Here is a 71,047-nt window from a genome sequence, read left to right as displayed (position 1 = left end):
CCGTCCTAAGCTGGTGTAGTAAAATAATATTGGCATACTCTTTAATTTATAGTACAAACAAGTACTATAAATATATTTTAGGTCTGAATGTTTAATACATTATATTGTGGAAATGAATTTGTAGTCCTTCCAAGAAGTAGCGTGTGTGCAAAAGTAATAAGAGCTTGCAATTCTTATATTAACACGTGTACAATAACATAATTATTTACACCATCCATTTTGTATTTATTCATTCATCTCACTAGTACTCGTATTGTTATGCTTTCATTGACATTATGGGGACCCAGCAAAGTTATCCAAAAATATGTGAGTGCGAAGGAGATAAGCTTGTATCGATAGTATTTATAGTAAGCTTGAGTCACTTAAGCTGCTTAAAGTTCCGCCAATGCTGTTTAAGGCCACAAGAACATGCCACAGTGGCTTAAAAATTGTAAAGATATCCACCCACGTCTCACCATTACCCGTAACAGCGCTAAATCAATTTAAACGTTATTAAATTTGACTTTAAAGCGATATAAGTGAGTTTTCGTCCATCACAATCAATAAGAGCGCACATCGAGTAAAAACAAAATTATCGGGAAAATGACGTTGTCCATAAATGTTAACACAATGTGAACAAGTGGGCGCCGCCGGCTATTACTTCCTCGAAAATCGTCAATAGGAGAAAGTTGTCAATTTGTGTTTATGTCGCTTGGTTCAACTGGTAGAAGTGACAGTGACACAGTGTTTGACAGCTAACGGAAATTACTTTGAGTGACTGCAATATCCGTTAATAAGGATACTAATTTTACTAGTTAATAATGATGTGGGCGTACCAATGATTTACATTTCGTATTTGGGATTTTCAGTGTGTTTAGGTATCTCTGGCGTAAATTTTAAATTTAGGAGTAAATAAAAAGTCATTCAAAATGTATTTTTTAGAAATTTTTTTCAAATATTTTTGTAGCCCTTGGCTTAATTATTGCCTTTCTTAGCAATTTTTCTGAATTAAAAATTTCAGAAAGGTGGCAACCTTTAACGAAAAATATATCACAAAAACTTTTTTTATATTTTTCAATTCCTTATCTATATTCTATAACCTATCTTAGCAATTTTTTTGAATTAAAAATTTTAAAAAAGTGGTAACCTTTCACGAAAAATCTATCACAAAAACTTTCTTATATTTTTCAATTTCTTATCTATATTCTATAACCTATCTTAGCAATTTTTTTGAATTAGAAATTTCAGAAAGGTGGCAACCTTTCACGAAAAATCTATCACAAAAACTTTTTTTTATATTTTTCAATTCATTATCTATATTCTATAACCTAACATAACAATTTTTTGGAATTAAAAAATTGAAACAGGTGGCAACATTTCACGAATATATGTACATATGTATTTCGCCTATAATTCTCCTATATTTCTTAAATCGTTTTCCATATTTCTATAAAATATATTTCGAAAGTTTTTTTCTTTTTTAGCAATTTTTTTTTTAATAAAATTTTTTTAAAAGGTGGCAACCTTTCACGAAAAGTCTGTCACATAAATTTTTTTTATATTTCTGAATTCGTTATCCATATTCTAGAATCTATCTTAGCAATTTTTTTAAATAAAAATTTCAAACAGGTGGCAACTTTTCACGAAAAATCTATTACATATAAAACCTTTTATATTTTTGAATTCTTTTTTCATATTCTAGAATCACTTTTCGCAAAATTTTTTAGTAACATACACTTTTTAAACAAGTGGCAACATTCTAATCATTTATATATGTATGTATTTTACAGATGTTGAGCTAAAAAAGAACGATATGCTTAGTCTGAGAAGCTCTATAAATATCTTAAGGTGTATTCAGGCTAAAACGAACTCACCACCGCACGGGTACTGACGATTAATTAACGTTGGTTGAAGTTACATGTCCAGTACAGCTGCCCAGGAGTGGACCACCAGCAAGCAAAGGAACTGCCATCAGCTCTCATCACCAACTGTTCATACAATATATTAAAATAATCATTAACAGTATGTGTAATTAAAATTCGATGTTGCAACATTACCCTATTAGCGCTGCTTTCTACTAGCGCTACGAAGTACTACATACTCTTGTGGCAGCAACAGTGTCTCGCACATTGAATAATATTTCCGTTTACATAATTGTACCTCATCAATTATTGATTATGTTTACCTTTTCCAGGTAAGATACGTTGCTGCTAATTGCGGTACAACACATCTATTATATTCTGGCAACAGAGTTCAAAAGCATTAACATAAATTTTGCGAGTAACTGCTTAGTTGGTTGCGTAAGCACACGCATACTACATTGGTATATAGTTACATAGGAGACCATAGTATATGGGTGACTCTTCGGCAGCCATTAAATTGTATGCTAAATGGGCGTTTAATAGCTAAAATTATACAATTACCACAATTATAACAACAACTGCAACAAACGATGGCAAGTTACCACAACAAGCAATGTAATAAGCAAATTTAATTTACATTATGGCTCGGTACTTCTTCTGGGTGTATGTACCATAGCAGAAACAGGTCAAATTTGGTAAAGGTTGCAGGTTCTTTATAAAGTGACTTCCGGTTTTGAGAGCTTAGAGTAACCACAAATATCACAAAGTTATGGAAAACATATATGATTGCCACTATAATTTTTAACTCTTTGCATAAAATGTATATCCCATCTCAGCTGACTGTAGGCTGTGAAGTCGCAAGGCAATGGTCATGGCATCTTATCACTCTTTGCATTTTGCCAATAATATTGGGCAAGTTGCTGAAGGAGGAATCTTTAAAGTAGAACCTTTTGGACTGCCTGCTATCAACAGAGACTAGGACATACCAGAATCCTTTGTTGTTATCACTCCAAAATCTGTGGAGTCAACTGCTGCAAGCGATTCTTGAATGAACTGAGTGATTTAGAACAGTTTAAGGATACTACGTAGCCAACTATCCCCGAGCGGGTTAACTCGTCTGCTTTTTGATGTCCTTCTAAGAGTATATATCTATATATATGACTGAGTATCGAGATGATTTTTTAACGACTTAAAAGACTAAATTGAAGTCGTTTAGTTTAAAACTGCCTTATTTTTTGTGTATAGCTAGAGAGAAGCCTGCTCCTCTTCTTGTCTCACAATTTGATATATATTTGCTTTTGAAACAGTGGATCACAGTACCATTCATGCTTTCTTCAATATTGGAGATCAAATATAAATTAACAATAATTACCGAAATCGATCCATAACTTGCACCTATAAGTTTTATTTTGACTCTATTTAGACAAAGCTTGCTAAGAAACTCGAGAGCGTTCAACAGCTGCGCTCATCGACATGTATGGTGCACTAAGAACCCGTCGACATAACGCGGAAAGTTGCAATTATACGCTCGCACGCTTTGAGTTTATAACAGACCTTTCTCTCTTATATGAGAAGGAGATGTGGGTAGAAAAAAGGCGCTGGAAAAGGGGGTAGTGAGCTTTTTTATGGATAGGCCAAGGCATGGGGATAAGGTTAGAGGTGATATCTACAACAACACACCAGTTTTAGGCTTCCTGTCTAACGTAGCGTAGCCTGGGTTGCTGCCATCATTGAAACAGTTTCCTTACTGTTCCAGAACGCAGCCTCCTTTAGGGAAGTGACTCTACGCTCTGATAGTAGCGCGGCAATACTAGCCTTGGCTACTTCTATATAAGACAAGTACTAAATGACTTGCTATAGCGGAATCGTAGGCAAAGCTAATTAGTTAGTTGGCAAAGAAGAGAACCCCAGCCTCTCTATTGTCGGCGTGGGAACGTGTCACAGCCCCGCTATCCTCTTATGTGTTATTGTTAGACAGCTGGGCCTGGTGTGAGCTCGAATATTGCTATAAAACTATCACTACATGTGCGGTTGTAAGATTCTTTCGATTCAAAGTAAATCGTAGGAGAATCAGCGAGCTTTTCGTACTCAGCAAGGTTAGGCATTCCTAAATTGAAGTGTTTTCACTTGGTACATGGCTCATTAGTTTCCATGTTCTAAGTATAAACATTTGCAAAAGCTGCTTCAAAGAAGTCGAGGTATAAACAGCTGAATATTTTCGTCTAGATTGCTCCATATTAGCGAGATTAAAGCTAAACCATCTAGGATCTCACAGCTTAAGACATCCAGCTGAGCTACTAGCTTAAATAGCAATTAAACAGCTAAGGAGATTTCCAATGTGTACAAGTAGGTCCAGGAAACGTACTGTTTCGACGGGGTTGGACCATAGGAAGAGGGGTACCAGATGAGTAGGGTTAGTAGAGCATGCAAAGAGGCGGTTAGTGTCATGCGGGGACTCTTTGCACGCTGGACATATATTTGGTCGATTCTGAATAAGTAGGAGCTTAACCTGCAACAGTATCCAGAAAGAAACTGCGCAAGAGTCACACTCGATTCTCGCGGCAACTCGAGCTCTTCGTCAGCAAAGAGTGCTGGTTTGGCTCCAAATACGCACTGAGAGGAACTCGATGAGGTTCTTAATGCCTTAACAGTGAATGGCGGTCAGTGCAGGTCTGAAGGTAGTTGTGTCCGAAGTCTGCTTGGCGTATTGCTTTATGACGTCGACGTAGTTGAGGAAGGCGCACTTGAAAGCACCCAGCAGAATCTGCTTGAAGAGGAGTACATTATGCTCTTTAACTGGGAGCATACGGGCCTCACTGTACAGGTGTTCGTTGGTAGAGAGGAAGAGGCATACCGTTGTGGTCCAGAGCGCAGTATTCTGACATGTCTGTAGCTTCCTAGTCTGCGGTTCACTGCCGTTCAGGCGACCATATTGGTGCGTTAAGGAGCGGTCGGCCGAATGCCTTGTATGTTGCCAACGACATGAAAGGAATGTCATTGGTAGCGCCAGTGTTAACGTTGTATGGAGGTGGAGCCACAGTATATAACCTTAACTAGGCTAATATTAATCGTTTGAATGATCTGTGAAGAAAATTTTATAATTTTTTAAAAATCTGAAATCAGAACCACACCTCTCCACACTTTGAACAACTTTCCAAGAAAATTGTGTAATTTCATTTCTATATTGTTTACTGCTTCTGACTTTTACCACTTTAAATTTCTATTAACCGTTATTGTAATCACTTATATTGTCAAATCTTTGGGTTTGTTTGTATTTTTATTGCTCGTCATTCATCTTTAATTATTTTGTATTGCAACAGAGCGCCTATTATTACTACCCAACAATGGAGACGTAATTGCTGCTTCAATATATTGTTCATCGATTCTTAAGAAACCGGAAAAATTCTGAGAATTTGTTTACAATTTCCTTCTTAGCATTTTCTTCCGACCGATGAGTGCTTGGCAATCGAAAGCTTTCGAAGGTCATTGTTACGATAATAATTCAAAATTAAAAACTCATTTAGCCATGAAAATTCCAAGCGCACACACACATATAAACGCGCATACATATATATAAATATCTATATAGCTTACGATTTTTTCTACACCTGAGCAAGGATAGCAGAGAGTTCGTTGTAAGCTGTGCAGAATCCTTTGTTGTAGTCGCTGTAATGGACATACACACATAGTAGAAAATGTATGGAAGGCTAAGTCATTTCGTACTAAGTCAGTTATGTACATACCCACAAGCTTATGTACACGGCTTGTTTGCAATAAATCGATTTCTTTAAAGCACATTTTTAGGCGCACAAGCGTACATAATTGTCTGCGCACCAGTGTATGCGTCCATTTGTGTGTGCTGTGCCTCTGTGGATGAGCGTAAACTCATGTTTACACGCCCATGAGCCACTTAAAGTTGTACAAACACACACACAGCTATTTACTCTCACTTCCATTTTCTATAACAGCAGCTGCGAATGAAATGTTAGACAAAAAAGTTGAAAAATTGAAAAATGAAATCTGGAGCATCTTCGACACTGTAGACCGCCAGTGGCTAAGTAACAAAAAAAAAACTCTCACATCTACACACACACACAACTGCAAAGCAATAACGTCTTGTGCTGAATTGACTCTGGACCGACAGCATCATACTTAGCCTAATAGCTCAGTTCAGCGCACACTTTATCTCCAAGTAAATGGATACAAACCAAATCCTTCTGAGGCAGGACATACATTGTGCAGTATGCGAAGTGAATTGTAGAACAGTTTGGGAATGCATGCCAAGCAGTTATTTGTGGCCCTTCGGTAGCTGGCCGCTTTCTTTGGATTCAAATGTCGATTACATGCTTGCCCGTCTTAAGCCTGCTTGTATGCGGCACAAGTGCAACCTTGAAAGCGAAAATCAGCCGACCGTTTAGTGTAGCAGTCGGCCTAGGTTGCTGGTCAAGCGCATTCTTTCGAATGAAATAGTGCTTTGTCACACTGCTTATATAACTACATAACTGTATTTATGTATTGTACCCAATGCTTCATGCCATTAGGTGTATTAATAGAAAATGTGGTTCAGTCAGTCGGATTTCATAAAGCTTAGGTGTTCTTTTTCAAAATGAAATTCCAAACAGTCGCTACAAAGGCTTAACGAGGGGAAAACTAGCAGCTATAATACTCTTCACAAGCATACAAGATTTAATATAAGAACTTGATTTAGATCGGTCGGTTTATATGGCAGTTTTAATGTGAGTACATTTACAGACAGTTGCTAAAATGTATTCTAAGAACCATAGGACTGTATCAGTAATAATGCTATATACTTATACTATGGAAGAATATGTTCAATATATTTGAACATAGATATCTAATAATAGTGGACTGTATCAATAGTAAGATTTAATAATATATAAACGTTTTTAAATATAATGTTGTTGTCCGTCCTTTGGCAGCAACGAACATGTTCAATTTTGAACAGCAGCTATATACTATGGAAGAAGATCTGGAAAATTGTTTCAGAGATTGCACCTTTGTCTTAGGCAATAATCCACGCCAAAATTCATGCAGATATTATATTTCATCAGTTAATAAACCTTTACATACAAGATTCCGTTTGTTCAGTTCGTATAGCAGCTATAGTGGTCCGCTATCGGTGGATCACATCTGGACAACTATATGCAGATAAACAGAAGTACTGTATTCAATCTTAAAAATCGGCAAAACGCCTTGTTTGCCAAAAAGACAAGCAATTAATTTCTTTTTCCACCAACTCGGTAGGATATCTGAAGTTGTGAGCTTCCAAGGGTTTGAATCTTGACCTTACAAACGCGGTACAATCAGAAAGCAAGTGTTGAGAAGTTACCACCTCGTCTTCTATAGCCCTAGTATCGGTGGATCGCAGTTGGATCACTATACGCAGTCTGTTGTGTTGCCATAAAAACAGGAGTCCTCTATTCGATCTACATATAAGTCTACAAACCGCCTTGTTTGCCAAAAAATTTGCTCAGACATTTAATTTCTATTCCTATCAGCTCGGTATATCTCAAAGTGTGAGCTCCCAAGTGTTTGAGTTTTGACCTGAGTTTTGACCTTGCAAACGCGGTGCAATCAAGAGGCAAGTGTTGAGAAGTTTTAACCTCGTATTCTACAGCTGACTCCGGTAAGATTTTCTTCTTATATCATGCACGCCTACAGGACAATGGCCTCTTAGAACTGCCACAACGAGGAAGAGACTGATCTAACTAATGGTAAAGAGCTCACTGAACGATCGATCTTGGGCCAAAAAGATCTTGCGACAGCGCGTTAACCTAGGTGCCGCAGCGCTAACCAAGCTCCCGCAGAACCCCATCTAACCAGTAGTAGAACACATGAAGAGATGGAAGCACCGACCCGTTGTTATTCTACTGATAGCGAGGTTAGGGTTTCTTTGCCAACTCATCAGCTTTACAGTTGCCAGTGATTCCGCTGTTGTTTGGTACCCAAACTAATCTTTTTACAAAGTGACTCGATGCCGTTGATAACGAAGTTAGGCATTCCTTAACCAGACTTGAACACACGGTTAGTGATCTCAATGATATAATCGTCGCCCTGCTTTCAGAATAAATAGTCACTTCTCGGAAGAGGGCTGCACTCCGGAACAGTAAATCTACCGCCACCTTAATGGCGACAACCTCGGCACTGAAATAGTCAGAAAGACTGAAACTGAAGGTGATAGAGAAAAAGCCGACAGAATTTGGATCCAAAAGATCCGGTATGAAATCAAGGCGTGTGCGGATTTCCGAATGCTCACACATATGTTCATTCAGAGACCCATATTCTCTAGTCTAATAACAACCTTCGCGACCATATACCTTCTGACAACTTCATTCCAAAATATTTTTAAATCAAATTCAAGTAAGTACTTTATAAACAAAACACTGTCCAAAGCCTCCAAGGCACTCATGATATGCAGACGCCTAGACGGCATTTCCAGGGGCTGCAAGCCAGGTATCATAAGATGGATGTATAGCGTAAGGCCCATTGTCACTTATGGAGCGGTTGCTGGGCATCTAAGACAACGCAGTCTTCGGTAGGCCTTCAACTATCGCCAGGGTTAATACGCATTTGCCCAACCGCAGCACTTAAAGTGATGCTGGAGCTCATACCTCTGCATCTAGTGGTCATTCAGGTAACGAAACATACCATCTTGCTAATGGCAGCAGAGAGGTTCGGCAAAGGGAAGATAATTTCGTATCAACGAATGAAGGCGCTAGGGAAAGACACACCACTGACCCTTCCAAGGGGCAGCGTTACCTATAGGGTTAAATTTACAAAGAAGTTCAGAGTAACTCCCGGCAGTAAGGCGGAGCGGAACGATTCCACGCTCGACATACTACTGAGAGGCAGCACTATCCAGTGGTACACTGACGGCTCGAAAACACCGAAAGGCATTGCGGCTCCGCATACCAAACTAACCATACCAAAGGGACCGTGTCACCAAACTTAGCGGTAGTCAAGCGACACTAAAGGCGATTTCAACATATGAGATTGAATCGCTTTTGGGAATGAAATGTTATTAAAATTATTTCACTAAATCTCTTAAAAGCAGTTATGGATATTTTAGTTTGACAAATAATAAAATCTTTAAAACGCACAAACACTTGGTATAAATAGCTCAACAACAGTTACAACCGAGCTAAGACTCCTACGCATATTCATTCATCACCAGAAATAACGTTCTATTTCGGCAGAGATTTAGGCGCTATGAATACATCCAATATAAACACACATTTACACATACATACACATATTCATATACAGCTATATACATAGCTAAGCTCAAACAAAGGCCGCATTTAGTGACCTTACCTTTCACCTACTTTCTCTTTGGCTTGCACAATTCCCATATTTTGTGTAGTGATGCGCTCGGACAGCTGCTCTAAATCAACGCAGTTCGCATGAAATTGAAACTACTCACATATACTCACATACATGCATACATTCACACACATTCACAACTGCTCTGCAACTGTAAATATTTCATGGAAATTCGTGCTGTGTAGTTCGCCGTGTTCAAAGCGTGAGGGAATGAGTGAGTTTTATTGTTGTAAGTATATGTATGTATATATACATGAGTTTGTGTGTATTGGCGTTTGTGGTAAAAGTCGTAAGCGCAATAATTTAATTTGTGGTTTAGGTCAAGGTACCAATTTACAAACATTATGCTACTTTCTGGCGCCGTGTCTTTATTCTTCTTTAAAATGAATAAATAATGTTATTTTGGTGTATGTGTGCATGTGTGGGTGCTTATAATCAAGTCCCACACGGTTAGGCGCATAAATTTTTAAAAACTTAATAACAACATGAAAAACCGCAAATTAAACAACGGTCACAGCGTTGTACAGTGTATACAGAGTTTGTCCGGAAAGTATTATAATAGGTCTGATTTTCTTCCGCCGCGACAGTACTTCGGAGCTTGAGACGTTCTGATCTGATCAAGCAAGCTTAGCCAGATGTTGCTTTAGAAAGAAGTGGTGTGTTTCGAGAGGCAATCTTCCGAGTGGCAGACGTCGGCATCTCCTCGCTCAAAAATGGGAAAAATGAGCAAATCCAAAGCTCATCGTCTTATTTGACATCAAAGTCACATCCACCATGAATTTGTTCCGCCTGGACAAAACGTCAAGGCCAAGTTTTACGTGGAAGTCCTCAAGAGACTCAAACGAAGGGTCAATCGGGTCCGACAAGACTTCGAAGCCGACCACGATAATACCCCGGCTCCCACAACCTTTCTTGTGAACAGCTACCTAACCAAAGCCGGCATTCCAACGCTCCCGCAGCCGCCCTACAGCTCAGATGTGGCTCCCCTGGAGCATGCACCACGGCTCTCAAGGTTATTCCGCTTCAATGCTTGGCAATCGCGCTGGCATCGGTGCATCAACATAGAAGGACCTTATATTGAAAGTTTTTAAAGAATTGTAACGATAGGTTCAATAAATATTTTTAAATCGACTCAGTTCTATTACTTTCTGGAAAATCCCTGTATATGCGCTCGAACAAAGGCACCTCATTTAAACGCTGCCAAAATGGATCACTTTGTAAACGCCTTCTACCCCACCACGAAAAAAGCTAGCGATCCAGAACACAGTCTAAGATCTCCCCAAATGGAGCCCAGCAGAAATCTTGAAAATAATCGCTACAGAGCGACCGGCAGTACTACTGAAAAAGTAGAACGTCTGCCTCGTAGTCGGAATATACCCAGAACTCTGGAAAAAGCAACGGCTGGTGCTAATCAGTATGGGAAAAGAAGACCCCAACTTGCCATCAGCATACCGTCTACTATACACGCTTGACACAGCGGGAAAGCTCTATGGAAGACTGCTTAAACCCAGACTCGAAGCGGCTATCAACGAAGCTGGACGATTTTCCCCTAGATAACACAGCTTTAGACGAAGGAGATCAACTCTACAAGCTATAAAATGCGTCATTGAAAGTGTAGAAGCTGCACAGCGTAGATGGCATAAATACAAAAGTACAGTGTTGCTGGCAATTTTAGATGGCCGAAACGCCTTCAAAAGTGCGAAGAAAGCTTAATAAGGTCATGATACGGACGGAAGCATAGCTCGTCTTACACAACCTCCAGGTCGCTAAGGAAAACAGTGCTACTACTGCTAACAAATAAAGACATTTCCCTGAAAATAAGTATGCAAACGTATATTCTTAGAACACAGAAAGCAGTAAACTACCTAGGCGTAAGACTGGACACCAGACAAACCTTCTGGGCACAAATCCAGCACGCCGGAGGAAAGGCAGCGAAAATCACCTGGCAACTCAGCAGACTAATGGGGGTCCAGGCAAGGAAAGAGGAAGCTTATAATGTCGACGACAATCACCGTCCCATTATACGTGGCAGCTAAAGAAAACATCCGATAATAACAAGAGCACAATAGAAGAAACAAAGAAAAATACCAAAACAACATGGCACCAAAGATGGGAGAATGAGAGTCGCGGCAGATGGACGGCCAGACTAAAAAAAGATCTAAACTTATGGACGAGAAAAAGGTTCTGCAGAATATTTTTTTTTTTTTGCACATTGACCACGGCGAATACCGCATTTGATGGAACGATGAGCTGTATAAGATATACGATGACATTGACATAGTTCAGCGAATTAAGAAAAAGACAGCGGCTAGGTCATGTCATCCGTATGGACGAAAACACAACAGCTCTAAAAGTTTTCGACGCAGTACCTGCCGGGGGAAACAGAGTAAGAGGAATACCTCCACTCCGTGGGAAAGACCAGCTGGAGAAGGACCCGGTTTCGCTTGAAATTTCCAATGGCGCCACATAGCAAAAAGGAGAAATGACTGGCACACTGTTGTTAACTCGGCTATAACCTCGTAAGCGGTGTCTACGCTAGTAAAGAAGAAGAAGAAACTTATGAACAAGCCGTAAATTGGTATTAGTAGATTTTTACACAACCCAGCTGTTATACGATCACAGATTTTTCAAAAAGTACCTCCACCGAATGAGAAAAGTCGAAGAGCCGTCATGCCTATACAACGACGCGGCAGAAGACGACACTGTACACACATTCTTTGAAAAAGAAAATCCTATAGTGATCTCACAAACACCAGTTCCAAAAATAAGAAAACGACGCGTTAAAATTTCAAATCGAGAAACTTGTTCGCCTACTTTCCACAAAACAAAATTATGTATATCGATTATCTAAATTCAAAGTTTCAGTTTCTAATTTGAGACTTTTAACCTTTGCTCCTGCAAGAAATTACAGTTATTTCATATACATATGTTTACAATATCCGAAATAACTTTTCAAAATAATTTTAACACAAATAAACCGTAAATAAACTCACTCGTCGTTCGAAATCATGTAGGCGACCGTCAGACGCCAATTAAACACGTCTGCATGCAAATGGCATGTCTTTCTTTAACCTCAAAATTCGTATAAATATTTGATATTAAAAATTTAAATTGAATACTTAAGTTAATGCACGCTTTACTTTAATAATAAAAACGTATTAACTTAATGATATGGATTCAAATGAATATTGTGGTGTTTTGGTGGTTATGTTTGTGGCCAAGGATTCACACTTCGAAACGAAACGAATTGCTTTATAAAATAATAAATAATAAAATATTAAATTGTCTGAAAATTTGTAATACTTGAATATATGCTTTGACTAAACACAAACAAAAACATTTATTCAAATTTTTCCTTTTTTGTTTAGATAAAGGAAATTCATTATTTTTGCTTTCAATAGAGGATTTTATTTGACGTAGTTAGAATTAACTGATTCACGTCAAATATGAACCGCTTGTTCGATCACCTGTTGCCATTTTAAAAGTAATTCCATAACGCCACTTTCATAGAAATCCTCGTTGCTGTTGATAAAAAATGAAGGCAGTCGATTTTCCCAGCTCATTTGCCACAGATAGAAACAGGTAGTAATCACTTGGTTCTGGGTGCGGAATAGGAGAGGGATGTATAAGAACTTCCGAGTCTTGGAGTTTCGGACGAGTCATTATCGACTACATGTTGCCTGATTTTGTGCTGATGGCAAAGAAATCATCGCCTATTGATCAAAACTGGCCACTTCTGGACGATTGCTTCCTTCAGAAGATCTAATTGTGCACAGTACATGGCCGAATTGAGACGTTGGCCGCAGGGGAGCAGTTCATATTAGATGATTTCCTGTAAATCCTACCAAACAAATGACAAAATTTTGCGAACCAACAATTTTGGCTTCGATACCATTTGCGCCGGCGCGTCTCTATTCGACCATGACCGTTTTCGCTTGATGTGTTGCGAGTGACTAATTTTTTATACAGAAATGAATCGATTCTTAGGTCATAACTCGTCGGTCCCATTTATCGAATAATTTTTTTGTTCATATATCCAGTGTTATTAAACCCGGACCAATCGAAACTGTACTTACATGATGACCAAACTCTATAATTTCAATTATTTTATGGATATTGTCGACAAGAAACCTTCCAGAGAGTGCTATATCTTTGACAAAAAATTTTGACCAAATTTGAGTGCTTTATTTCATTTTAACATCATGTTGTTGTTGTTGTAGCGGCAGAAAACATTCCTGAAGGAATGTGTGACAATCCATTATCCAACATGGCTCCATCATTTCATTCCGAAGACCAATCAACAATCATTCGAGTGGTCTGCACACATTGAACCCGCTCCAAAATGTGGACAAATATAACAGTCGGCTGGCAAGGTTATAACGTCTGTAATACCTTGTACCTTGTACCTTGAAAAAGGAGGGACCAACAACGGCGACTATTATCTAGCGTCATTTTACCGTTTGTAAGACAAAAAATTAGATCTCAAAAGAATGCTCGCTCGGAATAAATTTTCGTTGAATGAAGAGGGGATTCCAGACAAATCTTACTACAAAAATGGTATCGAAAAGTTGAAGGGTTGCTATAATCAGTGTATTACTGTAGAAAGGAATTATGTTACATAAAAAATTAATTTTGCCAAACAAGTTTGTTTAACTGTGGTAGGTACATACTTAGGTAGGAGTGCAGCCCTGTTATATTTCGGACTCAATTAGCACTTGATGTGCCATTTTGATGCACTAATCGTCGACTTTTTTACTATTGCTATCATGTTTCACCTTCTCTTTCCAACCATTTTGTGGTTTCGATGAAGCTACTAATGTCCGATATGCTTTTTGTAGACATCCATTCAAGGTTTGGTGCTTGATGGATTCCAAGTGTTCTGTGTCGGATCTGCGATAGAGCTGGGTATTCACAGAGAAAGTGGAAAATTGTTTCCTTCCTCCCTACTATTTTACAGCTTCGGCAGATGTTGTTGTAGGGCATACCCATTTAGCTCTGTCTCGGATTCATTTAGCAAAGCTCCTGTCTTTGCCAACTCGTCTGCTTTTTCGTTAACGAAAATGTTACTGTGGTCGGTGTCTTCTAGTGAGCTCAGCGCTTTCTTGCAGTTAGGGACTATGCTGGAATTAGTCATTGGCGACTACAAGGCCAGGAAAGCCGCCTGGCTATCCGTGTATATTGCTGCATTATGTATCCTCTCGTAGTTCTTCAACAGAGGTTCGTTAGCCTTCTCTATGCTCACTACTTCCGCTTGGAAGATGCTAGCTGAGTTCGGTAGACGAATAGAAAGATAAATGTCCAGATCATCGGAATATACTCCAATACCTACTCCGCAGTCCATTTTGAACCGTCGGTATAGAATGAGATGGTATCTTCCTCCCCTATTATGTCCCTTCTCCATTCTCGTCTAGCGGGTATCCTCACCTGGAAGAATCTATTGAAATCCAGCACGGCGCCAAAGAATGTTCTAAACACTTAATGGGCAAGTTTGAAGTTTCAGTGTAGTAGGGAACCTCGAAACGGATCATCCTTTATTTGTCACTAAGGGCAAACAAAAATTAAAATAAAACAGGCCTTTCTCCCAAAATATTTTATACCATTACCATTAATTACATTTCAATCACAAGCTTTTGTGCCGTTTTATATACAGTAATCCTGCTTTATATGCGGCAAATCAGCGAATTCAATGCAAAATACTATTATATTCTAAATGCCACTCAAAAGGCCTATTCGCATGACGAGCAAAACCGCACAATCCATAAAGCACATTCATAACTGCCCTACCCCAAACGCATATTTACACAACCCCACCGACAACCTGACCTACATTTACCTAACCTTACGCCAAACATACCCCTTATAATGAAATAAAACACCGCACAGCAAGTGCCCCGCACTCCGCCGACGCTTTGTTCGGCCATTTGTAAGTCATTTTTCCAGCAAGTTTCAATTGATTTCACACGGCCAACAGGCGGCAGTAGCGCCGAAGCGCCGCTTACCTTTGCGAAATGTCTGCACTAAGCATGACTGGGCCGGTGGAAATAGCACAAAAACGTAATACAACTACAACACATAACTAAAAATATATATCTATGCACATATGTATGTACATATGTACGCATCGCCATGCTTAAACTAGTAGTATACTCCTGTAAATGGCTGTGTGCGCTCTATTTATCAGCGCTTCTGTGTTGCCATTTACAAGCACTGCTATTCGGGCTCAATGTATCGAAAATACACATGAAAATACTCACAATATGCGTGCATGTGTGTGTGTGTAGGTGTAATAACCAAAAAGCGGCACGCAAGTACACATCAAACCGATTGCCAGTGCACCTGAGTATCCGTGACTTTGGCAGTGGGTCGCTTAAATGTTTAAAGGTGTCACTTTATAGGCATGCGTACGTGTGTGTTTGTGTGTGTATTTCGAACTAAAAGTGGCACTCGGTCTTCGTGCATTAATAAAACTGTATATAACTGTAATATAACTGTGTTAACTGTAAGTATAACTGTTAAAAAGCGTTCGTGAGCTGCTTCGGTCTCTCAAAAGAGCAGAGCGCACCTTTTACAGGCTGTGGAATATAGATTTCAGTGTTCGAAAGTGTCCTTGCGCTCACAATCCACTTTGAGTATGCGCTTACTCCGCTCTCAGTTTGCTCATTTTGAGAGAGTTGGCTTACAGTTGTATGTTATTCAGTGTTGGATGTTATGTTATTCTGAGTTATGGGCAACATTACCTGTACTTCGAAGGGGAAATGCCATATTATTTCAAACTACCGTTATTAGAGTTATAGCGGTCCACAATTGTAGCCATAACTTATAAATCACGTTTTGTGGCACTTCGAAAGTTTTACGATAGTGATGTTGTGCAACATTTTATTAGACTAATTACGTTCAAAGAATGTTGCGAGGAGAGAAAAGATTTGCGGTTAACATATTTTTCATAACATAACTTAAGGTTTAACCAAACTAAATTCAGTATTTTTCCAATAGACGACTATATGTGTCACGTGTTATAAAGGGTTTTCAATTAAAAGCGCTACAAAAGTTTTTTAGGTAAAACAAAAACGGTTTGGGACATCAATGCCATGTATGGAACTCGATTTCTTTTGCATGACCACCACGGGCACGCCTGCAGAAGTCCAGACACTGAACCCAATTTTCGACGGTTTGCAATCTTACGTTCGATATCCGTTCAAAGTTCATCAATTGTCGTCGGATTGTTGGCATAGACCATAGACTTGACGTAGCCTCACAGGAAATAGTCTAACGGCGTCAAATCGCACAACCGAGGCGGCCAATTGACTGTGTGGCTTGTGACGCCGTCCTTTTGGAACCACATATTGTCCAAGCCCATATCATTCAATTTGGGCCAAAAATATTTATTTAATTCTCGAACATACGATGATTCTAGTGGTCAAACGGCTTCAGTTCTTGCGTCAATTTGGGCTTGTAAGGATGTAGGCCAAGATCTTTTTGCAAAATTCGCCATAACGACGTCACCCAACCCTTGAGAGCGACGTGTGAAAGACTGATTTGGGTCTGCCTCAATTGATGCGCTAGCGGCAGCAATATTCTCGACACTACGGGCTCTTCTTTATCTCACTGGCACGTGAACATTTTGTACTGTGCCTGTAGATTCAATTTTTCCCACTAGACGCTCAATTGTTGATCTGACAGGACGATTATGACAACCATAAATTGGACATAGCGCTCTTAAAGTTGAGGTCACTGACTCCGAATTTCAGTAGTAAATTTTAATAATTTCAACTCGTTGTTGGATTGTATATTTTTCCAAGATGAAATGGCGAACCTTACTAAAGAGAAATGTCAAAAGAACGGAAAAAATGTGGTGTTCTTTGCGGTCCATATCGGTCTACTTTTGTAGCGTGTCTATTGAAAAAAATCGTGTTATGCTATAGGACATTATAGTTACCAACAAAGGGAAAATTCGCCATATTTTCCAGTTTTTTCGATAAAGGCGAAAAGGCTCTATGTATGAGTGGCTCACAAGTTAACACAAAAAATGGCATAGGCCGAGTTTCCATCAATACTTCGAAGCGGATTCAATATCTTTACATAGGTTGGTACAAAAATGGTCGCGGTCGAATAACAGTGAGCCGGCAAAAACGGTGATCAAGCTAGAATTGACGGTCAGGAAAGTTTTGCTATGCGTTTGGAGGTGAAACCTATGGTCAAACTCATAACTTGGACCCGTACCGTCAACAATGTATTGTCTGGCATTCGCCGAAAAGCGGCCAGTTCTGATTAATAGGATAGAGATTGTGTTCCATCAGGACAATGCCAAGACACAAACAGCGATAGTGACTGTACAGAACTTCGTGAACTTTGTAGGGAGGTTCCTATACATCAACTATAAGGTCGGGACTTGCCAGCAAGCGCTCACTAACTGTTCTTGACTGTTACGAATGATATTGCTGTTGGAAAAATAGCCTCAAGAGAAGCTTGTGAAAACTAACTTTTCCAGTTTTTTGCTAACCGAGACGAGGTGGATGTACTATGTATGTAAAAATGATCTTGATCTTCGGCGAATTTTATCTCATTATACGTCGATGTAAATGAACCAATTAAAGTATTGATCTTTTTGATTTAGTCGTTTTGCGGGGATAGCAAACTCAGACATAGCGACAGCAGTTTTAAAATCGACGAAGAGGTGATGTGTGTCTATCCTCTTTTCACGGATCTTTTCCAAGATTTGGTGCATGGTTAATAGTGGTCAGTTTAATACTACGTTACCTGAGGCTAAATGTAAAATTTATCGATTTAAGAGTATTCTTTCCATATGTCTCAAATCCAAGTTAAGTATACAAATTCAGGATTTTCAAAAAAGAAAAAGAAGACAACTTATAATAAGGTAGGATATAAGTGAACTTCAGCAAAGGCATTTTACTAGACAAAAATGAATTCTAAGGTCTGAAATTCCCTACAGAGTGTCCACCATTCTATGAAAATCGTTATATAATAGTGTTTCCTATAAAAATACTAGAGTAGCCGTCGATAAACTCCGGAGTGATAAAAAGTCAGTCATATTTCAATATCGAATCAACAGTTGATGAACCAAACATGTCATAGCTTTGCAGTCAAAACTTACATACATTTGCATAAATATAAGATATACATATATGGATATATCTAGGTATAAAGAGGACGCTCGTTAAATTTATGATTACAGAAATTCATTTCTTTCGTGGAACGCACAGCTTGTCGAGGTGCTGGCGAGCACATTCATCTTCTTGAACCCAACTCTACTAACTGGTGATGATGGCACGTGGTACACACCTTCAGTGCTCCTACCAGTAAGGCAAGCAGAGATGCAAATTTTATGACTCTGGCTGTGACTGCTTGTGAGTGTGAGAGCTTGAATTACATGCATGCAACCTATTTTCGGTCAGTCAGGTGGTTAAGAAAAGCTTTTGTTATCAGGCAGAGTGCAATATAAGAGTTCATTAAATTTTCTCAAAGATTTCAAGAAATTCTCATAGGTTAAAGTTCATATGAGTTTCTTAAATTGCAAATTTCAAGAAATGATCAGTCTCGGAATTTGAGCGTATTTTTAAGAAGTTTTTCAGTTAGTACAATCAGCTACCAAAGCTCTTTTCTCTCTATATATGTATATTTCTGAGGTAATGACTGAAAGGTAGACTCACAATTTGCGCCAACTACCGTGGGATGAGCTTCCTCAACATCGCGTATAAGCTTCTATCGAGCGTACTGTGTGAAATATTAAAGCTCACCGTCAACAAACTGATTGGACCTTATCAGTGTGGCTTCAGGCCTGGAAAATCAACAACCGAATAGAAAGCTGCTTTTGACAGCACGAAAAGGAGCTGCCTTTATGCTGCTATGTCCGAATTTGGTATACCCGCAAAACTAATACGGCTGTGTTAACTGATGTTGAGCAATACCAGAAGTTTCGTCCGGATCGAGAAGGAACTCTCAGAGCTAATCGATACCAAACGAGATTTCAAACAAGATGACTCGCTATCGTACGATTTCTTCAGTCTACTCCTGGAAAAAATAATTCGAGCTGTAGACTTGTACAGGTACAATCTTTTACAAAGAGTGTACAACCACTACCAACGCCGATGACATCGATACCATTGGCGCCGTTAGTTCTGCATTCTCCAGATTGGACAAAGAAGCGAAGCAAATGGGTCTGGTAGAGAACGAGGGCAAGACGAAGTATCTCCTGTCATCAAAACAACAGTCGTCGCTCTCTGGACTTGGCTCCCACTTCACTGTTAACAGTCAGAACTTCGAAGTTGTAGATAATTTCGTCTATCTCTGAACCAACATTAACACCAGCAACAAGATCAGCTTCGATATCCAACGTAGAATCACTCTTGACAACAGGTGCTACTTCGGACTAAGTAGGCAAGAGCAACCTCCACTCCGTTGGAAAGACCAGGTGAAGAAGCACCCGGCTACACTGGGAATCTCCAATTGACGCCAAAAGAAAAAACGACTGTGGTAAACTCGTCTGTCTGACAGTCCTGCGATCCTCGGCTACAAAATGAATCGCTGATCATTAAAATTTAAGAACTAACCGAAGCTCTTGTAGACAAGGATTGTCCAATAATTATTTACTTTAATTTTCAAAGCAGGTCGTACGGAGCCAAATCGGGAGAATACGGCGATTGTGGTAGCAGTTCGTAGCCCACCTAGAGCCGGTGATCAACATTTTTCGAGCAACTTGTAAATTATGTACAAATGTGTAGTCAAGCTCCAATTTCATCTACCCTACTTTATATGGATTTTAAAAACTCGCAAAATTTGGTATTCGCACTTTTTATTGCGCATTAAATTATATAAAAATTAAATTTAAAACAAAAATTAACATCAAAATAATGTTAGAAAACAGGAACCACCCTGCTTTTTCCATTTTCACATGGGCAAGCTCAGAGAACGCAGAGAACGTATAATATTATACGTTCTCTGTTAGAAATTGAACGACATTTACAATGCCCTCGAAACTGTCTGCAGCACAGTTTTGCTGTCGCTGATATTATTTTCATATTTCAAATGTCAGCGGTTCAGTTGGAATTCGCTGCGTTCGCTTAAATTTTATACACGCTTTTCGAGTTAATTTACTAATTTGGTATATAGATTTTACAATATAAGGATAATATAGATACTCAAAATATAAATTGAAATCGTGTACAACTAACACATCGTTTATATACGTTTTTATTAAATTATGGTTGCAAACTTTCGCCAAAAAATATTGCAGTAAAAGTGCAAAACAACAACACCACATAGGCGTTGGTTGTTCAACGCTGTCCATATATATTTTGAAGCACCCGCACAGGCGCAGCTGCTTTAACTGGCAGTTTTCCAAGACAATGGATTTTGATTATGTGAATTTAAATCGGCTCTCGGACGCCGAGATAGCAACGCATATGCGTAAATTAAATTATGAAAAATTCAAGTCGCTGGTACGCATGCATCTATCCTTTGAACTCGATTTGAATACGGATGAGTAAGTGAATAACATTAAAAATATATTAGAAAAATTGTTAGAAAAATAAAATGAATTGTGTTAATATTATAATCTATATGTGGTATTATAGATTTGACTTACCTTGCCATGAGATTATATATGAAGATAAAGGAAAATTGAAGAAATGGAATCGCTTATCTAAAAAGCAGAAACATGCCGCCGCGGGTTGCACAAGCTCAGGTTCAAAGGGCTCAATTAGTGCAGAGAATAGTCCGGTAGAAGCATTGCACCAACAAATTAACGCTGGTTTCTTGATGCATCTGCAGGAGTTAAAAGCTTTTCTAATGCTTGAGAAAAGTATGTATAGCAAGTCAAATAATATTTTACATATAACTCATTGATTTTTTTAATAAAAACCAAAAAAAAAACAGATTTAACGCAAGAAGGCATTTTCCGCAAAACCGGCTCAGCATCGCGACAAAATGAGCTACGTCAGCAGGTACAAAATGACAAACCCCTCGATTTGGAAGGTGGTGGCTATTCAGCGCACGATTGTGCTACCGTATTTAAAGGTTATTTGGCCGACTTACCTGAACCACTGCTCACGGACGCTCACTACCCGGCACATCAACAAATAGCGCCGTTATGTTTGGGATCAGGTTCATGCAGTAGCAGCAGTACAGGCACTCTAACACGTCCGCATAATCCGGAACGTATTAAGCGTGAGCAACACCTGCTCAACTCCATACAGCTGCTATTACTATTGCTGCCCGATGAAAATCGCCAATTGCTACAGCATATAATAGAAATTCTCAACGCTGTGGCAGCGCATGAGCACCAAAATAAAATGACACCAGAAAATTTGGCTACAATTTTTGCGCCGCATCTCATTTGTCCACGCCAACTGCCGCCAGAAGCACTACATTATATATCCAAAACAATGTCTAGTATTATTGCTTATATGGTTTGTAAGGGGCAAGAGATCTTCGAAATGCCTGCAAAATTATCAACAGACATACGTGCCTATTTCGTGGAACGTAAACGCAAGAAAACCATGTCGCCGGAGCAAACGCTTGATGAGTCCATATCGGACATGTCAACGGTGAATACGGTGTATACATTCGTGGATCGTGAGAAAACTGCTGCCGCACATACAGCCAACAATACAGATACCGAATTGGCGCAACTCTATGCTCATATACAAAGCTTGCCGGAGTCCTCTAAAAAGCGTCGTCTCATCAAACAATTTAATAAACAAAATGGACAGGGTAAGTGCCTTGTTTGGTGTTAGGTTTTAAGCATTTCGCTTTAATTTGTCTCCCTTTGGGGCAGGTACACCGCTCCAATTGGTGGTTATGAATCGATTGAAGGGCACAGATGCGTCGCGCAGCGCCAAATCTATCGGCGACTCTATCAAGAAACACATTTTCCATAAAAGTCTCATCTCAAGAACCCCCAAACGTCCAGCTACCACCACAACCACTGCAACAACACCAGCTGGAGTTGAAGTAAGTTGCATTGTAAACTGTTATCTTCGTACGCTTTTTGTGTTAATCGCATGTACATCTTTGTTATTGTTTTCTTTTTTTTATTTCCGCATTTGTGCTGTACCCAACTTCTTATCAAACATATGTATTTCCTCGACTAATTCATGTAATAGACCCCAAATTTCGCAAATACACACAAAAATCCAAAAATGCGGGTACTCTTCCGGAGTCCCGCGCCCTCCCAAATCAACAGCAACCACCCGCTTGCCAATACACCCATCAGATCTACAGCAACAACAACAACCAACCAATCTACGCATGCTATTAATCGCACGTTCACTAACACACCAACATCTTCATGCACATCATCGAATACCTCATTGTCCAACACACCGTATTCCATTAAATCACTACAACAACATCCATTACATAAATCGATCTCATCAAATTCACTGCTTTCGCACTCGTCTGTAAAGCAACAGCGCAAATTGACACTTCAACACCATATCAACAACGATGAAGTGTCTGAATCTTCTTCCCTCTCCTCAATCAGCAGCGATGGTATGCCACCGACAGCAGCGCCGAAGTACGACTGCTCCGTTTCCGCGCCCGTCAGTCGTCAGAATTCGGACGAAACTAATGTGGTCCAAAGCGCCACCAACCGTTTAGCCGCACACTGGGATGCCAATTGCTGTACGCCACTGAAGTTCGTTTCACATGCGGCTAAAGGGTTAGCACACGTGGACGCCACTAATGCGGATGCGCGCAAAACGGTCGCTTGGGATGATGCGCATCTCTTAAACATCGAGGAGATATCGAATCCCTGCACACCCATACAACAAAATTCGACCGAGTACAAGTCGCGCTACAAGTCGGAACCAAATCTGAGTTACGCCAGCGAGGCTGTCAACACGGCAACGAGTGCGCAAGAGAGCGCTACAAAATATGCCAGCGGCAGTCGTTCCTTGACACGCAAACTCATGAAAGGTGTAAGTATGGGCAATTTAAAGTTTTCATTTGCCACACCCGAGTCAACAAAGCGGCTGGTACGTACAGTCTCCTCTACGTTGCGTAGACGTTCAGCAGGCGACGATGAGCTACCTAAAGTAGACGTGAATGCCAAAGCAGCGCAACCAATAGCAGCTGCGGCGAGCGAGAGTCTAGAGGATCTGGACGACGAAAACTTTGTAGATAACCCCGATGATCAGCTAGACAGCGATAGCGAGCTCGGTGCGGAGGAAGATGAGGAAGAGGTGGAGGAGACAGCAGATAACTACGAAAGCGCTTATGCAACAGTGCATGACATTGGTGTGACGGTCGTGGATGGGCGTAGTAGCAATAGCAATTCGAGTGACAACAGCACCTCCCGCTATCACAAGCAGCTTTTGCTGCAACAGAGTGGCGTCTATAGAAGTATGGAGTTAATAACGAGCACGCCGTCATTGCTGCTCGGTCGGCGCTCAATGTCGCCGATTACGAAGTCTACACAGCGCATGCCCAAATCAATGCAGGTAAGCGGTAATAATAATTTAATAGTCTTGCAGCATGCTAGTTTGTAGTCCAAAACGTAAGTAACAAAGCTATAATACCACGGTATTGACGTCGGGCAATGGAATCGATGGCATGTATTCAAAGGTAAACGACTATCTCTTCGACCTTTCTCGCTGCTTCTCTGCACGGAACTTAACACTCTCCCAAACCAAATCCACAGCGACCATATTTACGAACTGGACGAAGGAGTTCAGACTTTAGCTTAATGTTGCAGTTTATGGCGTCAAGATTCCGACTGTCAATAATCCTAAGATTTTAGTTGTAGCTTTTGATAGTCTTATGCTCCTTCACTCCTCATACGACTGCGATTATCGCCAAGGTACAGAGCCACAACAAAACTCTCAAGTCGCTAGCCGGCAGCACCTGGGGAAATGACAAAGAAACGTTGTTGGCAACTTACAAGGCAATCGGTCGGCCGATCCTCAACTACGCCACACCAATATGGTCATCTGGATGCAGTGAAACGCAGATGAAGAAACTTGACTTGTCATTACACTGCACTCTGGACTACGACAGGATGCCTCCTGATGTCTCACATTGAACACCTACATAGTGAGACGCTTATGCTTCCAGTTAAGGAACTTAATGAGCCCCGCTCCACCAGTTCCTGCTGGGATGTTACAGTAAATTGCGTTCTTGGCGTCAAATCACCACCCATTACAGACGAAGAGTTCGAGTTGCAGCGAGAAACGCGAGTGACCCTTGCGCAGCTTTGTTCTGGATATTGTAGTAGGTTAAACTCCTTGTCCAGAATAGACCCTGACATATCCTATGTATTCCCTGCGTGCAATGAGCCTCCGCATGACACTGCCCACCTCTTTGCATGCCCCCCCAACCCCACTCATTTGACACCCTTTTACCTTTGGTCCGACCCCGTCGAATTAGCACCTTTCTTGGGTTTCCTGTTAGATGACGTCGACGCCATTTAAATAATCCTTATCATCCTAAAAGGGGACTAGATAACCGTTAAAACAACAACAACAACTAAGCTGCTTCTTGGGGTGAAAAAGACATGTGCACAATTTCAGATCGATATCTTAAAAAATTTGGAACTAATTCGGGCAGTCGGACCTGAAGAAATCGACATGAATTCATCACTTCCATCTAATTTCTGTGTTCTAGGAATCAATAATGACGCCACGCTCACGCAAACCAGTTATGGTGCTAACCACAACCACACACAGTTCCGGCGATCAAAACCAGACTATTTGTCAAACGGACTACTCCAGTTTTCGCGAGCAGGACGAGGATGAGAGCAGACAAAGCCACAACAGCGCCGACTTCACGCAAACCGAAATCAATGAAATGGATGCAGCACCGCATTTGCAGTGCGAGGATGCCACCTCGTTGGACAGCTACACCGAATTGATGCGAGCGCGTCAACCAGTCTTGGCGCTGAATCACGATGCAGAACGCAGTGTGGAGAAGGTTGACGCACTAAGCAGTAATTTTAAGTGAGTAAAGCATGGCCAAGTTATATAAAATGTTCCATAAATATGTTTCTAACTTTCAAACATCTTCACAGAGAATATTTACGCAGTCGTAGCGTACTCACCGCTAGTCTAGTTGACTCGTCGTTCTCTAGTCAACCCGATGATTTCTGTTCACCACAGAATATTGAAGATTTGAATGACTCACAATTGAGTCCGAGCTTACTGTATTGCCTTGACGGCCACGAACCCGACGAAGTTGCAATAGATGACGATAATAAATCAATTAAACCGAAAAATGACGCACACGCGCAGCAAACGCCAAACGTAAATAGCACGAATGTAAAAGCTGATGGCAGCAAATGTTGCACACCACACAATTCGTATTATCGCAATCGGCTGTTCGCCATGAACAATGCACGCAAACGTGCTGCTAACAGCGAATACGGCAAGATCACACAAACTCCCATAATAACGGCCGGCACAGCGCCGAACAGTAGCGACTTGGCGCACATTGGAAATAACAGCACGAAGGCGTCAGCAAACAAAGAGAATATGGAACTTGTGGATGGCTATTTGCGCTCAAGAAAACTGCTCATAAGCGAGTATCCCGGCGAAACATCCTTTTAAGTTAGTTACTACATTAATCTTATATTATTTAATTTATAATTCTATAACTTAAACATATTAATTTCATGTAAACATATATACATATATATTTAGTATAAGTTAGATGTGTATTTTAACCTTGAATGGTTAAGTGTGTGCACATTTCGTATTATTTTCAAATCAAACTCGAATTTCAAAATGCTTCCCACTTTTACAGAACAAAAACAATTTAAATATAAATTAGTATTAGTGCCTATTTACGTAAACACGTAAACATTACATAACCAATAGAAGTTGCAAATTATATTGTTTAAGTGCAGAATTGTCGGCAAAATTTTCATGTATTCTCCTAAATTATGTGTATTTATATACATACTTACATATTTGTATACCATATGAAGTTTTTAATATTAACATTTAGTTCTACAAAACATGTAATTTGTTAAAATATTTGTTATTTTGCATATACTCAGTCACTTATGCGTTGAGAAATGTGAAATATTCATTCAATAAAATATTTCTTAAATTTTGAAAGAGAAATTGTGTATGGAATTCTACTTTAATTATTGCATATCAGGCATAATAACAGTTAATTTTTTTATTTAATTTTTCTTTAACTATTTTATAATTTTATTATGTTTTTATAATTTTTATTTTGTTTTTATTTTTTAATTTTTATTTTTTTTTACAATTTTTAATTTATTGTTTTTGTATTTTTAAATTTTTTTTATTTTAATTTTTTATATTTTTTAAATATTTTTATTTACATATATTTTTTATAATTTTTTTGTTTAATTTTTCTTTAACTATTTTGTTTTATAATTTTTATTTAATTTATTTTTTTATAATTTTTTATTTATTTTTTTTAGTTTTTATTTTATTTTATTTTTTTTTTTTGTTTCATTTTTTCTTTACTATCTTATTTTATAATTTTTATTTTTATATAATTTTATTTTTTTATTTTTATTTTATTCTTTTTTTAATAAATTTTAAAATTACATAAAATTTGTTATTTTTTATAATTTTTTCTTTAACTATTTTATTTAATATTTTTATTATTATTTTTGTTTATTTTGTATTTATATTATTTTCTATTTAATTTTACAATATTTATTAATTTTCTTATTATTAAGTTTCTTTTTAATTTCTCTATTTTTTTTTAATTTTTTAATATTATTTTAGTTTTCTTTTTGAATTTTGAATTTTTCTTATTTTTAAATCATTTTAATTTTATTTTTTTATTTATTTAAGATTTTTTTTATTATTTTAATTTTATTTTTTTTTTTTTATTTTTTTTTAATTTTTTTTTTTTTTTTAATTTTAAATTGAAAAGGACATTAAAACCCCACAACATTGAAGTTTAGAATTAAAACTGATCTGATCTTTCCTGATTTCACACAGTAAAGAATCTAAACTTCTCACTGTAAGGAATCTAACCTTAAAATCATTAACAGAAGCTCTGCATGCTGCTATGTTGTATCATAACAAAACAATGCGTTCACCCTCCCACACTCCATTCCTATGAACTATATGCTAAGAGTCAAATCAGTACACATTATGGAAAAAGGACTTGAGCTGCCTAGATAAATCAAAGTAACCAAATGTCAACTGTATATAGTAATATAAATATTTAAACAATATTATCGTAATCCACTGCACAAAAAAGTAATGTTTTGTTCGTGTTTTTTGATGTCGTTTTTATTGTACTCAATTATATCATTAGAATTTCATAATATACAAGTTTGTAATTTACAAATAATTAAAATTAAAGCATAAATTCATGTGCATCGAAGTATCGCGGTTATACATACATATATACAAACATACACATATGTACATAAATTGGTATGTTTAGTAGCTGTAGCACAATTAAAGCAATTGCATATATTAAACATATTCAGTTTTTTGTTGTTGCCAGTTAATGCTAGGAACCCATTTTGACATTTTAAGAGCTTTTATTTTGCTTCGCGAAACCGTGGGCATACATTTTGCAAAGCTATATAATACCGACTCGAGGCAGCAATTCTGTGGATATATCAATGATATCGTGAAGCACTGAAAAATATTTTTTTTTTTTGAAAAAAAAATGTTTTTAATTATTTTGTTAATAACAATAGCACTTTATGCATATCGGCGAATAGAAAACAAAGCAATTACATAAGAAAATTAAACAGCTTTGAAGTCGAGCGTTACTTTTCGTCCATTGTAAATAAAGTTGAACATGCTTAGTAACTATGTACATACACATATTTTATACGTTTTAGCACTAACCCACCGATTTCACCATTTATATTTAGATCACTTATATATTTTTCACTTAAACTGTTTGCTTTTAAATATTAAATTACAATATCTAGCAGTTAAGTACTTACTCCAATTGCTAATGTTTGGAGCAGTTTACAATTTGTTGTTGCTATTTTGCATGGATTTTACCGATTTTCTTTCTAGTATGTATATTAAACAACTTTCATATACATTGTTTACATTTAGTATCAAAATTTTTACAATATCTTTATGTAATTTAATTTATACAGCACACATGAAATTACAAAGCAAATAAAAAATTAAAATAAATTTAAAAAGTTTTAATATTTTTATGTATGTAATTTTACAGCCTCAGAATTTGTGTTTGTGTTTTGTAAGCAGGCCGACAGTAACAACAGTGAAAGATGTTATAAATACTTTATGCGTTTTTGCAAAATTTTCTATTTTGATTGCCTAATGTCACATTTGCCAGCGGACTGTCAAAGTTATTTGTTATCGATTTTGTTTATAATAAAGAACTGCCAAAAATAAGCACAAATTAGTTTTATAAATTTATTAGCATTCTTCTACTGCAAATACATTACGTTACAGCTTACAAAACAATTTGAATTCTTGGAAATAATAAAATTAGAAATTTGGTTTTGATAAAGAAATAGGCATGCTGCACAGAGAGGCAATCATTTTACATTGGAAACTATTTAAAAGCACTTGAGACACAGCAAAACGAATGTTCAAACAATAATAATAATAAAAATAAGAAATAATAGTATTTCTTCATTTTCGCTTATCGTTATTATTACATTGTCTTTCTCTACTTTCTTAACAAATATTTGTGCAACAAATGCTTTTAAATGCCTTCCTTCCATTATTAATTTTATTAGGAGCTCTTATCATTCACGCTTGCTTATCGCAACACTGAACTGAACTTCCATTTCTCTCTTTTCAATAACTAACTTTACACCTTTCCAGTTTTATTTTCCACAATAGTCCGCCAACAATCATTTAGCTGACATTTTTCATTATCACACAGCACACACTCACGCTTGCACTCCACATTTTATGTCCCTAAAAACAACCAAGTCGTCAAATGTTGTTTTTTTTTTTTAATGTTTCGCCTTATTTTCAACTCAATTTTACTTGCTTCGACGACTGTTATATGGGGTTTGTTTTATGGGTTTATCACCATCATCCTCAAATCATAGCATTTTATCTTTTGGATTCACTTGGGTCGCTGTTGTTGGCGGTGGTGGTGCGGGTAGCGGCTGTTGTGGTATTTGCGCGGATATATCATTTTTCGGGAGTATCTTCTCCTTTTGCTTTTCTGCAGCCTCCAATAGTGGACTCTTTTCGTTACTTACCTGAAAATAATTGTGGAAGATGTTATATCATATTGTATTTACTATTTATTAGTCAATTTACCTCCGTTTTTAAAACCTTCGTTTGAGAATCTGCACTCAAGTCCTTGGCATTATCCTTCAGCTCCGGTGCAGTGTCCTTCAGCACATCTGCGGTCTTCTGTTCTTCAACCAGTTTTTGTTGATCTTTAATTTGTTTCTCTGCCAACTTAATGCTCTTCGCGATGGCCTTCTCCAAGCGCTCCTCCGCTTCTATGATGTTCTCCTTATCGAGCAATGTCACCAATTCCTCGATTTGTTTGTCCGACAAGTTCACGTTTTCGCGACTGATCGCTTCAACGACCTATGCAAGAAGTATAAATAAATCATAAATAAGTGTTTAAATATTAAGCAACGATAGTCAATACTCACATTAAGCACTTCATCGACGGTGATCAAGCCATCTTTGTCGGCATCGATTTTGCTTAGCACTTTTTCGATTTGCTTCAAGCGTGTTTCATCGGAAGTCTTTTGCAACTGTAGTTTGGAAAGATGCAGGAAAGGAAAGGAGAGGAAAGACATACAAATAACACATGTTGAAGATATTAATATTGGATGTTTTGGGTTAATGCACGTACCTTCTTGATAGTATTCATAAGCTCTTCGATGTGCACAGTATCCTCGTCTTGCGTAAGTTCTTGACTTTGTAACGGTCCAGCCAAAACTTCTTCCGTGCTTGCTTTAATTTTCTTTTGCTTACTTTCGCGCTTCTTTTCCAAATCCACTAACACCTTATCCAAGTGTCCTATCATGCTATTCACCTTCTTGAAGAGCAATTTCGCCGCGCGACTCTCATGCACTGGTTCCTTTACCACATTGCGCACTTCACGCAGTTCTTCCACATCTTCCTTGTAATCTTCAAGTTCCTCTTTGAGATCTTTCAGTGTCTCTTTCTCAACCATCATCTTTTTATCGGTCGACAATGATTTTAGTGCATCGGAGAGTAATTCCACGTCTTTTGAGGAGATGTTATTGCTGGCTTCGGCTTGTTTTCGCTCCTCAGTGATTGACGAAGTGCTAGAATGTAAATAGGGTACTTTGCTGAGCAATTCTTCGCTTGCCTTTGCTTTCTCCTCCTCCAATTTGGCCTTTTCGGCCTCACGTTCTTCCTCACGCTCCTCCTTAATTTTGCGCTCTTCTTCTTTAAGCACTTCAATCTTGGTTTTGTTATCGATTTTACCTTCGCTTTCGCCAATCTTTTCCTTCGTCTTTGTCGCCACTGCTTCGGGTAGTACACGAAGTGTCTCGACCAGTTTATGCGTCGTTGCGGCTTCTTCGGAAATCAGTAGTGCACGTGACAGTAAGAGTAGCGTCGGTGGTACCTTTTCATTTAGCGACAGATCAATCCATTCCTGCAACTGTGAGCGCAACTTTTCCGATGTCAGCCCATAGGCACGCATACCGCGCGCCTTACAAGCCTGCTGCAATTCAAATAGATCTAATGCGTCGACACCTTCGCGCGCAATTACGCGATCATCAGCGGCAAGTGAACGCAATTTGACGCGCAATTGAAAGCGTAGTAAGTTGCTGGTGCCCATGGTGTTAAGCTCGAGCACGCGACATAAAGCGGCCAATTGCTCGCGCGACAATGAGTCCAATGTAACTTCATCCTCGAAGCGTTTGGCGAACTTGATGATCTCTTCAATCGTTACGTGCTCTTTGGGATCCTTTATCTTTTCGAAGAATTCAGCAAATTGTTTGGCATCCTCACTCTTGTGATCCTTATGCTGCACAGCCATTTCGTCCAGTGTTTTTTGTAAGAATTTCGCCATCTCGAGACGTACTTGCAGGGATTGTTTCAGTTTGTCTTCGCGATCCTTGGCGGTCTGGAACGTGGACGGTAACATGCCCGGAAAGAAACGTATAAAGAATGGCAAGAGCAATTCCATGAACGGCACGATTAGGAACACCGAAAAGGGTATCAGTCGGAACAGATCAGAGGTGGTGCGCAAAAGTAGTTTATTCTCACGACGCGTTAGCGTCTTTCCATTAAGTATACGCCACAGTAGTTTACGTGAAATGTTTATATCGATAAAAAGCAACCGGAATCCATGATAATAATGCACCAATTCTTCCCAGATGCGTGTGCCCAAAGGCTTTTTAGCGATAACAGCTTTTGGCGGCTCAGTGGCAACTGCTTTTCCAGTTTCTACTGGTTCACCAACGGCTTTAGTGACCGCCGGAGCGCTAGCTTCCTTAATGATCTCTTCGACCTTTTCTTTTTGTTTTTCCTTCATCGTTTTGACGGTCACTTCAACTTTTGACGAAGCATTTTCACCTAAACGACGTGATAAATGGAATTTTCTGGTTGTGTAATACAATCCGCTGTTCTCAGTGTGATAACTGGATTCGCTGATATCATTCCAACGGGAAAGCAGCATTGACTGCATTCCAACTTGTGCACCTGTACAACTACCGCCCGTCCATAAACTTGAACTTGCCGAACTGCCATTGAGTCGTCGCAGCGCATAGCGGGGTAAATATTGTGGTGTGGAGTCTGCAAAAGAAAATATTTACAATCATCTTTTAATCTTTAGAAAGGATATACATAAGTGAAGGAATGCATAAAACTGCTAAACAGCCTATCTAGATGAAGGGTCACCAAAGGGAAGCCGGGAACTTAGCGTGTCTACAGCACATTGTTGTTGTTGTAGCGGCAGAAAACATTACTGAAGTAATTTGGAAGATTACTGCCGGGTTGACAATCCTTTGCCAGATAAAAACCGGAACCGTTTTGGTTACGTAGACCCGACTGTCGTGGGAAGCAGCTTCTAAAATGGTGGGTCCGAAACTTTGTATCACCATTGGTTCACACAAAATAAAGGATACAGTAAGGGGCTTCGAAAGGAAGTGAGACGTAAAGATATCAGCAGCCATATACAGTCATATACCAGGCGTGGTTGCTAATGTGACGTTACAACCTCACAAGGTTCAAAACCTTACCAGATACATACCATTTACTGGCTATACATATGTATTGTGCAATCTGCCGGTTTTGCGACAAGAAGCCGGAAGCTCTGAAGCACCTGCTTTTAGAAAGAGGAACAAAACCCATCGGTTCTATATATCGGAAGAAGGTGCAAATTGTCTGAATAGCGCCAAGCAAAATTCTAAACCTTCATGAATTTCCTCAAGAGCAGGTTCTCCGGTACCGAAATTGACCTGGATTTTACCCGGCCAAGAGTTGTTGTCGAAGATCTAATCGTGTTTGGAACAGTAAGTAATATTTGAACATCCTGGAATTCATCAGAATGATGGGCCGTTGTAAATCCTTGTGATAGATGGGAAGGCACAAAAATCGATGAATTTTCATCAAACTATCTACAGATTGAAGCCATCTACCAGATCGACCGTGTTGTGATAGGCATACGTACGCTCCGAGGTCCAAGCTTTAACTCGGACCACTAAAGACACGCACCCGCTTCTGTGCAGCAAAGCACGCCCGTCAACAAATACAGGGAAGGTACGACGTCGAGAAGCTGCTATTACAACCGACAGCGAAGCGGTTTTCTACACGACTTGCACTTCTGCTCTCTGAGGGCACTCATCAGCAACTCGGTTTAACGAAACTTTTGGTAGGATGAGGACTGCCGTGTTGCTGTGTAGAGAAAACAAACTGCCTACCTCGCTACGTTACAATCGACCACAAGACGTGCGGGATGAGATCGATACTGAGAGTTGAAGAGGGAAGCGAGACGCGAGACACATTAGCAGATAAAACAATAGAGGGGCCGAAAGGCGTGAGTATGAAGAACTTGACAAGCTGGCCGACAGGGGTGATGCTCGGAAATTCTACGAAAAGATGCGGCGGCTAACAAAATGACCAACATACTCTTGTAAAACTCCCAGAGGCGTTCCATTGTCCTACCATGAAGAAGTTCGAATAGCAATTAAACGGATGTTGAGCAATACCAATAGCTCCGTCAGGATCAGAAAGGACCTCTTCCCGGTAAAGAAACAACGTCGAAATCCAATGCAGAATAACTCTTGCCAACAGGTGCTACTTCGGATTGAGTAGGGGATTGAGAAGTAAAGTCCTCTATCGTCCCTGCACTATAGAGGCATGGACGATGACAACATCTGATGAGTCGGCGTTACGAGTTTTAAAGAGAAAGCTTCTGCGGAAAATGTATGGTTCTTTGCGCATTGGTAACGGCGAATACCGCAGTCGACGGTACGATGACATTGATATAGTTCAGGGAATTAAAAGACAGTGACTTCGTTCGAATGGATAAAAACACTCCAGCTCTGAGAGTATTCGACGCAGTACCCGCCGGAGAAAGCAGAGGAAGAGAAAGAAGGAAAAACAACTGCCGCGGTGTCTACGCCTATAAAGAAGAAGAAGATTCTCTAGTTGTGAAGTTAGAAGCTACTCAATTAAGATTTTAAATAAAAAAATTCTTCAAAACAACAAATTATTAAATTTTTTTACTTTATTTGACGAACTTTCGCTATAATCTCTAGATTTTTGAGCCAATGTTCTTTATTTGTTAATAAAGATCATAAATTAAATTAATATATATTTGAGATTAAAAAAATTTATATGGCAACGATAATTCATCATAATCATTATACGAAAAATATAGTTAAAAATGATAAAAATAACAGTGATAACAATAATAATAATAATCATAACAGCAATAAAGCGAAAATTGAAGCTGATAACAGCTGGAAATGGTCAGGAAATGCTGTGAGGCTTAATTAGATATTTACTCATGCGACCACTAATTCCTATAGATAAACACAGAAATGTCTAACAATTTTCCTGTATTCAACAATTCCATGAATTATCAGCAATTAGCACCTACTGTCTTTCTGTTTATTTCTTCTACTTGTTATCTTTATTATGAAAACGTTAAGTAAACACGAGCCCAAGGGAATATTCACATCAATTTCATGCATAGTTATATGTATATTAGGGTGTGCATTTATTTCTCCATATTGTTTTTTTTACAACCGCCTTCTGATGATATAGATTGTACTCGAAAAAAAGCATCCAACGTAAACATGCTCTTTATTTACATATAATTTAAACCGTATTCATACAGTACAGCATGTCGTATGAGCAACACAAAATGTATGAATTACGTGCATGAATGCTCATGAATTTGTTTTATAACTCTACGAATAATTTTGAAGGGAAGTTTTTATGAAAAAAATCTGTAGGTAGGACTTTGAATTTAATTAAAATTATAGAGATTGTTTCCTTAGGGCAAAAATTGAAATTTCATGAGAAATAACGGACACCCTAATGCACATATGTACATATGTATGTACATATGTATGTACATATGTATATACGTGAAAATAATTGCATTAAGCTCCAAAAGTAGTTCTGGTATATTATATATTCTAGTTAGTAGTTACACATATGCATATGTACATATGTATATTGTTTTTCCACCTAACTTTAATGGAGCAAGTCACACACACCCGTTGGGGCCTAAAGAGAGTAAATGGTAAAAGGAAAGAAAAGAAAAACCTTGTCAAATACGTACATATATTTAAAATTAACTTTCTTAGCATTTTTCACAACTATTAAGTGACATTTTCATGCCAAACAGGAATTGACTGAACGAATGCATGCAAATGACATAAAGAAGTTTCATAACAAAACAAATGTAAAAGAATTTTAACAGTTGACTGAAGGCTACGCATGAACGAATATGAAATAGTATTTCAAACTGAATTAGATATGGAATATTGTACACATTTATGAGTTAATTGATTAAATTACACTTACATACACATGTATGCAAGTGTATATATGTAAGCATGAAGAAATCGTATAACAACAAGCCAGACAGCATTACGTTTCCTAACAGCTAAAATGTTAGGGTAATAGGCAATTTAATTTTTTTTATAAATATTAAAGTATTTAAGCATATAAATCATACAAATTCTAACTAATATTCTACATTGTGAAAATAGTAGAGAGAAATACATACATACTAGTATATACATATAACTGCCCACGCAACATTTCTCTACAAAATCGCGCTATTTACTAAAGCATATATGTATGTATGTGCATCTAACTATGTATGATGTATACATCTAACTATGTATGTATGTATGTATGTATAATCGCTTGCATGTTGTACTATTATTGGCGTCTATTCGTCTACGTTTAGCGACCACTGAACCAAGCTAATAACTAGAGGCAGAGCGCTATTGCGCCGCCTTCCCTGCAGTGGGCACCACAACACATTTGCGACGCATTTCTCTCGCAAATGTCAATGGACGCGGCAGTTTGAACAGCTGTTGTGTGGTCAATAAAATTCACTTTTTTTATGGATTAATATACTACAAAATCATTTTACACAGTACACAAGCGCTTAATTTAAGAAATCACACGAATTGCAAACGTGCACAGAGTGGCATGACAGTCATTTCATTTCATTGTTTTTTGTGAGACAAATTTAAGTAATTAATTTTAAAATGTTTAAAAATTAAAAATTTAGTACATAAAAGAAAAGACACTGCATAATTACTCAGTTTGAATTATATATTGACGGTACAAAAACAATTTCCTTATTCCGCACTCACATCATAAATGCTTTTGTGTGTAATTTAGTTAAAATTTTAAGGTAATACTGTTTCTTATATGCAATATAGATCAGAAATAAAGGCAAAAGCGTTAACCTTTTACAAGGAATTTATAAATATTAAATATAATATGTATTGAGAAGACAAGATTTATGGACTCAACGTGGCAAAATTTTGTTTAAAAATTGAGCAGCCAATTTATTAACGTAAAGTATTATGAGTTGACTCCCTAATAAGCAGTAGAGCATTAGATTAGTACTCGATATAAAGAAGCCTGCAATTATACCAAATTGTACAAAAGAAGTAAAAAATATACATACTATGTAAAACACTTGAATAAATGAATATGTTACCTAAAATATCTATTTTTTCTCTGCTGTCTTGCTACTGCCAAGTTGTAACAAACGTACGTAAGATGATGTCACATTTAAAATATACTATGAATGTAAAAACAGAATAGAAAAATTCTTAATTGCTTCTTAATCTTCACATCTAAATATCTCATATTTACTGCATATCTAAAGAGTTAGAGATATTCTCTATTTGTTAAGGGATTATTATTTAAGCGGAGGTTCACGCAAGGCTATATACTCTATACATACATATGTAAGTATATATGTATGTATGTATAAGTATATGTATAAAATATGTGCCACTTTCACACGACTAGTTAGCAGAAGATTTTCATCTGTTCTTTCCCCGCTGCTTGACATTTTCTTGGCAACAAGTCAACTCAAATACAAATAAGCGTTCTTGAACCTATTGAAGGTGAGAATTTCTATTACACGAACTATAAAGAAAAAATTAAAAGTAAAAGTATATAAATATGTTTAGGTATATTTGTAAAATGAAAAATTCGAAGAAATATAAATAAAAGGGAGACGGAATAAGTAGTGACTATATGTAAATATAAACAATAAATTATGCAAGACGCGAAGAGAAATTAATACTGAGTACATATAGTATGTATGAATGTATGTAAACACAGAAAAAAAAATTAACCTCAACTTAAGATATCAAAAAATGTTTAACAAGCACTTTTATATGCAGCTGTGTTCATTGAAATAGCAGTGCAGAGGACCTGTATATTTTAGATTAAAAAATTCTATTATAAAGACCAATATGAGATAAAATATATTTTAGAAGTGATAAATTATATATTTTTACATGACTTAGAAATTATTTTGTGGTAATTTTTTCTATATTTGTATGAATGAATAATAAAATAAAATAAAAAATTATTGCAAAAATCAACATAACTCACTAATTAACTTAATTAAACTAAATAACATTTTTGTATTGTCCTAATAATTTGTTGTATATTCTTTAATGGCTATTACAGTCTCGCACCTACGTGGCATGGAGTGGACCAAGTCTTGGCAACGCTTAAGGGGAATCTGCGCACATGCCTCTTGAACATCCTGCCAAAACTGCGGCTTAGAAGTCGAGGAAACAAAGCGTTTGTCGTCCCCCATAAGTTCTCTATGGGGTTGAGATCCGGGGATTGAGCTGGCCATGGCATCGATCGATTTTTTCTTGGCTGAGCCAATTTTAAGCCAATTTGATGGTGTGTTTTGGATCGTTATTCTGCTGGAATGTCCAATTTAAGGGCATATTCCAATTGGCATATGGCAGCATAACGTTCCTTATTATCTCAACGTATACATTTTGATCCATGTTCCCATCGATCATATGTATTAAGCCCACACCGTTGTGGGAAAAACAGGCCCATATCAAAATTTTAAAGCCACCGTGTTTATCGTCTTAACCGTATAATTTGGATTAGTACTCCGTGCTTGGGAGTCGACGAATATACTAGAGCCGACGAATATCTAGAGCCTGCTCCATAAAACAAGACCATTTTGAACTCATCTGTCCAAAGGATGTTGCGCCATTTTCATATTGGCCAGCTCAAATGGCTTTTGGCAGACTCCAACCGGGCTTTGATATGACTGAGCAAAGGCACTTTTCGTGGGCTTCGCGCATTCAAATTTTCATTCATCAGTCGTCGTCGAATGGTTACGTTGTTGATCAACTTCAGATCCGCTTTTATTTCCCTAGAGGATGGATTCATTATTTATGGCTTTGTATGCCATCTTGACAGAAATTTTAACCGATTTTGTATTTCTTTGTATGTTTTCCCATCCTTTGTAAGCTCAACAATCAAAAGCCTATTTTCCTTGAAGTAGTGAGGTCCTCTACCCACTAAAAATTAAATTTTTTCATTGTTATAGTGTATACGCAAAAATATAAAAAAAAAACACCAAACACATCAAATCTAACGGAGTTTTTACTTTTTTCTATTCTCTGCATTCAATTTTGCAAAAACTATAAAAGTAAAATGACGAAAAGCAGAGAGGAAAAAACCGGGTACTTAAAATATATAAACACATACATACATAAGTGAATATGCTAATCCAGTATGCAAAGAATTATAATACCTCATATAGGATTAGCAATAAAACTCCGCAGAATTAGATTCAAATGCATTTTACATATTCTACATGTTTAAGTTTAAATACATATGTATGTATGTATATACATAAGTATGTACATATGTACATGTTTACATATGCACCAATTTGTTTTGAAACTAAAAAAAAACAATGAAGCTGCTTATCAATGCCCATTACCAACCTCTATAACTACAAAAAATGCATAACAAGATTTCTATATATTTTCTATCATTACACCATTTACCATTCATATGTATATTTCTTATTCATTTTGTTAATTTATTCGGACTTTGCACATAACACAAAAATCAGCTGATGCTCTAATCGGGCGCTGCTCAATGCGTCGTCGCAAACGTATGTAAAGCAAAGCAGCGAGGAATGAGGTAATTGGGGATAGAAATGAAACTTCAAACAAAAACGAATATCCAATATAAAAAAAACTTAGAGAATGGAAAATTTTCGTGCAAAATTTTACACAAGCAAATGCACTGTAAAATACAATTGTTGTTTATGTTTTTGTAGTTGTATTCTTTTACTCACACTTTCTATTTCCATCTTTGCTGAATGTCATCCAGTTCTGCCCGTTACGCAGGATTTTCGGCTGATGACGTACGAATGTGTTCATTGTTGTTATTGTCGTTGTCCTTATTGTTTGCCCTTTTATCCAAACTTTTTTGTTTACAATTTCTTATATACTGTCGATTTTTCTTTTTTGCCAGCTTTATGTTTATTATTGTAGCCTGTTATTGTGTATTATAATTGTTGTAATTATTAATGCAGAGTTTCCTTACAAAATAGTCGTTTTGTAAAAATCGATTCCCGTATTTTTAATTTTTTTGTTACTTTTTTATAAGCACAAATTTTCACAACTGAAAAATTAAAAACTTCAAAATCAGCACAAATAATTTCTAATAACTTAAAGCGCGCAATGGTTGAATTCCCTTTCTGCAATTGGAAGGTTTCAAGTTATGGAAATGTATTCTGTAAATTCACCGCATTTTTCTAAGTTTTCTATTGCTCTTTACTATTTTTCCTTGTCAATTTACAATTTTTTCAAAAACCCGAAGCAAAATTTTAAAGTTTTCTTCTTTTTCTCTTAAGTTGATTCAAATGTCTTGATTTTGTTCTATCATATTATGCATTGTATTTGTAGCCATTTACGTATGCTTTGGTTATGCTTCATCAGCACAGAATTTTCGCTGTCGCTAGTTTCGCTAAGTAATCAGCGCTGAAGTGGGGTAACGTGGTCGATTGGCAGTGGCCGCATTACACAACTACAGCGAAATTTTCATTTGATTAGCCCCAGACTAGCCTACCAGCTGGACCCTTAGTGCACAACACAAAAAAGTATGAGCAAAACCAAAGAACTAAAAGATTACTGCTCCCTTTTACATATACACGAAGTATTAAAACTGAATAGAAAATATTCCACCATCTACAACTTTTTTCATTAATATGCATTTATTTTACATTACTTTCTTACACAAAATATTGTATTTAAATTCGCGACCGCGTTTTGATTGCAGTTTCTTTTCGTTTCACAGTATTTCCGTCACGTTTTCTAGCCAATAACTTATTTATTGTATTTATTTTACAAACCGTACATTGGAACGTTTTTTGATTTTTATGTTAATTTTATTCGATTCTCATTGAACTCATTCGATTCTAAACTGATGATAAAATCACCAAAATACGGGCAACGAAGTTACTCGATCCAACAATTTTTTTCTTTTGCCATTCGTCTGTCATTTCACCGAATTCTTTGCTACAAACGAAGCTTGCCAACTCTTACAATTTCTATTAAAATATTTTTTGGTATTCAAATAATTTTATTCGTATATATATATCAGGATAAAAGCTATTAATATGCCCCCCTTATTAATCTGCTCACCTTTAAGGGGTGCTGAATACATTTGTCTTAAGGTTGTCTTAAGGATATAATATTACATTATTTTATATATTTCATGAGCTTACGTCACATTAAAATAACGTAATAACGTAAGAACGAGGAAATTATTGAAGGTTTCTGTTTGATTTTTAGGATGGCAAACAAAAGTAATTAAGCCTGAAATGTTGATACACATGACTCATTGAGTTATACATATCTCTACAACTCATAGAATTATATCTCTTACGAAAGTTGAAACGTCATTTAATGCTGTTACGTTAAAAGTTGTTTACATTTTATTCTCTCATGCAATACAAAAGTTGAAGTGTAGTCCAGTGTTATTTGTTTGACTTTCAACACTTCCCTCAAACGACAATAAAAAACAAAGTGACGTTAATAAGGCATACTACCTGTCAGCCGCAATCTGCTATTCTGTAAACATTTTATTTAGTTTTTTTAACCCATTATATTAAATGTGTTGAAGAATTAATTAATTATGTGTTGAAAATATTAAGAAAAGAAGTAATAAAACCTATACACGCATTATAAGAAAATGGATGATCTAAACCCTCTTGCCGGTACAGCGCATCTACTCGAAGAGGTGGACAGTAAGTTTAGCTGGTGCCGGCCAAATGAAGTTTACAAATTTATAATACCAATAACCAGTCTTATTTCCATTTTATAGAAAAGCTGATGGTATTGCTGCGTGATGGACGCACACTCATTGGTTACTTGCGTTCCGTGGATCAATTTGCGAATTTAGTGCTGCACCGAACAATCGAACGTATTCATGTAGGCAATGAATACGGCGATATACCGCGCGGAGTTTTTATCATACGTGGAGAAAATGTTGTGTTGCTGGGAGAAATTGTAAGTTACAAAAATAAAAAAAATGTCGTAACGCTAATTATTTGGTATATTTAGGATCGCGAAAAAGAATCCAAATTGCCGCTGAAAGAGATATCAGTCGATGAAATCCTGGATGCACAACGTAGAGAACAAGAACAAAGGCAAGAGAAACATCGACTTATATCGAAAGCGTTGAAGGAACGTGGCTTAGCGGTTAATACAGATATAATCAATGAGGATTTTTGTTAAGTTATTAACTTGACAATATAATTATAGATTAAAAATATATTATATGTTTTCAAGGAATTTTTAAAAAATGTAAATGTTTGTTGTAATTTTGGCAGCAAACTAAAATATATGAAACTAAAATACGAATGTAATCATACCATAAATACCATTAAATTTTTGTCAACAATAGAAAAGTGCACTCATACATTGTGTTGATTTATAAATATTTCGTGTCACACAAATTATTTTACTGCTGGTAATGTTCTATTTAACTATATTTGAACCAATGTGTGCATAAATTGTTTAAAATCCAGTGGTTTCGATTTAGATTGTCATATATTTTCACGTCTCGCTTGTGAAAAATTTTTTGGTCTGTTTCCTCATTGTTATTTTTACAAATACCGTTATATGAAACACCATGGCTATATTTGTAATATGTTAATTTATAAACTGCATTCAATTGATATTTGTGCAAAAAAATGTATATTTAAATATACAAGTTTGTTATTCCTTGCCATATTATTATAACCTGAAAATCAGAAATTTTGCACACGTCCTTTTCTCCTCGAAAGGCTGCTCAATTGTCGAAACCGCCGATAGCGAACCACTATAGTATACAGCTGCCATATGAACTTGCCCTGTATGAAAGCTTTATTTGACAAGATATCTGCACCAAATTTGGCACGGATTCTTGTGGAATTCAACGCTGAAGAAATTATTCAGATTAAAAAATATACCATATAGCTGCCATACATGTTCACCAATCAAAACAAACTCCCTGATTGGCAACTTTTTCATTTTAGGTGGGTATTCCAGCTGCGGTGTAGCTGAAGTTTACTTTTTTTTCTCACTTTTCACTACCAAATGACACGAAAGCAAGCATTTCAATTTGCATATTTATTTCTTCAAATGATATTCGTATTACATATACATATACGATAATTTGCTGTAATCTAAATAGGTTATATACTAAATCTTAAATTTGATTCATATTCTTGTATGCATTTATGTATTTGACTTTTGAATGACGTTCAAAACAAAAAAAAAACCATTCTTATGAATTTCAATAACAAATCACTTCAATCGTTAGTGATTTGTTTGATTGTTGGCTCAACTTTGGGACAACCATTACGAACATGATACGCTCGGCAATTTAATCCCTTCATATAACTTTTAATGTTGTTTTTGACGCAAAAAGTGGTTGCTTTGTAAGCCAAGCTTTGTAGCACTGCAAATGTTCTATGTTAAACACAATTAACAGTATTGCCAGCATGTGGAAGTCTGCACAGTTAAAAATAAAATGTCATTAAATTGTATTAACTTGGCTATAGTACATATGGAATATTAAGTGTGTCTTCTTAGTTGGATTTGTGATAAATTGCTGCTCTGCTCGCTTCTTTTAAGAATACTATCAGTAAAATAAAATAGTAAAATATTTTTAACACATATTAGCTGTTGCTTGTTTGCCTCTATCGCATTAGATTTGCTTTCCACTGGGGAATCTCATGTATGCAATTTGCGTTTATATGCGTATCTCTTACAACTCAAATAATTCCCTAGCGTGTGTCCTTGTCAAACATTAAATTTAAAAATGTTAATCTCTTTTAACTTGACTCGATTGATGCACAAGCTTCAAAGTAGTGGAAAGTATAATAATATTAATCACTTTACACACGATATTTTACAAATTAAGCAAAATGTTGTTTTTGTCTATTCTTAGGTAACTTTTTATAGATTTATGTTTAATCAAATAAAAATTATAAATTGCTTTGCTAATATTTAATATGTATGTGAGTTGAGTTGGCGCTCTATTCTCGCAAATCATAACTTCTTCAAAGTTCTGTTTATTCACTTGGCTTTTCCTCTGCCGTTGCGGCTGGTGGCGGTATGTCGGCGGCAGCTGTTGCTTCTTGCGCTGCAGCTGTGGTAGGTGCCGTTACAGTTTCAACTGCTGACGTAGGCGGTTCTGGTTTTGTCGGTTCAGGGGTTACCTTTGCTGGTTGGAATACGGGTTTCTCACTTAGCTCCTTTTGTTGCTCTGGCTGTACTGGTAATTTTTCTTCTTTTGTCTCCGGCACTACTGGCTCATTCGCCGCCTTGATAGTGGGTTCGGTTTTTTGCATGTCTTCGCTATGCTTCTTGGCAGCGTTCTCTACATTTTGCTCTTTGTCTTTCGCTGTTCTACTGCTTTCGGCATTATTTGCTGTTGTGGAGTTTTCTAATGATGACGTTGTTTTAACCGTTGCTGTCGAGTTGCCATCTGGTTTGTATTCCTCTAACTCTAGATCCCAATCATCTTCAGTATCTTCAGGTTTAGCACTTGATTTTGTGACGTCGCGTGCTGTATCGCGCGAGCTACGTCGGTTGCTGCCACCACGCTCACGGTCACCTCGTTCGTTGTCACGGTGATCACCGCGTTCGGAACGGTCTCGACTGCCGCCGGTAGTGCCTCTTCGGTTGCCACCAGGACCGCCGCGTCCATGCCAATCTTCGGGTGCATCACGATCGCGAAAACGATTGCCACCACCGCCAGCGGACCCACTGGCTCCAGCACCACCACGTCGCTTGAATGCGTTGCCATCCTCGCCCTCTTCATCGCTCCAGTTACCTGGCGCACCATGACCACCGATACCGCCGCGCCCACCACCACGGCCTCCACGACCGCCTCTACCGCCACGACCAGGCATGTCACGATCAAATGGATTGCGTGGATTAAAGAAACCTGCAAACATTTTAGTTTTTTAATAAAAATTTCACCTTTTTTGTAAGATTTCGTTGTTTCAATGGTATCCGTATACAAACCTTGTCTCCCCGGCCCTTGTCCTTGTCCAGGACCGCCTCCTGGTCCTCCGTGTCCGCCACGCATAAACATTGGTCCACCACCGGGTCCACCCATGCGCTGATTGAACGCGTTCGGTGGTGGTATACGCATCTGCATGAGACTTGTGGGTTGATTGAAGCGATTCTGCATATTGGGATAGAAATCGCCATTATGATTGCCGCCACCGCGTGGGCCACCGCCGCGTGGTCCCCCACGACCATCAAAGTCTGAAATTACAAATTTTTAAATTCAATTATCGATTTCCTATTTTTCAATTTTTCCCCATGCAATTACCATTCATAAAATCAGGACGATGTTGTGGATTGTTCATATCATGCGGGGGCATATTCATAGGTCCAACACCACGGCCGCCTCTACCACCTTCATTGAAATTAGGTGGTCCACCAATCATGCCACCTTCATTGAAATTAGGTGGTGCACCGGTCATACCACCCTCGTTGAAATTCGGTGGACCTCCCATGGCACCATCGTTAAAATTGGGTGGTCCACCCATACCGGCTGCTTCATTGAAGTTCGCCTGACCACCGTTTTCACGCCATCTTTTTGCAGCTTCAATTAAATCTACTTCGTCATTGGCGCCACTTCGTCCACCCCAACGACTGTTACCACCAGCTCCGCTACGTTCGCGATTTCGGTCACGATTAAAGATATCGCCTGCGCCAGTTTCGGCACCGGGACCACCACTTGGTCCGCCAAACATTGGTGGTGGCTGATTGAAATTCATTGCTGGCGCATTAACTGGTGCTGGTATATTGGCAGAACTGGGACCATCTTCCTCATCCATTTCGATATCCATTTGATCGTCGCTGGATGATGCGTTGCCGACGGCTGGCGGGGGTACTCCGGATGACATTGCCGCTGGTGGTGGATACTGACCAGGTGGTGGCATTCCCATTGGTGGTCCCATGCCCGGTGGTGGACCACTACCACCAGCCACCTGTCCGGGTATAGGTGGAAAAGCTGGCGGCATTATTCCAGTTTGCATCATCATCGGGTGTGGCGGCGGCATGCCGGGCACCATATTCGGTGGCATAGGTATGCCAGATAAAGGCATCGGTCCCATGGGACCTAGCATGCGTGGCGGTCCACCCATTGGAGGAGCCATTGGGAATTGAACTGCTACCATAGGCATTTTTGGGGGTGGACCACTGGTAGGTGGTGGCCCCGGTGGTGGTTGTGTAGTATCGATGCCAAATAATAAACCAGTATTTCCCGCATTTGGACCTGGTGGTGCGCTGGGTGGTATATTGGCGGCATTGTCTGAAACTTTTTCTTTCAGACTCTTCATGTGATTAATTTTATCCTTTACCCAGCCGGGCATGGAATCTTCATCGAACATGCCACCCTCTTCTAATGCATCAAAATCTGTATCGCCATCTAATTTAGTCCAAGGTATGTAGGTCACACCTAATTCTAGATCCCAAAAATCTTTCCATTCTTTGCTTTTGACGCCCTTACCCGCGGCCCATGAGATGGTGATTGCGCGTCCTTGTAGCTTGTGATTCTTCAGATTTTGCATAGCCTTGTGCGCATCCTGACGCCTATGCATCACTATAAATGCACAACCGCGCGGCACAATCAAATCAATGCTCACGATATCGCCATAGGCGCCGAAAGTGTCGGATAATTCCTCTTGATAAACCAATTTTGAGAGATGTCCCACCCAAAGTGTGGTACTACAAACTAGAATGATGAAAAAATGCAAGAAGAAAACCAAGAAGTAAGCAAGTGAAGTAACAAACATTTTTATAGTTTATCACTAAAATGTAATTAAATACGAAAAATAAATCGAAAAAGTTATTGTTGCTGACGTGCGTTTGCATTTTTGTGGGTGTCCTTTACTTAAGGAAATATTCCAACAAAAAAAATTTAAATCTTAAATATTTTATGTTTAAAATGGCTAGTTATAGTTGTTTAGATATACTCTAGCTATTTTATAGATATGTTTTACTCAAAATGCATTAAACATATTTTGGAGAAGATCTATGGATTATTCGGTGTTTACGGCTGAGAGAAAATTTTACCATCAATTTTTACTATTATCCATTTGTAGGCTATAGGATTCTCAATTGCTTGCATAACAAGGCGTGTACCGTTAATATGAAGCTTGACGAAAATTTAATAAATTTATGGCTAATATTTGCATATCCTGAACAGGGTATATTAAGTTTGCCACAAAGTTTGCAACACCCAGAAGGACATGCGCAAAGTGACTGTATATATGAGAATTAGTCCCTCGGTTTTTGAGGTAAGAATCTGAAATTGTGTACATGTCCTCTACTCTCCAGTGAGCTGCGATTTTGTCGGAATCGTTTATAACGGATCACTATAGTCTATAGCTGCCATACAAACTATTCAAACTACGTTCAAAATCATGTAATTATATGGAAAACTTTTTTTTATTTGATAAGATATCTTCACGAAAGTTGGCAAGGATGGATGGACAACGATACAATCACCGAAGGAATTATTTAGATCGGACCACTATAGCATATAACTGCCATACGAACTGATCTAACAAAATCAAGTTCGCGTATGGAAAATTTCTTTATTTGATAAGAAATCTCAACGAATTTGGAATGGATGGATGTACAACATATCGACCGAAATCCAGCCCTTGCATGGGTTATTTTTGGAATCTTGTGTATTTGTGAAGGGTATTTTAGCTGCGGAATTAATATTTTTTTTTCTTATTTTTCATTAATTCTCTAATCTACTATTCGAATTATTATTTTGACTGTATCTTATCTTAAATGATAAAAATGACCAGCAACTAAATATAAATGTGAAAGGTTATAAATCATTCACCGATATTGATAGTTATCGATAAATATAGCAATCGCCTCATCACTGTTAACTTATTTCGCTACAATAAATATTAATTTTATGTTTTATAAACATAATTTTTCACTTTTTCTCTGAGAAAAGCTGTACGATATTTCACTATTTTGCTTTTAATCATTATTTTGATTATTATAAACTTTTTAAACGTCGATTTGTGAAATTTGCTCAAAACATACACAAAACACTTCAAGTCAGGAAGTCAATATAACACTAGTCGTTTAAATTTTGTTTTCTTTAAACACACAAAACACACGTCAGCCAACAATAGAGATGCCAAAAAGAGCTGAAAGGAAAAAACCAAATCATTAGTAACTGTTAGAAAGCAATTTCGATTATGAGTACAACGCGAGGGCACAGATAGTTATGTTGAAAATTTGAGGTTATTTAAAATGTCTCTGCGTAGCCAATTGAAGATCTTATAGAACCGAAAATCTTGAGCAGTTGCTGTTGAGGAAGAAAATCTTGATTAGTTCTTTCGTATTGGCTTTCAGGGCGTTCGTGTTGGTTGGTTTATGTCTCTGCCGAGCCATTTGAAGATCTACAGATTCGAAAACCTTACTCAGTTCTATGGTATTGGCTTTTCAGAACGTTGGTCTTTACAAAAACAAAATAGTTGAATCAAATTTAGTTAATAAACAAAATTTAGCCAGAATGCAGTGGTTGGAAATGTGATTTTTGAGAAAAGGTGGAAAAACGGCTTTGCGGATAAAAGCAGAAAACTTACAGTACCAAAATATTTTTGGAATCTTGAAACGGGACTCAAAATATTAAATTATGTCTCTTTAGTTGCATATGAACGATTTTGAGTAAGCTTGAACTTTTAATACCGTTGAATATGCGGACATATCCGAACAAAAATCAAGAGCAATCTTATCAATTGAAATCGATTGAATTTCGTGTAACGAACAGTTACTAAGTGTTTTTATGACTTGACTGCATTCTATGGCTAAGAGGCGCAACATTAACGCAAAAAGCTAAAAATAAAAAAATTGCTACTGAAAGAAAAGAAGAAGAGATAAATGTGATTCCAGACGCAGACAGATTTTTAAATATGTAATAATAATTTTAAATTTACCACTTAAATGCTCCTTCCTGATATCCGGCAAACCTTTCCTGCGACGCTCACGCTCGTGTTCACGCTCCTTCTCCTTATCCCTTACGCTGCGTTCGCTGCGATCACGATCCCGATCACGCGATGAGCGACGTCGATATGAACCACGTGGTGAACGGCTGCGCGAACGGGAACGAGAACGCCGACGACGACCACGATCGCGGGACCGAGAACGACTGCGGCTACGGCTGCTGCGGCGACGAGAAGACTTGTAGCGATCACGATCGTGTGTTGGTGACGGGCTGCGTGAATCGTTGCCATCCAAATTGATAACCTATGATGTGGAAGTAGGAGCGCAAAGTCAAGATATATATTTTCGTAAAAAAAAACGAAAAGAAAACTAAAATGAGTATAAAAGTGGCGAGAGGAGGGGGAAGGTAGCGTAAGGAGAAGAATTTAGGGGAAAGAGGTGAAGAGGAAAAATTGTTGGGAAACGAATACATTAGTTGGTTGGTTTGGGGTATTGTTTAATGGATGTATTATTTAGTTATATGTTATGATTCAGGGAGTTTTTTTTTTGTTTTTTATGAGGATGTTAACTTGTGTGGTTTGTGGTTATGTTTTTGTGGTGGATGACATGTACGTTCTTACGCAGTTGAAATAAATAGTTTATATAAGAAAACTGTTACTTCAATAAGCGAGCCCCTTAGGTTTGGCTGTAGGGCGTGGCATAGAGTCGTGTTGACGTGTGTTTCAATTTATTCGTGTACATTTTACACGCTTACGCTTTAACGTTTTTATATTTGTTTGACGTAGTTATTTTGAGCAAATTTCACATTACTTCGTTTTTGGTTTTTTTACTTTTAAACGCTTAAATATTTCGTTTACATTTCGATTGATCTATTAATTATTATTGATTCTATAACTTTTCTAAATTTAAAGTTAAACAAAAAATTGTGTAGAGTTAACTTACCAGCAATCGCTACGCAAACGTTGTTATACGTCTCACACCAAGTCCGGCAGAATTTCATCAGTTTTAAATCTTACCTTTTCAACGCTTATACGCATGCGCATAAGCCGTTGGATGAAAATTCCGACGCCAAACGGAGTCAAAGTCAATTCAATTCGAATTTATATTTTATATGTATATAAAAGTAGATGTATTTTTTTTAATTTTTTGGACTTTTAATCAAAAATATTACTTTTTTGTTTGCCAATTACAAATATTTACGAAGTTTGCATGCTATAGCTGCTTCTTTTATTGGAAAAAATTGTTTTTTTTTTTTCAACCGTTCGTATGGGTCGTGTGTTTATGCGTTAAGCCACAAAATATATGTTTTTCAAAATTTCAAATTAGTGGTTAAAATCAGTGTGTCTTTCATCGCTACACTATTTAGCATATATTAATATAATAGACTAAGAAATTGTGCTAAATCTTTTAAAGTATCAGATGTTTTGGTAGTGCTGCCCGCCCTGTCCAATTCAGTTTTAGTTTACATTTTCAAGTTTTTTTGGGGATAATTAAGAGTACAGCTTATTTGGACGGTTAGCGTTCATTAAATTTTGAATTAAAATATGATATGTTTGCAAGTTGCATAGGTGACACATTTAAAGTCTCATTTTTTGCTTGGGTATAACAACATCAGGTATTGGTGCTGATTAATCGCTCAGTGATCTCGTCGAGTTTAGTTATTATTTTCAATTTAAATTTAAACAACCGCACGTCAGCACAAGTAAAACGTAGTGTTTTATGCAATTTAATGAAATTTAACAAATTAATTTAGAATAAATTACAAACAAATTTCATGGTTAAATTTTTTTTGAAATGATTTAAAGTTTTTTTTAAACAATATTTTTTATATGCATTGAAATTTTTTAATCAGAATAATTTTCTAAACGAATTAAATTGTAATACTTTTTTCTAATAATTTAAAAATTGTTTCATAAACTTTTTTTTTGCATAAAAAACTGCGTTTTATTGTGTCAAATGAGAGTTATTGTAAAGTTGAAAATTAAATAAAACATCTAAAACATTACAATAACTTAAAATTATTTATGTAAAAATATATACCTCAATTTTTTGTTCCACCGATACGAACTCCACTTCTTTGTTGAACTCACTTGACTCAGCGGATACGCCATGCCCACCAGCTTGCGTCTAAATTGTAAAGAGAATTGAAAAAATTAAAAATAAAAACAGCAAATAAATTATATTAAAGCAAAAGTATTTAATATGACAGTACCTTCAAAACATTTTGTAAATGTTTCTCAAATTCTTTCTCTTGCATACGCATTTCGTTTATTTTGTATTGCTGTTCCTCTTGTTGTTTCATTTTTTGGAAATTTTGCAACGTTTGTAGTTGCAGCAAGACATTTGGATCGTTAAGTAGTTGTTGCAAGTTATTGTTCTAAAAAAGTATATATGATTAATTAATTTTAGGCACACTAATTATGATAAGTAAAAAATACATATATTAAGAAAATAAATAAATGTTTAAGGCTACCAAAGCAATATCAAATCAAATGTGGTTTCAACTGCAGTAAATGGCATGTGTGTGTAAATTTCATTAGAAAAAAATATAAAAGAGCCAAAGTTGTAAAACTATTAAAAATATGTAAAATTAACATTTTTTGAAAATCAAAAAGTGAGTTTTAAACGGAAAACTACTTTTAAAGAAATTATGTGAAAATAATATTTTTTGTTCACGTATAATCTAAAATTTTCAACTGTTGAGTACAACTAATAAAATAAATAAGAAAATATTGTCCGTTGTGTGAAAATTTTGAAATCTAATTAACAGTCTAGTGGTAGACAAATGAAAATTTACATCGATTAGTTTGGATGAATGCTGCGGCGAGTTGTTATCTAGACCATCGTTGTCGTCCAGTATAACATCATGACTGCTTTTTGTATATTTTATATAGGATTCAGTATGTTGGGATTTATTGCCACTACTGGAGATTCCACTGCCACCAGCGCCAACATTTCCAACGTTACTTGCACTTCGCCCACTACCGCCACCAGCTCCGCTATCAATTAGCCGAGCATATTCGTGTGCATCTCTATCTGGTCGGGAATCACGCAAATCGCGCGGCTCACGCATTTCGCGCAATTCACGCGGCTCACGCATTTCTCGTGTTTCGCGTAGTTCTCGAGTTTCACGTATTTCCCGTATTTCCCGTAAATCGCGCGATTCTCGCATTTCGCGTGAAGCCTTTGTGGAACAAGTTGTTGTTGCTGATGCGTTATGACGCTTGAGATATTGTTGCATATGTTCCAACTGACGCAATGTACTGTTATCAAGCATATTTTGCGCTTTTTCATGACACATTGTCTATATAGTGCATTGTTTATTTATTTTTTGTTTGGTTTGTAAAAATTTGATTGATATGTTTAGGCAGTTGGTTAGTATGCATGTACAGAAAGATAAAATCACAGTTTAACAAAATTGTGAATTTGGGCTTCTAATAACTTCATTAAGGTTTTGTAATTGTAAAACTTACCGTAATTTCTGGCATGCCGCCATGCTTATCATCGTTGGAACCCGTTGCATTCATACTAATATCCATAGAGGTAGACGATAGATTTAGGCCATTTGCACCACCCGATGCAATATCGTTTAAATTACTTCCAGTCATGTTTGGTCCACCAGTACCACCGCTCGGTGGCAATTGGTAAATTGGATGATTTGGATCGGCTAAATCAAAAATTGGCTGTATAACTTCGGGGGCAAAGACATTGTTCTTTTGCCATAGGTTAAGCACTCGTATAATGCGGCTTTTATCATCCGGGGCGCAGCGAAAAAGATTCGCAAATGTTTCCTTAATGTTACGTGCGAAGCGTGGCGCGAATACGTCCTTTTCGGGACCAAATTGATGACGTGACTGGCGAACAATTGAATCAATGACATAAAGTCCGGGAACTTTATATTCGGGTTTACATTTGAGTATGAACTTCTCAACACTCTGAACGACGTGCTTATAGAATTTGATGGCGCGCATCGCCGATTTAGTGATGGCGGCCATTTTGGCCTTGGAAATAGGCGGTTTCTGATCATAGAGGCTAGAAAGCTGTAATAATTGAAAAATTAATTAAGTTATACATATATATAGTTTTGTAATGAAAGCGATAATATATTTTGATTTATTATGTATTTACGAATATCTGCAATTATAAAACTAAAAAGCTTACAACAGGTTTGGGTTTATAAAAGTGAATAAAATTTTGCAACTGGAAGTAATTATACAATAATTTAAGATTTTTTTTTTAATTTTCGGCAGTATATGGCTGTATGATAATTCATTATATGAATATAATTATATTGAAAAAAGTTTAACAAAAAGGAACTCAAATATTTTTATGCAACGTGAAAATTAAACGAAATTTTTTCATATACTTTTAATTGATACAATTTATAGAATGAGAAAAGTAGATTAAAGGAAAATACTAAATTAACTTCATAGGCCAGCATAAAAATTTTAGAAGTTCGAGTTCTGTGTGTTACATTTGAGTGACAACCACGCTGCCTTTTTTGTTTTTCAAGGGAGTAATGGAATGGAAGTAGTTTTATGACAATTGGCGGAATATTCAGTGGCTGCGAACAATAGCGTAACAATTAACGTTGACTTAAATTCGTTTTTTACATGCTTGATAGCATAATAGTGCATTAGGATTCACTATATATGTATATTATTACAAATTCATAAAAAAAAATTGTGCGCTATATAGGTTCACATTATCTTCACTACCTCAGTGTCGCAAATTTAGGAACTCAACTTTGTGCGCCAACAATCTTTTTCAATTTATTGTTTTACAAAACTACAATTTTTCCACTTTTAAAGTTACGCCAAAAGTTCTCAAAACACTTTTTTATATTTTCCTGCGCTACTTACCTCATTATTAAAGGCGACGACGTTTTCCATTTCGCACGAGCTCGATACACCGATGAGCCACTGCCAAATTTTTTCTTGGTTACTTCCTCGAAGAATTGCACTCACTTCATAACACTCTTTGCACTAATAAACTAAACAACTTAATGCCTAGCACACGTTTCTCACCCAGTTTCCTTTAAAACTTTAATAATTTGTGAATTATTTTCAACAAATTCGCGTTAAATTTTTTGTGCGGCTAAAATTTCGGCTAAATTACACACACACAATTTCAGGGAAACTGAAAAGCAAAATGGCGATTCTTTAATTTTCTTTTAACGACCGTTTTGACATTTGCTAATATTTATTTGACTGTAGGTGACGCGCTATGAAAAAATTTCAGGGATGCATTTTAAGAATATATAGCATTATAAATTTTATTTTTCAATATGTGTAGAGATAGAAAATGCATGTAAAGTACATATATTTGGGTTGTTAAAAATCTTTTATTTATTTATCGACAAGTTTAGGTATATACAAGTGTTGTCGACTAATAATTAATATAAGGGCTTATACATAATTGGCTACTTAATTATAACTATGATTATTATGATTTGGATTTTATATGACAATATATAATTAATATAATTTAGGAATAAAATCCAATTGTAGAAAACAAGAATAAAGGATATATTAAAAAAAACAAACGCTGCACTCAACATATAGACTTAAAAAAATAAAAAAAATCTACTTTACGTATCGTTAACAGCGACATCCAACGCAGAAATCGCTAACGCTAACAATTATGTGACGTCAACATAACTTTATGATTTTAGCGAAATTTCTCACGCAACCATTGTTAATACGGTGCAACGTAAAAATTGTCAACAAATTAAAGAAAATGATAAACAAACAACTGCCATATAGTATATACATATATGCGTAAAATAAATAATAAATTGTGTGTAATTTGCAGAAAAGTATATTTTAACTACAACACGGTGACACTATTATTTATTGAGCATGACTGGCCATCGAGCATTGGAAGACTCGGACATGGCATTAATTGAACGCGTGAAAATGACACCATCACTGTACGATCCAAGAAACCTAGATTTCCGTCTCGCCTATCGTAAAGAGCAAGAGTGGGAGGTTGTTGGTGCCATGATAGGGATGACAGCAACAGAGGCAAGACGACGTTGGACTTGCCTGCGCGATCGGTATTCACGTGAGCTAAAACAACTCCGTTTGCATCCGGAGAAGAATGAGTATGGTAATAGTCCTTTTTTCCGCCAAATGGATTTCCTACGCAAATTTGTGCGAAAGCGAAGGTTGCTAAGATTTGCTATATAGTTAACACAATTTTTTTATATTTTATAATTTGTTTTTATCTAAGAAATCGTCGACGCAATGGATATGTTGAATATGAATATCAAAGTACTGAAGAACAAAAGGTAAACAAAGATGGGCAAAATATGCATAAAAACGACGAAGAAGAGGACTACAGTTTAGAAAACTATGATGAACAATCCGAAAATTACGATGGCAAAATTGATGAAAACACCATGGAATCGGATTATCCTGAATTTGTTGATGGTAATTTCCTTTTACTATTGCTTTTGGCTAATAATAAATTTGCTTAGTGGACGCAGGTGAAGATGTTTATGAGGAGTGTGTAGAAACGCCTATTACTGAAACAAACGCAAAACAACATTCACTTAATCACACCAGTATCGAAGTTAACTCAAAACAAATGATTGCACCGACTATATCAACAGCTGCGCAGCCTCAAAATACAAACCGTGCAATACACACGCTTTCCAAAAATCAATTACAACAGCAAGTGGTGATAAAGACAACCCCAGCTGCTGCATTGCAAGCAACTCAATATAAACAAACGCGTAATTTATATGCTAACTCACAAGCAAGACCTCAACAACCAAATTTTCAAAACCAGTTAGACACCAATGTGTATTCAAATATGACAGTTCCGGAAACGGAAGATGATCTTTTCGGTAAATCAATAGCCGTGTACTTAAAGCAATTGTCCCGTCGTCACAAAATTAAAGCACAAGTCGAAATGTTTCAAATACTGGAAAAGTACATTGAACTAGAAGAGAGTGAAAAAGTACGAATATCAGTAAAAGCAACGAATATTAACAATGGCTAGAATCCATTAGGCAGTTACATTATTTTTCTTTGATTAAATCTGAAATATATATGCGTGTGCACTTCCATTGCACACAAGCAACTTAAGTAAAGTTTCTAAAACGCATTTTTAAATATCTTTTGTTTCAAATCTACAATTTCTTTACCTATATAATATTATTTGCATATTTAGGTTGAATTAAGTAAAAATGTAAAAAAAATAGATTAAGATTTATGTACATATTAAAAAAAATAAACTTATTTTTACTTCCAAGAAGACGTATACCAGTTCAAATCCGTAAAATGTATGCCAGGTCTCTGTCAATTGTTTGGCAATGGCATCTTAAGAATATAATTTAATGCTGCGAGGAAATATATTTGTATACATAACTTTAGATCATTATTATTCAAGTTATTCATGAATAAGTACTAAATAAAAATCATTTTTATAATTAAATATTATTTCCATTATATTTCAATAGCAAATGTTTAAGCGTTCTTTAAAGGTAAATAATGCAACTTACAAAAAACAAAAATAACCTTATATAATATTCTAGCGTAGCACACTTCTTTTGTGGCAACAATTATTATTTTGTAGTAAACAATTATTTTCCACGCTTTTCTATATCCTCTAATGCTTTCATCATTTCTTTATCTCTTTTCTCACGCACATCTCTTATGGCCTTTTGAATCTCTTCCCGGTGACCTAAGCTTTCTGGTGGATATAGCTCACGCCTTGTCTTGGTCACCCATTCCTCAAAGTAAGCCGGTTGATTGAAGATGTGAAACATGGCCACAGGAAAGGCCATATACAAAGTCATTTTAAAAACTTCTAATTGCCAGCTACCCATTTTTGCACTTTTCTTAAACAATCAAAATAGTAACGAGCAAAATTTACACAAAAATTACAAAGCAATAGAAAATAGTTAAGATTGATCAGCTGTTTATGGAGGCAGAACAACTATTTTGGGAAATTTTCGCAGCCGACGGCATTGCCAACTACGTAGAATAATTGGGATATTTAAAATTTTTTTCTTAATGACGTCACGATAACACTTCCAACCGATTTTTTTCTGCTGTCAAATGCGCCAAGAAAAAAGTAACGGTACTTAATGCTCGTAATCTCTTTTTCCATAATTGTCATGTACCGTTAATATAATTTCAAGTTTAGAATACTTTAACCGTTTTTTAACGGGTTAAATGTAATGTTACGTCAAGCCACTATTCATTCTCCAGTCACTTCAGAAAATTTTCTCAGATTTTTTTTTCAAAACTGCAATTTTTGCTCAAATACATTTACTACATATTTAAACGTCCTTATAATTGACTACGAAAACCTATATATTTTGTTATAAATACGGGAAAGAATGGCCAAAGTTTATCGCCAATACTTTGCCGGCTTGGCATCGGCTGGTGGTGCACTTGCATGTGGTGCGACAATAGGTTGGTCCTCGCCGGTGCAAGACGAATTTACCAGTGAGAATGATTACGGCATAACCTTTTCCACCAAGGAATACGCCTGGACTGGCTCCCTAATGACTTTGGGTGCAGCTTTTGTCTGCTTCCCCGTTGGTGTGCTCATAACGACCATCGGACCGAAATGGACTATGATGCTTATGGTTATACTGTTCGAGATCGGCTGGGCGCTGTTGATATTTGCGCAAAATCAAATGATGATATACGCAGCACGCTTTTTGACCGGCATGGCGGGCGGTTCCTTCTGCGTTTGTGCACCCATGTATTGTACGGCGATTTCACAGAAGGAGGTACGCGGCATTATCGGCAGCTTCTTCCAGCTGCTCATCACCAATGGTGTTTTGTTTGCATTCGTCTTTGGTGGCTTCACAAAAGCCTTCACGTTTAGTATCATTTGTAGCATACCGCCACTCGTTTTCGCTGTCATATTTATATTTTGTCCAGATTCACCGATTTTCTTAATAAAGAAAGATCGTATGGAAGCAGCACAGAAATCAATGGAATGGTTGCGTGGCAAAGACTACGACTTCAGCGCCGAGTTTAACGAAATGAAGGCCGACAATGCTAAACTCAAAGAGAATTCCGAGAATTTGGGTAAGGCATTATGCCGCAAAGTCACGCTCAAAGCTTTAGGCCTATCCATATCACTGATGATACTACAACAGTTTTCCGGTATCAATGCGGTAATCTTCTATTCTTCAAGCATTTTCAAGTCTACGGCCGGCGGTTTGGAGCCACGTTATAGCACAATGATTATAGGCGTGATGTTGGTGGCAGCCACAGTTGTTTCGCTGTTCATTATCGACAGATATGGTCGCATACCGCTCTTATTACTATCATCCGTTTTTCAAGTGATCTCCATCGCCGGCTTATCGATATACTTCTTTATGAAAGAGAAGGATGAAAAGTCTGTGGAAGACTTGGGTTGGTTGCCACTGCTCAGCATTTGCATATATATCTTAATGTTTTCCGTCGGCTTCGGTCCGGTACCATGGGTGTTCATGGCTGAGGTCTTTACCGAGGATGTCAAGGGTATTGCCGGTTCGATATCGGCCACCACTAATTGGCTGTGCGCTTTTATTGTCACTCAAGTGTTCCCAATTCTAAATGAGTCTATTGGTGGCGGTGCGTGCTTTGCGATTTTCGCTATTATTTCGGCTGTGGGCGGTGTTTATATTTACTTCTGCGTACTGGAGACGAAGGGAAAAACTTTTGCCGAAATTCAAGCCGAATTGGAAGGAAAGAAGGATTAAGAGGCAAAAGCAGAGGATAGAATTTGAGTAATATAAAAAAATATTATTTTTCGCCATGTGAATACCTTGGCATAATTTGTAAATTTCCGCTCTATTGGCAAAATACATTAATCTATTTTGGACTTTTTTTTATAAATATGTTAATTTAATTCGTAAAAGATATTGTACATCTCGAAGACTCGTCCGTATGGACATTAAACGGGCACAGTAGATTTTCACAAAGCTCCTTTTGAGTCGAATTTTTCACCAGCAAAATCATTCGCCAGAGATCGGAACATGTAGCAATGACTTTGTGCTTGGCACGTACTATAAGGTGGATGCATGAGAACTTCCCAACTAATCCCTAGCAGCTTCGGAGAACTCACCAACAATATGTATGGCCTGATATTGTCCTGATAGAACACAATTTTTCTATTATTGGCTTAAGCTGTCCGTTTCTGGGTAATAGCTTTCCACAGACAGTCCAATTGTTGAGAGGAGAGCAGCTCATATCAGATGATTTTCTGTCAATCCCATCTTTTTTACCGCCAATCTTGGCTTAGTCACCGTTTGCATCGGATCACGGCGATTCCACGACGACCGTTTTCGCTTGATATTGGCGTAAGCTTGGCGAACCTTGTTAGATACTAAGATCTGTGCAGTTGTAAGATCCTTCTGGTTCGAAGTAACTCGTAAAAGGTGCAGTGAGCTCTTGTTACTTAACAAGGTTAGCCTTTCAAGGCAGCACGAGACCCCGTCATAACACGTTTAACAGTCCATTTCCCAATCGGAACTCCGACGGTAAGGTTGCTTGGAAGAAGACGTGCTAGAATTACTTTAACAATTCCCACTTGACTAGGGATCAAGGCTAAAATACTTTCTAAAATTAAGGAGAATTTACGGAAAAAACTTATTTTCGGTGGGTTCATCGTACTTTGTCTTGCTTTGTCGGAATTTTCTGATTTCATAAAAAACGGTCTTTAGTCGTCCAATTATGAACCTCATCTTTCTGATCAGCTATAGCATCTAACCTAAACAAATCAGCATTTCAACCGTCACACTAATATCCAGTCTGCTCTTCAGCATTTGTCCTGTTTGCTTCTACCACAAATAATTTCAACTTCCTCGGTATTTCTTAACCTCTAATTTCGCATAATTTATTGGCTTGGTAACAGTAAAATTATGAATTTAGTATGAGAAGACCATAACTCACGAAACAATTACACATACATAAATAATTTGGGTCGATGAGCTGAGCAGCATTTCAAGGTCAATTCGTCGACGGTTTCAAGAACACAACGGATCGGCTCAGTTCATCAAAGGATTGATTTTGAAATACTAACAGGCCCATCGACCTGAATTTAGTGAAACATTTTAGCGCACATTTACAGAACTTAAATGTCGGCAACTCTCCAAGCTAATATAAAACCGTTAAATAGCAACACCTTGCCGTGTCAATTGGTTATGAAACCAGCCAATGCGCCAGCTAGTCGCCTCCGGATAGTTGTATTTGCGATCTGGCGAATGCTCATAGCGCAACGCTAGGTAGGCACCGCGTTGACCACTCTTCAGCAGCTCACGCTCGTTGTCCGGCACTGTCTTCATGGGTCCCTTAAATATGCCCATGAATTTCGATTCATCTTTGGAGAGATCGTAGGCGAAGTCATTGGATTGCGGTTTTGCTTGGCGTACACGCGGTCCCGATGTAATGAACGAACGGAAGAGTGAGGTGCGTCCGTTGACCGCGGCGTGTGTGTTGAAACGCCTGTCGCCAAAGGCATTGCTGTTGTTCGTGTTGGTGCAACTTTTGCTGGTCTTACTGCCATTGTTGTTGTCGCAACTGCGTCGACTGCTGCACGAGCTGATGCTGCTCGATGTTGAGTTGATGGACCGTGCGGTGTATGCGCCGAAAGTGGTTGAGGAACGTGTGCCTTTGTACCTTGCTGTGGTTTGTGCCGTCAGGTGGGTTGTTGTGTTTGGACTTTTCAATTTTGTCGCCATCTCATATGAGCTAATAAACGGTGCGGTATGCTAGCCTACAGCGAAAAAATTCATAAAATAAACTGATTGACTTTTGATAATAGGAAAAATAAATATTCGAATTTAACTCGTAACATTGAATTTATACGCAGTGGTGATTGAAAGTGATTAAATGAGGGTTGTTTTACACCTTTCGGCTGTGGATTGGTTGGTCGGTTGATTGAAAAAGGTGCATCTGGCCTGGTATGTACTGCGTTCTTAGTGTTCCAAGATCTGAGGTGAACCTGTAGAGTTCATTGCTTAATCCTTGAAGCAAAGGGGACTGCATTCTTGTCTGAGTTCTAGCGGATCAACTCATTTCCTTATATTCGTGTATGATTGGGTACTGATATGAATTTTACCCAGCTCACTCTCTCTCTGACAGAGTTTCGAATAGCAATTGCCCGTCTAAAGAACAACAAAGCGGCGGGGGTCGATGGATTGCCGGCCGAGCTATTCAAATACGGCGGCGGAGATCTGATAAGCAGCATGCATCTTCTTTGTAGAATATGCTCGGACGAAAGCATGCTCGACGGTTGGACCTTAAGTATGTTCTGTCGAATTCACAAAAGGAGAGACCAAAAGCACAGTCTATGCCAACTACCGCCGGGTAAGCCTCCTCAACATCGCATATAAGGTTCTATCGAGGGTACTGTGTGCAAGATTAAAGCCCACCGTCAACAAACTGATTGGACCTTATCAGTGTGGCTTCAGGTATCGAAAATCAACAACTGACTACGTATTCACCACGTGCCAGATCTTGGAAAAGAGCCATGAAAAAATGGTCGCCTTCGCTGATTTCAAAGCTGCTTTTGACCTAACGGAAAGGATCTGCCTTTATGCCGCTATGTATCATGCGATTTCTTCAATCTACTCTTGGAGAAAATAATTCGAGCTGCAGAGCGGAATAGAGAAGGTACACTCTTCTATAAACGTACGCCGATGATATTAATATTAGTGCTTTTCCACTTTCCAGATTTGATAAGTCATAACTTCGAAATCGTAGATAATTTCGTCCATCTTGGAACCAACATTAACTTCAATAACAACGTCAGCCTCGAAATCCAAAGCAGAATACCTCATGCCAACAGGTACTACCTCGTCACTCATCATCTGCGTCCTACTATGTGGTGCAGAGGAAGGGGCGATGACAAGATCTGATGGGTCGGCGTTATGAAGTATTGGCAATTGCTAGAACGTTGAGTTGTACGAGATATACGACGACATTGATATAGTTCAGCGAATTAAAAGACAGCGGCTACGCTGGCTAGGTCATGTCGTCCGAATGAATGATAACACTCCAGAGCTGATAGTGTTCGACGCAGTACCCGCCGGGGGAAAAATAGGAAGAGGAAGACCTCTACTCCGTTGAAAAGACCAGACGGAGAAGGAAGAACGCTTGGCGCGCTGTTGTATACTCGGCTATAAACGCGTGAGCGGTGTCTACGGCAATTAAGAAGAAGAAGATGTACCTTACTTCTAGTTGAATGGGTACGTTAATAAACAAAATAGCCACGAGCCATTATTGAGCCGTTACACCGCCCGGTGAAGCCGGTCATAATGTTACAGTCAGTGGGGAAGAATATATAATCTTGAATATTGACTTTTTCGTGCCTGAATCGAAGGATTTTGATGTAGACGACCTTTGGTTCCGATGGAACGCACTACATACCCTACAGCCAAGGACAGAGCCAGTTTATTAGAGGAAACCTTTTGTGAGCGCATTATATCTTGTCGTGGGCTTTTGGTGTGGCCTCCAAGCTCGTGTGATTTAACGCCACTGCACTATTTTAGGGAGTTGTGTGAAGTTGTTTGTCTACGTAAATGAACCTGAGACGATTGACGTCTTGTAAGATAATACTCGGCGCTTTATTGCTGACATAGAGTCCTAATAGCTGTGGTCCAAAATTAAGCTTCTCGGCTGCAATTTATACGCGCCAATTACGTCATTCATTTGCCTGAAATCACTTTATAAACATAAACGGAAATCTTTATTTTTAAAATAATACTAAATTCTTGGCCATAACATTTAATGCCTTTCTTCTTGAAAATCACAAGTCTAAAAAAACCAAGAACTTGAGTTCAAAGAACTCACTTAAAATTCGCTCATTTTCACTTTCGCTCCTTCATACACCTTCCTTATTTACATATTTTCCGCAGCATTCAATTCAATCACCATAAAACACGTTTAATGCCAAACAACAACTTTTAGATTATTAAATCTTCTCTATGAACTTATCTTTTAGTTTATTGAAATATTTGTAATTCTCATACTTGTTGAGTATTTACTTAAGCTTTCATATACTCGCCTGATAAGTAGTGTGTGCGAACGCTGGCAAAATCATTCATAATATTTGTGGTTGCGGTTTGCTATGATGAGTTCCTTTGCTTGTTTACTTCATTAAGCGGTGTCAACAACAGCTATCTGTAACGGCAACTTTGCGGCAACGACGGCGGCTTTAATTAAAACATATCCATCAGATGTTTTCTAACACATACTCGTTCACATACACCCACCCACCCACACATACATGTATATGTATGTAAATAGCTGAAAGTATGCACGTGTGTGTGAGCATTTTTGCCGAGGCAGGAGTTTCATTTTTGTTGCTTAAACTACCGTTGATAGTGCGGTTTGCTTCGCGGTTTTAATTATTTGCGGAAGCTTTATTACAGGGTTTTCCAATAAGAGTGAAAGATTTCTTTAAAAAAGTCCTAATTGTTAAGATAATTCAAGTGATTTTCTATTTAATGTGAAGTACAATCGAATTTAACTTCATTCAAATGGTCTCCAAGACTTCTTTTGAATTCGCTATGAATTCGATGAACCTAATTTTCGAGCACTTTTTCCACTAAATCTGGTTGTATGTCATGAATAACACGTTCAATATCGATTTCTAAAGATTGAAGGGAGTCTGATTTATTGCCAAAGACCAATGGCTTCAAATAAACCCACAAGAAAAAGTCTAATGATGTTAAGGCACAACTTCTTGGCAAGTAATCGAATCTCCAAACTTTTCTCGCAAATATTCGGTTGTTGTACGTGCTGTGTGGCACGTAGTCTTGTTGGAAGCTAATGTTGTCAAGATCAACTTCTTCCAATTGCGGTAAAGTCCATAAAAGTTGCTTATCATCGATCGATGGTTATTCATGAGTAATTGGTAGATTTTCTTCGCACAGTTATGTTCGTTTACCGCACCACTCAGATGAAAGTGAGCTTCGTTGGAGAAGATGATTTTCTTAAAAAAATTGTTATCGTTTTCAAGTTGTTCTGAGGCAAAATCCGCAAATTTTGTTTACATTTTATGGGGTCAAAAACCTCATATGCTTACATTTAGCCAAGTTCGCAACCTTTTTTTTAACATTTAGCGTTTTCAAGTTGTTCCAAGGCAAAATCAGCAAAGTCAGCAAATTCACGACGTTTACAGTGGTGCAATGGCTTCAGTTCTTGAGTGAGAACAATTTCATACGGATCAAGTTTCAATCCTTTCTCAAAATTTGCCAGGTTGTGGTGTTTTCATAGCATTGAGCGGTTCTTTGTCTTATTGGCTCTTGAACAATATGTAAAGAAAATGTACGATGAAAAGTTTGAACAAATGATCATAAAATCGTAAAAGCGCACTAAAAGTTGCAACTCTAAAACGATTATTTTGATAATAAAATTAAAAAAAAAATTTAAAGTTGTATCTTTCCAAGATGAAATTGTAGACATCACTTACTACAATGAAAAAAAATTGCAGATCACGACATACAATATTAAAAATGGCCGAAACGATACTTAGAAATTCGAATTGGAATCATCCCTATTTGAAAACCCGCTATAAGAAATTTATACATAAAGATGTATGTGGAGATCAAAAGTAAAGTTGAATATAATACATAAAAAAATGCATATTTTCATAAAAAAGGCATACAAGTCCTTGTAGAATATTGCTTAATGTCAAAATTCGAGAGCAAGTCAGTTTTTCATCACTAGTTGTTTCTTGAATGATCTTTATTTAGCGCAGAGAGTTAGAGAGAATTCTGAAGTTAATTAACCATTGAATAGACTTATAGGGTCTTTCGAAAAAAACAAGTTAATAGTAAATACTTCGGTCAGATATGAAAATTGGGGTGTTCGTTAGTAGAAAATTGTTTAAATTTTCATTTAATGTAGATAGATGTTACCCAGATTGAAGTATGATAGCGAGATGGACAAGAAAATCAACACTTATTAACAGTCTGAAGATAAGTAAAAGCAGTGAATTACCCGTAAATCCCAAGTGACGTAGAACTTGAATCTTTTCAGTATACCTTTAGCCAGAGCACAGGTTCATATAAAGCTAAATGGATTTACAAATAATTATTTATGACTTTAACGCTGATTTTGGAAGGAGGAGGAGCTATGGGTAAGAGGACTAAAGCTATTTCACACTAAAGTAAGTTCTGGGTGGGTTACTATCGCATAATCATCGCCTACGCACTGGTCAAACAAGGTGCCTGCTTTACTTATATAGAGCCGGCTGGCAGCCTGTTTCCTGCGTAGTCACCTTATGACTTTTAAATCACAACACATCAATGCGCGAAAGCCGCCTAAGCACTGGCCAGGCACGGTGCCTGCTTTACTTATATAGAGCCAGTTGCCCGCGCAGTCAACTCATGACTTTTAAATCACAACACATCGATGCGCAACTGCGCCTAAGCACTGGCCAGGCACGGTGCCTGCTTCACTTATATAGAGCCAGTTGCCCGCGCAGTCAACTCATGACTTTTAAATCACAACACATCGATGCGCAACTGCCGCCTAAGCGCTGGCCAGGCACGAAGCCTGCTTCACTTAAATCACAACACAGCGGACCATCATGGGATGTAGCGGCCAAGCATACTGGTCAATCAAAATCAAGTGCTTGTATGAAAAACTTTTTTATTTGACAAGATATCTTCATAAAGATTTTCATAGATTATTTTCCATCAAATCGGTATACTATAGCTTATAGCTGTCATACAAACTAAACGATCAAAAAAAGTTTTTGTTAGGAAAACTTTTTTATTTCACACGATATTTTCATGAAAGTCAGTGTCTATTATTTCCTAAGATAAGGCTTTAATTTCCGAATAAATAACTGCTTTGGTGTAGCCGCAGTTAAGGTTTTTTCTTGTTTGAATCTCTACTACTATTATGTCATTTAAAAAACCATACTTCAGCGCTACTCAAAAACTTTCCAACACACAAATATTTACCAATGTGTAGTTGCGGAAACTTTGTTGAGCATTTCTGCATTTTTATTTTATTTTATTATATATGTTTTGGTGAATACTGCCGCACACAGGAAACCACAAATTGAGATGATGTAAAATATAGAATAATAATAATAATAACAATAATATTAAAATTACAATAAAAACTCAACTATGCAAATGCCAGGCACATTCGCTTTCCCTAAGCTGCTGGCACCGACTTAGTCTGCTTGTCTGTCTGTGCGCGCTTACTGTTTGCTTAGCTGTCTGGTTGGCTGTCACTTTGGCAGCCACTGAACCAATGAAGGTCCTTTTTCAAAACACATATTTCACTAAATTATTATGCATATGTACTTTTTTGCGGCTGCCGCTCACTTGCATTCATGCCACCGCAAGTATGACCACAAACAACCTGCTGCTTATACACATATCCATACTGATTTATATATATGTGTATGTGTACTTGTGTGTGTATTTATGTCGGTAGATAAACAAAATTTATGCAGTATCAATTCGACGCACAGTCTGTCATCCATACAGCCACTGGCTTTAAATTAAGTAAGCTTTTTTCACTTCTTTCCTTGCTGCCAAACAAATTGTCGTCTATGATCCTGTTTGCTTGGTCGGTTAGTTGGTTGGTCGACAGCACGCCAGGGCGTATGTGTAACTGGTAAATTTATGCAGATTTTTATTTCGACCGCACACAATTTCACTGATGCTGACGATATTGTCAGTCATTTCAATGCCACCCTGTACTGCCCGGCCAGCGCATGGCAACGCCTTGTCACAGTCGTATTCATATGCTTGTTACATGTAGTAGACACTATAGCAACACACTCACTCACAGGTTAGTGTGTGTTTTTATTCAATTTGCATGTAGTTTTTTATACTTTTTTATACCCTCAACACGGTTTATTAAGTTAGCCACTAGCTTTATACTGCTCAGAAAACGTTGCAGATCCTTCAACATAAATCAGTATATAAATAATATATAAATGATCAGCATAAAAATCTCGCAAGGTCTTCTTTTCTCTCAAAGCAGCTACTCGCTTGTTGGAATTACCGATATTGGACCACTATAGCATAAAACTGTCATACAAACTGTACGATCAAAATCATACCCTTATATGGAAAGCGTTTTTATTTGACAAGATATCTTCGCAAAATTTGGTACAGATTGTTAAAATGGAAATGGAAATTGGAATGCTATAATTTCTGAAGAAATTGTTCAGATCAGTCTACTATAGCATATAGCTGCCATACAAACTGAACGATCAAAATCGTACACTTATATGGAAAACTTTTTTATTTGACAAGATATCTACACGAAATTTGGCATAAATTATTATTCAAGACAATAATACCATCTCCAGAAAAATGATTCACATTGGTTCACTATAGCATATAGCTGCCATACAAACTGAACCATCAAAATCATACCCTTATATGGAAAACTTTTTTATTTGACAAGATATCTACACGAAATTTTGCACAGATAATTATTCAAGACAGCGATACGATCTCCAGAAAAATTATTCAGATCGGTTAACTATAGCATATAGCTGCCATACAAACTGAACGATCAAAATCGTACACTTATATGGAAAACTTTTTTATTTGACAAGATATCTACACGAAATTTGGTACAGATTATTTAAAAATGGAATGCTATAATTTCCGAAGAAATTGTTCAGATCGCACTGCTATAGCATAAAGCTGTCATACAAACTGTACGATCAAAATCATACCCTTATATGGAAAGCGTTTTTATTTGACAAGATATCTTCGCAAAATTTGGTACAGATTGTTAAAAAATGAAATGCTATAATTTCTGAAGAAATTGTTCATATCAGTCTACTATAGCATATAGCTGCCATACAAACTGATCGATCAAAATCAACATCTTCTATGGAAAACTTTTTAATTGACAAAATAACTCCACGAAATTTGGCATAAATTATTATTCAAGACAATAATACCATCTCCAGAAAAATGATTCACATTGGTTCACTATAGCATATAGCTGCCATACAAACTGAACGATCAAAATCGTACACTTATATGGAAAACTTTTTTATTTGACAAGATATCTACACGAAATTTTGCCCAGATAATTATTTAAGACAGCGATACGATCTCCAGAAAAATTCTTCAGATCGGTTCACTATAGCATATAGCTGCCATACAAACTGAACCATTAAAATCATACCCTTATATGGTAAACTTTTTTATTTGACAAGATATCTACACGAAACTTTACAGAGATTTTTTTTTCAAGGCAACAATATAATCTCCGCAAAAATTTTTCAGATCGAGCCACTATAATATATAGCTGCCATACAAACTGGAGGATCAAATTCAGTTCTTTTATGAAATTCGTTTCATTTGTGAAGGCTATCTTAGCTTTGGTGCAGCCAAAGTTAACGTTTCTTTATGTTGTTTGTTTTTCTCGTACGCAAAGTGCAAGGTAAAAGGCACAAGGTTGCCGGTAATATGTGAGCCATAAAAACACGCACGCCAAAGTATAAGTGGGACTTTCAAATTGTATAAATTTCTAAAAACTATTTTACTATTTTACACTGCTGTGGTTTTTTTGCTTCGCATCCCTTTCAACCAAAACATAGCTACGTGGCTGCCGTTGCGTATGTGTGTGTGTGTATGTGCACCATAAAATTCTATGTGAAAAAAGTGGGGTGAAAGTGGTAAAAGTGCGCTTACTACTCATTTATGCCATCATTTTGTATCTGCCCATACGTGTGCATGTATTTGTTCACGTGCTTGCCTGCTTTGACACATTTTCTTTTTGTTGACAGTGTTCGCTTTTGGCTTTCGGCATTACGTAGAACTCTTCGTTCTTTATTGCCCGCAAATGCAGAGATGTATGCATAGCCTTGTTAACATGTAGTCGTAATGTAATTTTATGCACACACATACACACCTACAATATATGTAGTATAGAAAGATCTGTAGTAGTGTGCGTATGAGCATTTGTAAGTGAAACGTGTGGTTATTGTGGAAGTTTTCATGTTTTTAATGTCTGACTTTGCCCTTTATTTTCGTCGTTTTATTTGCACTGACATGCTGCCAAATTCGTTGCGAAGCCAAAGAAACGAGTAAAAGGTAAAGCAAATGGAAAAAGTGTTAATCAAAGAGTTTTTCTTTGTAACGCATAATTCTATTAAAATATGTTTATTGTATTAGTATCAAGCCGAAAATTTAGCATCGCTCTAAGGGAATGTAAATAATAAGTGATTTTGGAATTTCTTCCCTCCTTCTGATTCCAGCTTCGGAGCAGTCTCCGTCGGTCAAAAAGCTGTTTCCTTCTCGTCAGTCCAGTCTATTACCAATCTGTCTGACTTGAAAAAAGCATGCGAGAAAACGAGTGGATGTTTCCTGGCTTTGAACACCTCTTCCATAATGGACTCCTGCAGTGTGGTCAGCTCTTCGGCCTTCATGACCTCAGCTGAGTAGGTTTTCGGTGGTATCGCCACTCTGATGCTTTTGTTGGCATAAGAGTGGCGACCTAAGCTGCAAACCTTTGTACTAACCACCGCTTGTGCTGGCCGTCTCTTTGGTGCAACTGATTGTGAATGAGCGTGGTGTTTGTTCGTCTTCTTGGCCAAGTTCATTTGCTTTAATCTGCTCGCTACGTCGCAGGAGTGAGTTTTTATGCTGGAGGGGGCTTGTTTATGCGGTGCTTCCCTCTAAGACGCTTTGTTCTTTGAGGATATTCATTAACCACTATATTAATATCCAGTGCAATGGACTTTGCTTCATTGAATGATTTGCCTATCCCTCAGGTGTCTTAAGTACCAATTTACAATAGCTCCACTCATTTCAACTCTCATCGGGTCGTCAAACCGTTGTGAACGACTATACGCCAGCCTTTGCCCCCTCCGACTCCACTTCTTACCCCTACTTGCGCGATTTTTGCGAGGACGCTACTCACCAAGCGATTTAAGTGGTGCTGTTCGGGTTTATCCCTTCATGATCTATTGCCGCTTCTGTCGTTAGTTATGGTGCAGTCCCCACTGCGTCTTTACTTGTGAAGAGGAACTCATCATCCCTGGAAAATTCCTTGAAAAAGGCTTACTACTCCGACGTGAATCGTTTCATGAATTGACACCTTTTGACATCAGCTACTTCTGGTATTCGCGTGGGGTCTTCGTTTCTCGCGTTCGATGGCGTGACTCCTGGGTTTTCCTTGCATGTTGGTCTTTTCGTTGAATGAGGAAAAACGAAACGGTTAGGCCTCTGCATCGTAGCAAAGTGCAAGCTATTAACAGAGGATGTGATACAGACAAAATTCAGCTTGTGCAAGAACTGAAGCCGCTCGAACTTCTCAAGTGTCATAACTCCGCTCTATGGGCTCTTGAGAAGTTTCAAGAAGATCCGACGTTTTCGAGCCAAATTTTGTTCAGCGATGAGGTTCATTTCAGGCTCAAAAGGTATGTAAAAAAGCAAATTTGCTGCATTTGAGGCGAAGAGTAATCTGAAGAGATTCAAGAGCTGCCATTTCAACCAGAAATAACCATGGTTTGGTATAATTTCTGGGCAGTTGGAATCATTGGTCCATGCTTCTTTAAAAATGATGCGGATGAGGAAGTAATTGTCAATGGCGACCGCTATCGCAACATGATAACCAACTATTTCATACCTGAAATTGAAGTTCGTGATCCCGGCGATATCTGGTTTCAACAAGTCGGCGTCACTTCCCACACATCGCATCAATTAATGAATTTATTGAGAGCACACTTCGGTGAGCAGATAATTTCACGTTTTGGGCCTATCGCTTGGCCACCAATATCATGTGATATCACACCGTCAGACTTTTTCCTGTGGGGATGTGTAAAGGCTAAGTCCATGCGGCCAGTTCCACTTCGATTCAGGTCTTGGAACAAAATATTGCGTGGTTCATTCGTCAGTTACGAGTTGAAATTCTCGAACGAGTCATCGAAAATTGGACTCAATAGATTTCCATCTGAAACGTAGCTGCGGCCAACATTTGACGGAGATAATCTTCAAAAGATAAATGTCAAAGAATGTTCTTTTGAAAGATAATAAACATTTACCATTAAATTTGAAGTTTCGTTGTTTTTCTTTAAAAAAATTAGGGAATCTCGAATTGTATCACCCTTTACTATATTCAATTAACAACTATTGCTTATAATTAAATTAGAATGAAATGTATTTACATATTTAACGCTCTTATGATAACAAAATTAATTTCAATTGCTGTCAATTTCCATAAATTGTTTACGTCACGCAAACAATTTTAGCTGTCAGTATTTTTGTCAGCCACTAAAAACAGTAAATCGAGTGGCGAATAATATATTGTCCACTGGCGGTTTCGCTGAAGGAATAATAGCTCGGTAATATAATAATTGACGAAAAATTTAATAAAATAGAAAAAGATATTTTTACCATGTCTTGTGTCGAGAGAGTTTCGAAAATGCTTACCTAAAGTTCGCTGCTTCCACATATTAACCCTTAGAAGACAATTTTTTTCTCTAGAACCCTCCGAGAAAGAAATTCTGAATCCGCTACTGATGCTGTCCTTTCGTTGTATTATCAATTTGCTGAATTTATTTGCACTAATAATTAAGTTATTGTTTTTACACTAAAACCAAACACGAGGACTGTCAAGTCAATCACTTTTAATTATTGCAAATAACGCACATAAATAATTCTATAAAAGCATAGCATTATTTTTTGTTTTAAAATATTTCATTAAATCAGTTTAAAAGCATACGTATTTGCTTTGATATTGTCTATATAGATCTCTCTATTCGGTAGATTTAAGTAGTGAAAATAAACAAACAGAAAATATGTTGATGTAGTGATTTATTACCAGACCAGATAGGGTATGGCCTGTAGGAAAGTACCTAATGGTGAGAGAAATACAAACAAATAAAGTGAGGCTCAACTTTTAGTATATAATTATTTTGACTAAGCCACCCCCTTTAGAGTCCAGAGAACAAGAACTAATTATAAAAA

General features: G+C 37.4%; 8 protein-coding genes across 12 annotated transcripts; 4 read left to right on the top strand and 4 right to left on the bottom strand.

Annotated features, from left to right (window-relative positions):
* The first annotated feature begins 20,242 nt into the window (after window positions 1–20,242).
* On the top strand, window positions 20,243–26,115 carry LOC120771806. The gene is made up of 7 exons (XM_040100012.1): window positions 20,243–20,685; window positions 20,777–21,003; window positions 21,078–21,914; window positions 21,979–22,154; window positions 22,307–23,644; window positions 24,807–25,138; window positions 25,210–26,115. The coding sequence occupies exons 1-7, from the start codon at window positions 20,549–20,551 to the stop codon at window positions 25,742–25,744; spliced, it is 3,582 nt and encodes a 1,193-aa protein (XP_039955946.1). The 5' UTR covers window positions 20,243–20,548; the 3' UTR covers window positions 25,745–26,115.
* A 2,321-nt stretch (window positions 26,116–28,436) lies between these two features.
* On the bottom strand, window positions 28,437–40,103 carry LOC120770589 (mitochondrial proton/calcium exchanger protein). Of its 3 annotated transcripts, none has more exons than XM_040098177.1 (6): window positions 39,863–40,103; window positions 38,928–39,127; window positions 29,961–31,879; window positions 29,755–29,859; window positions 29,408–29,686; window positions 28,437–29,346 (listed from the first exon to the last, which is right to left on the bottom strand). In XM_040098177.1, the coding sequence occupies exons 2-6, from the start codon at window positions 39,010–39,012 to the stop codon at window positions 29,185–29,187; spliced, it is 2,550 nt and encodes an 849-aa protein (XP_039954111.1). In that variant the 5' UTR covers window positions 39,013–39,127; window positions 39,863–40,103; the 3' UTR covers window positions 28,437–29,184. The 3 variants fall into 3 exon arrangements, with proteins under 3 accessions (XP_039954111.1, XP_039954109.1, XP_039954110.1); XM_040098175.1 differs by having other exon boundaries at window positions 38,928–39,256; window positions 39,871–40,103; XM_040098176.1 differs by having other exon boundaries at window positions 39,871–40,103.
* A 558-nt stretch (window positions 40,104–40,661) lies between these two features.
* Window positions 40,662–41,551, top strand: LOC120770214 (U6 snRNA-associated Sm-like protein LSm1). The gene is made up of 3 exons (XM_040097483.1): window positions 40,662–40,883; window positions 40,961–41,145; window positions 41,200–41,551. The coding sequence occupies exons 1-3, from the start codon at window positions 40,829–40,831 to the stop codon at window positions 41,371–41,373; spliced, it is 414 nt and encodes a 137-aa protein (XP_039953417.1). The 5' UTR covers window positions 40,662–40,828; the 3' UTR covers window positions 41,374–41,551.
* A 681-nt stretch (window positions 41,552–42,232) lies between these two features.
* LOC120770213 (SR-related and CTD-associated factor 4) lies at window positions 42,233–53,250 on the bottom strand. Of its 2 annotated transcripts, XM_040097481.1 has the most exons (9): window positions 52,983–53,012; window positions 51,594–52,160; window positions 50,918–51,424; window positions 50,333–50,497; window positions 50,161–50,247; window positions 48,114–48,423; window positions 44,468–45,877; window positions 44,155–44,400; window positions 42,233–44,074 (listed from the first exon to the last, which is right to left on the bottom strand). In XM_040097481.1, the coding sequence occupies exons 1-9, from the start codon at window positions 53,010–53,012 to the stop codon at window positions 43,197–43,199; spliced, it is 4,200 nt and encodes a 1,399-aa protein (XP_039953415.1). In that variant the 3' UTR covers window positions 42,233–43,196. The 2 variants fall into 2 exon arrangements, with proteins under 2 accessions (XP_039953415.1, XP_039953416.1); XM_040097482.1 differs by lacking the exon at window positions 50,918–51,424 and having other exon boundaries at window positions 52,983–53,250.
* A 529-nt stretch (window positions 53,251–53,779) lies between these two features.
* Window positions 53,780–55,214, top strand: LOC120772132. 2 transcript variants are annotated; one of them, XM_040100550.1, is made up of 3 exons: window positions 53,780–54,289; window positions 54,355–54,554; window positions 54,611–55,214. In XM_040100550.1, exons 1-3 carry the CDS (start codon window positions 53,982–53,984, stop codon window positions 55,126–55,128), a joined length of 1,026 nt encoding a protein of 341 aa, XP_039956484.1. In that variant the 5' UTR covers window positions 53,780–53,981; the 3' UTR covers window positions 55,129–55,214. The 2 variants fall into 2 exon arrangements, with proteins under 2 accessions (XP_039956484.1, XP_039956482.1); XM_040100548.1 differs by having other exon boundaries at window positions 54,602–55,214.
* A 335-nt stretch (window positions 55,215–55,549) lies between these two features.
* LOC120772133 (protein PET100 homolog, mitochondrial) lies at window positions 55,550–56,057 on the bottom strand. The gene has a single exon (XM_040100551.1). It carries the CDS (start codon window positions 55,955–55,957, stop codon window positions 55,712–55,714), a length of 246 nt encoding a protein of 81 aa, XP_039956485.1. The 5' UTR covers window positions 55,958–56,057; the 3' UTR covers window positions 55,550–55,711.
* Window positions 56,058–56,425: 368 nt separating this feature from the next.
* On the top strand, window positions 56,426–57,918 carry LOC120771925 (facilitated trehalose transporter Tret1-like). The gene has a single exon (XM_040100218.1). It carries the CDS (start codon window positions 56,474–56,476, stop codon window positions 57,833–57,835), a length of 1,362 nt encoding a protein of 453 aa, XP_039956152.1. The 5' UTR covers window positions 56,426–56,473; the 3' UTR covers window positions 57,836–57,918.
* Window positions 57,919–58,984: 1,066 nt separating this feature from the next.
* LOC120772282 lies at window positions 58,985–59,885 on the bottom strand. The gene has a single exon (XM_040100793.1). The coding sequence runs from the start codon at window positions 59,813–59,815 to the stop codon at window positions 59,246–59,248; it is 570 nt and encodes a 189-aa protein (XP_039956727.1). The 5' UTR covers window positions 59,816–59,885; the 3' UTR covers window positions 58,985–59,245.
* Window positions 59,886–71,047: the final 11,162 nt, after the last annotated feature.

Source organism: Bactrocera tryoni, chromosome 3 (assembly GCF_016617805.1).
Source record: "Bactrocera tryoni isolate S06 chromosome 3, CSIRO_BtryS06_freeze2, whole genome shotgun sequence".
NCBI lineage: Eukaryota > Metazoa > Arthropoda > Insecta > Diptera > Tephritidae > Bactrocera > Bactrocera tryoni.
Note: the sequence above shows the minus strand (reverse complement) of the source record. Positions and strands in the feature narration are given on the sequence as shown.

Bases quoted from the DNA above. Each gene is read 5' to 3' on its own strand.
- LOC120771806 (XM_040100012.1), top strand. From the start codon at position 20,549: ATGGATTTTGATTATGTGAATTTAAATCGGCTCTCGGACGCCGAGATA. The intron at 21,004-21,077 runs GTATGTATAGCA...AAAAAAAAACAG, and splicing joins TTTTCTAATGCTTGAGAAAA to ATTTAACGCAAGAAGGCATT. The intron at 25,139-25,209 runs GTGAGTAAAGCA...ACATCTTCACAG, and splicing joins GCACTAAGCAGTAATTTTAA to AGAATATTTACGCAGTCGTA.
- LOC120770589 (XM_040098177.1), bottom strand. From the start codon at position 39,012: ATGAACACATTCGTACGTCATCAGCCGAAAATCCTGCGTAACGGGCAG. The intron at 31,880-38,927 runs GTGAGTAAAAGA...TTTCTTTTGCAG, and splicing joins CAAAGATGGAAATAGAAAGT to ACTCCACACCACAATATTTA. The intron at 29,687-29,754 runs GTGAGTATTGAC...CTTCTTGCATAG, and splicing joins CCGTCGATGAAGTGCTTAAT to GTCGTTGAAGCGATCAGTCG.
- LOC120770214 (XM_040097483.1), top strand. From the start codon at position 40,829: ATGGATGATCTAAACCCTCTTGCCGGTACAGCGCATCTACTCGAAGAG. The intron at 40,884-40,960 runs GTAAGTTTAGCT...TCCATTTTATAG, and splicing joins TCTACTCGAAGAGGTGGACA to AAAAGCTGATGGTATTGCTG. The intron at 41,146-41,199 runs GTAAGTTACAAA...TGGTATATTTAG, and splicing joins TTGTGTTGCTGGGAGAAATT to GATCGCGAAAAAGAATCCAA.
- LOC120770213 (XM_040097481.1), bottom strand. From the start codon at position 53,012: ATGGAAAACGTCGTCGCCTTTAATAATGAG. The intron at 50,498-50,917 runs GTAAATTTTCAT...ATACTTTTTTAG, and splicing joins ATTCATCCAAACTAATCGAT to AACAATAACTTGCAACAACT. The intron at 50,248-50,332 runs GTACTGTCATAT...TTTACAATTTAG, and splicing joins ATTTACAAAATGTTTTGAAG to ACGCAAGCTGGTGGGCATGG.
- LOC120772132 (XM_040100548.1), top strand. From the start codon at position 53,982: ATGACTGGCCATCGAGCATTGGAAGACTCGGACATGGCATTAATTGAA. The intron at 54,290-54,354 runs GTTGCTAAGATT...TTTTTATCTAAG, and splicing joins AAATTTGTGCGAAAGCGAAG to AAATCGTCGACGCAATGGAT. The intron at 54,555-54,601 runs GTAATTTCCTTT...AAATTTGCTTAG, and splicing joins TTATCCTGAATTTGTTGATG to TGGACGCAGGTGAAGATGTT.
- LOC120772133 (XM_040100551.1), bottom strand. From the start codon at position 55,957: ATGGGTAGCTGGCAATTAGAAGTTTTTAAAATGACTTTGTATATGGCC.
- LOC120771925 (XM_040100218.1), top strand. From the start codon at position 56,474: ATGGCCAAAGTTTATCGCCAATACTTTGCCGGCTTGGCATCGGCTGGT.
- LOC120772282 (XM_040100793.1), bottom strand. From the start codon at position 59,815: ATGGCGACAAAATTGAAAAGTCCAAACACAACAACCCACCTGACGGCA.